At 46.1% G+C, this 71,754-nt stretch overlaps 2 protein-coding genes across 3 annotated transcripts in view; both read left to right on the top strand.

Annotated features, from left to right (window-relative positions):
- The window catches only part of GSG1L2 (GSG1 like 2), an 18,560-nt gene extending 1,098 nt beyond the window's left edge, over window positions 1-17,462 (top strand). The window contains exons 2-5 of the mRNA XM_032138524.1: window positions 9,208-9,255; window positions 10,848-10,997; window positions 12,223-12,334; window positions 17,204-17,462. Of these exons, the coding sequence (XP_031994415.1) occupies window positions 9,208-9,255; window positions 10,848-10,997; window positions 12,223-12,334; window positions 17,204-17,462 (569 nt within the window). The remainder of the gene's footprint in view (window positions 1-9,207; window positions 9,256-10,847; window positions 10,998-12,222; window positions 12,335-17,203) is intronic.
- An 11,134-nt stretch (window positions 17,463-28,596) lies between these two features.
- DHRS7C (dehydrogenase/reductase 7C) lies at window positions 28,597-48,981 on the top strand. 2 transcript variants are annotated; one of them, XM_032138523.1, is made up of 6 exons: window positions 28,597-29,056; window positions 38,817-38,929; window positions 40,395-40,605; window positions 43,135-43,227; window positions 47,485-47,640; window positions 48,723-48,981. In XM_032138523.1, exons 1-6 carry the CDS (start codon window positions 28,903-28,905, stop codon window positions 48,929-48,931), a joined length of 936 nt encoding a protein of 311 aa, XP_031994414.1. In that variant the 5' UTR covers window positions 28,597-28,902; the 3' UTR covers window positions 48,932-48,981. The 2 variants fall into 2 exon arrangements, with proteins under 2 accessions (XP_031994414.1, XP_031994413.1); XM_032138522.1 differs by having other exon boundaries at window positions 40,392-40,605.
- Window positions 48,982-71,754: the final 22,773 nt, after the last annotated feature.

Raw genomic sequence — 71,754 nt, 5'->3', positions numbered from 1 at the left:
GGAGAATCGCTTGAGACCAGGAGTTAGAGACCAGCCTCGCAACGTAGGCAACATAGTGAGACCTCTCTTTACAAAAGGTTTTTTTTTTTAAAAAGTAGCTGGGCACAGTGTGGTGTGCCTGTGGTCCCAGCTACTCCGGGAGGATCACTTGAGCCTGGGAGGTTGAGGCTGCAGTGAGTCATGATCGTGTGACTGCCCTCCAGCCTGAATGATAGAGTGAGACCTGTCTCAAATTAAAAAAAAAAAAAAAAAAAGAAACACTCAAAGAGATGCTATATGTCCCTCCCCACCACCCTCTCTCCCAGTGGTGGCCACTGTGCGGCCGTACCCAGCCTGACTGACCCTCCCATGTATCCAGGTCAGTGCCTGTGTCTTGTGCTGTAATGTGGTACAGACACTGCAATAGTGCCTGGAGCTAAGGCTATTTAGGGACCTCCCCAGTTCCTCTCTTCTCTGGGAGTGCTATCTTCCTATGAGTCTCTTCTCTACCTTCATGGACAGATGCAAAAGTCTCAGGACCCTGCATCCTGGAGGATTTTCAAAACAGTTCCAGAATTTTGGTTTGGAAACTGTATTCACCATACTTATAGGCAAATCGCTTGGGAAATTCCATCTTCTTTCCAAGTTCTCATACGAGGACTGCCTATAGGACTTCTGTTTCCACAGCTCTATATAGGCATCACACCAGTTATCAAATGTGTCGCCCAAGGAGCTTGTAAAAGAAATATCCAGGTGCCCAATTCTGGAGGTTCTAATTTAAGAGAGCCGGGGTGGAGTCTAGAGGTCTGTATTCTTTTTTTATGTTATTATATATTTTTTTATTTATCTATTTTGAGACTGAGTTTCCCTCTTGTTGCCCAGGCTGGATTGCAACGGCACAATCTCAGCTCACTGCGACCTCCACCTCCCAGGTTTTAAGTGATTATCCTGCCTCAGCTTCCCCAGTAGCTGGGATTACAGGCATGAGCCACTGTGCCTGGCCAAAACTTTTTTTTAAAGAAAAAGAATACAGGCCAGGCTTGGTGGCTCACACCTGTAATCCCAGCACTTTGGAAGGCTGAGGCGGGCAGATCACCTGAGGTCAGGAATTGGAGACCAGTCAACATGATGAAACCCCATCTCTACTAAAAATACAAAAAATAGCTGGGTGCGGTGGTGCATGCCTGTAATCTCAGCTACTAGGGAGGCTGAGGCAGGAGAATCGCCTGAGCCAGGGAGGCAGAGGTTGCAGTGAGCTGAGATCGCAACATTGCACTCCAGCCTGGGCAACAAGAGCAAAACTCTGTCTCAAAAAACAAACAAACAAAAAAAAGTTTTAACCAAGGTGATATTTACTGATAGACAAGAGATGAACTCATTTTGAAAAGCTACTAAGAAAAATCAACAGTCTCTTGCCCCTTTCTTCTCCATAACTTAGTCCCACCCTTCAGGAGAAATCAGTTAACAATTATTTCTCCTAGTATTTTCTTCCATGTTTTCAAAAACTACGGTTACACAGCCATGGCTTCATCTTAGACATTACCTATTAACTTCCTGTTATAATAAATAGGATTTAACTCTCTCACACCACAACACCCCACATACCCTCTGTCATCTTCCTAATAAAGTCACATCGCTGCTTTATTGAAATCAGTAAGCCAATAATATATTTTGACTCTATCATTATTGTTCATTATAGCATCAAAGCGGGTGCTATGGTTATGTTTATTGCTGTGTTCAGCTTTTTGCTTTTTCTGGAGTTGCCCGTTGCCTCTTTGTTTCTGATCCTTATGGCACTGGTGTTTTATTCCACTCAACTCTGTTTTATCTGGTGGTATTCATGTTTCTAATAAGACACGCTAGAGTCAGAGGAGCCCACCTCAGTGTACATCAAAGCCCTCTGGAAAGAAGGGAGTCAGCGCAGTGCAGAGTGAATTCACCGACAGTCATTTCCTTGTCAGGCACAGGGCCAGGAGGAGGGGAGGAGAGAAAGGTGAGTGAGCCCCAGTGCTGAGAGCAAGGATCCAGTGGGAGAGACCCACCTAAGGTGCAAACGAACAAGGAAAAAGATGATAATGGTTATAACAAGGACGCACCTATGATATGGGTGATAGAGTTTGGATAAAATGTCATCCCCATTGTTAGAGGTGGAGCCTGGTGGGAGGTGATTGGATTGTGGAGGTGGATTTACCAGGAATAGTTTAGCCCTGTTCTTTTGGTGCTGTCCTTGCAATAGTGAATGATTTCTCATGGGATCTGGTTGTTGGAAAGGGTGTGGTGGCTCACGCCTGTAATCCCAGCACTTTGGGAGGCTGAAGTGGGCAGATGGCCTGAGGTCAGGGGTTCAAGACCAGCCTGGCCAACCCGGTGAAACCCTGTCTCTACTAAAAATACAAAAAAAAAATTTAGCTATGTGTGGTGGTGTGCGCCTGTAATCCCAGCTACTTGGAAGGCTGAGGCAGGAGAATTGCTTGAACCCAGGAGGCGGAGGTTGCAGTGAGCCGAGATCGCACCATTACACTCCAGCTTGGGCAACAAGAGCAAAACTCCATCTCAAAAACAAAACAAAACAAAAACAAAAACAAGAAAAGTGTGTGCCACCTTCCCCCTTCTCTCTCTTGCTCGCACTCCCACTGTCTGATTGGCAGATTCCCCCTCTGTCCTCTGCCACGATTGGAAGTTGCCCCAGGCCTCACCAGAAGCTGAGCAGATGCCAGTGCTATGCTTCCTGCACAGCCTGCAGAACTGTGAGCCAATTAAAAGCCTTTTGTTTATAAACTACCCAGCCTCAGGTACTCCTTTACAGCAATGCAAGAACTGAGTAACACAGGAGAGGTTATTTATAGCTCTAGGCATAGGGAGGACCTCATAAAGGAGGTGGCCATTGTGCCAGGCCCATAAGGCTATGATTTTAATAGATGGAGACTGGGGATGAGAATGTTCCAGGCAGGCAGAACTGAGAGTGAGCCAATGTCTGAGGCAGCATAACTCAGGTATTTGCATCAGAACACAAGGCAGGGGAGAGGAGGAATCCTTAAGTTCTTATGGAAGAACTTAGCTCACATGGCTTTTCCATGTCACCTGAGACAGCTTCTCCTTCCCTGCAACATAAGGTCTCTGTCACCCAAGCAGGAGGAACTGAGCAGACATTTCCTAAACAGAAATGTCCCAGGGAGACAGTCCCAGGGAGGTGCAGGGCAGCCCATGGCGAGGGTGCTGAGCGTGCTAACATTCTAGCTCAATCCTCTCCTCCTCATTGGGCCAGGTGTGGTGGCTCACACCTGTAATCTCAGCACTTTGTAAGGCTAAGGAGGGCAGATCACTTGAGGTCGGGAGTTCAAGACCGGCCTGGCCAACATGGTGAAACCCCATCTCTACTAAAAATACAAAAATTAGCCGGGTGTGGTGGTGGGTGCCTGTAATTCCAGCTACTCAGGAGGCTGAGGCAGCAGAATCGCTTGAACCTGGGAAGCGGGGGTTGCAGTGAGCTGAGATCACACCACTGTACTCCAGCCTGGGCAACAGAGTGAGACTTCGAGAAAAAAAAAAAAAAGCCTCATTGGAGAGAACTGGAAGCTTGCTAGTCGTGATGTCAGGAGGAGCTAGGGCCAGAGTAGAACCTGAACTTGAGGACAAGAGTTGGAAAATTAGGCCAATGGGAGGGAGCTACTTCATCAGTAACCAGGGAGCTGGCAGGAAAAATCTGCATGGGCTGGGCTTGAGGAAAGTGTGGAACTGGATATTCCAGCAGGAGTGGGAGCAGCTGCAACCTGGCTACCTGCATATGGCATAGGCCACAGTCACACAAACACTACAGAGGTAGATGGTAAAAATGTCCACACGATTTCTGATTAAAAAATTGTCACTCAGTTTGTGTGTGTGTGGTGTGTGTAACTCAGCGTGTGTGTGGTGGTGGTGGTGGCATCTTCTCAGCCTAAAATGAACTGAAAGCGGGAGTAAGAGATGTGTGAGGCTCTTTCAGGCTCCTTCCTCTAGAGGAAGTCCCCTTGGCACTTCTGCAAACCCACAGAGTGTTTACTTCACACACACACACAGACGCACACACACACAGACACGCACACACAGACACACACACACAGACACACACACATACACAGACACACACGCACACACAGACATGCACACAGACACAGACGCACACACAGACACACATGCACACATACACAGACACACACACAGAAGCACACACATGCACACACACAGACACACACGCATACACACACACATGCACACACAGACACACGCACACACATACAGACACACACGCACACACAGACACACATGCACACAGACACACACGCACACACAGACATGCACACAGACACAGACGCACACACAAACACACATGCACACATACACAGACACACGCACACATGCACACACAGAAGCACACACATGCACACACAGACACACGCACATGCATGCACATACACGCACACACACACAGACACAGAGACACACATGCACACACGCAGACACATGCATACATACACACACGCACACACAGACATACGCAAGCACATACAGACACACACACGCACACACACAGACACACACAGAGACACACATGCACACACACAGACACACACACGCACACGCATGCACGTGCACATTTTTCTGGATCACACCACGGAAGGGTTTTTCCCCTACAGTCAGGAGCACACACTGAATCTAAAGAGGGTTAGTGTGTTAGTGTTCTCCATGATTCATGGACAACAGCAAGGAGAAATCAAGGATGTATTTCTTCTGTCTTCGTCCATTCTCTGTTGCTTAGAACAGAATACCAGAAACTAGGTAATTTACAAAGAAAAGAAATGTATGACTTACAGTTACGGAGGCTGGGAAATCCACGGTCGAGGGAGCACATCTGGTGAGAGCCTTCTTGCTGGGGAGGACTCTTCACAGAGCCCCAGGGAGGTGCAGGGCGGCGCATGGCGAGGGTGCTGAGCGTGCTGACATTCTAGCTCGGCCCTCTCCTCCTCTTCTTACAAAGCCACTAGCCCCACACCCCACGAGAACCCATTAATTCATGAATGGATTAATCCATTCACGAGAGCACAGCCTTCATGACTCGAGCATGTCTTAAAGCTCCCATCTCTCAATTCCACCACACTAGGGATTAAATTTCAACACGAGTTTGGGAGGGGACATTCAAACCATATAGCAACCTCTTTCTGACTTCTATGCAACTATATTCTTGTATCAGGACAGAAAGAGCTCTTAAAGTACCTCACTGGATGTCCTCAAAGATTACTCCACAGAGATGCCTTTGGAGATGTCTCTTTGTGAAAGTAAACAAAAAGTGTCTTGAAGTCCAACAAATTGGAAAAGATTCCATATTATGTTACATTTTCTTCTTGAAAATTCACAACACACATTAGCACATCAAAATCTCTGAGAAGTCCTCCGATACAGAAACTTGTTTAACGTTACATATACCAGTGTTTCCCCAAATTTATGGAGCACAGAAGAGACTTTTTATGTTTAATAAGGATTAATAGGCCTGGTGCGGTGGCTCATGGCTGTAATCCCAGCACTTTGGGAGGCCGAGGCGGGTGAATCACGAGGTCAGGAGATCGAGACCATCCTGGCTAACACGGTGAAACCCTGTCTCTACTAAAAATACAAAAAATTAGCCGGGCGTGGTGGTGGGCGCCTGTAATCCCAGCTACTCGGGAGGCTGAGGCAGGAGAATGGTGTGAACCTGGGAGGTGGAGCCTGCAGTGAGCCGAGATGGCACCACCGCACTCCAGCCTGGGTGACAGAGCGAGACTCCGTCTCAAAAAAACCAAACAAATAAATAAGGATTAATATTCTATAAGACTATTGTTCAGTGGAACGCACTTTGGGAAAGGCTGATCTAGAACAGTAGAGCCATTTTACAGAGAAGAAGACTGAGTTCCAGAGATGTAAGTCACCCATGACCCATGGAAGAGTATACAGGTAGGAGCTGATGGAGCTGGGCTTGGAACTCAAATTGCATAACGCTTAGCTCTGACTTTGCCTGTTACCCCACAATGCACACACCTTAACTGAAGGGCAACAACTTTTACAATTATCAGTGAACAATGCTGTGCCCATCAATTAAAAAAAAAAAACCTCTGCTCAATCACCAAGGCACACGTTTACCTATGTAACAAACCTGCACATCTGCATATATGCCCCAGAATTTAAAAGCTAAAGGAAAACAAACAAACCAACAAACAAAACACCTCTTCTCATATTTTACATATTTCTTGAAATAATAAGGTCATCCAGGTACACCTGGGTCTGTAAATATTGTCGTCACTTTATTAAGAAGGAAGAAAGAAAGACATCTTCCCCCGATCATCTCCCTCGGCCCGGTGTGCTTCATGGTTACCCCTAAAGCAAAAACGTTTAGAATGAACTAATAATTAACTAATTATTTTTACTTAATAATAAATAAATTATTTATTTATTACCAAACATGTTAGAGGACAAAACAAAAGCTATACATCGAGGAGTTACAAACTCAAATGTTTATAGGAGGTCCTAGGAAAAGTGCGTGGAGCTGGGCTATGGGAATGCCGATGACCTTGAACCTCTGTACCTCAGCTAAAGGAGCTCCTCTCGCTCACATCAGCTTCGTGGTCATGTGTGCTTGTAAGCCCAATACGGTGTTATCAGATGCTCTGATTCTTCAAGGGAGGTAAGATGTTTGGATTTCTTTGTAAAATTTCTCAATTTTGAAATATCTTTAAAACATGGCATGAGCAAAAAAAAAAAAAAAAAAAAAAAAAAAAATACATGTCTGCTGCAGAGTCTAGCTGGGGCTCCCAACTGGAGATTGCACCACACAGGCATCTGCCATTTAGTCGAATTTGTCGCAAGTACTTAGGAGATTTGGGGCATAAGAAAGAAAAGGGCTCAGACTGGAGGGAAACGGGATGGAGCCCAAAGAGTCCTTTGGAGAGAGGGTCAGGGTCAGGGTCAGGAGGGGTGATGAGAGTGACGTAGAGCTGGCAGTGAGAGCCCCAGTCTTGGGAGGATGTGCCTCGGCCCTAAACAAGTCCAGGAAGGGGCTTCTGGGCATCCGACTGCCCCAGCTCTGCTGCCCTGTGGGGCCTCCCTGTGTGTTTTCCTTCTGAATGGGCTCCATGTCCCTAAAAGTTGACCCTCCAGGGAAGTACTCCCTTACCTGGAGTGCTTTTTTTTTGAGGGGGGGCAGAGTTTCACTCTGTCACCAGGCTGGAGCGCAGTGGTGGCACGATCTCGGCTCACTGCAACCTCTGCCTCCTGGGTTCAAGCGATTCTTCTGCCTCAGCCTCCCGAGTAGCTGGGATTACAGGTGCACACCACCACACCCAGCTATTTTTTGTGGGTGTGTTTTTAGTAGAGATGGGGTCTCACCATGTTGGCCAAAGATGGTCTCGATCTCCTGACTCGTGATCCGCCCACCTCGGCCTCCCAGAGTGCTGGGATTACAGGCATGAGCCACCGCACCCGGTCACCTGAAGTGCTATTTTAAGACATCCTCTGCCCAAGCCACCTCCAAGAACTCTATCCTTTCTTCCCAGTGCCTAGAATGTCTTTAAAGGGAACCCACACCTTTGATCCCACAATCTGAAATGACAATTCCTGGCCCAGGTGGCACTTAAACACGAAATGTTCTTTTCCTTAGGTGAGTCTGTGAATCCACAAAATGTGTGGATTTTAGATTCTGTGCTGTTCTGCTAAACTCAAAAAGTTCAGGGCAGAGGGACTCAGGCACCCCATAAAGGATAGGGGCGGAGCGGGGGTCAGGGGAGAGCAAAGTGACAGAGGATGTCAGAGTCAGGCACGGAGGGATTGGACGCCACTTCCTCGGGCTGGCTTGCTGTCCTGCTTGGCTGCTGAAGCACTCAAGCTATGTAACACCCGCCTCCCTGGCTTCATGGGATTTATAAAGATTTTTTCTTTTAATCCTTCTGGCTTTATTCAAAAGGAACACCAAAGATGAATTTCCTCTTCTGTCCCTTTTCTCCATTGCTCTCCACTGCATTAAGTCAGTGATATAGCAGGACAGCACTGGGCCCGGGCTCTGCGCCCTGAGCTCTAACACGGAAACTGTCTTGAGCAAGTCACTTTCCCTCAGAGGCCCTTCAACGCACTCCTGTAAACTGTGTGGGGATGAACCAGATGATTCCCCAGGCTCCTCCCACTCGACAGTCTATGATTCTATTTTGGGCTGACGTGTTAGTAGAGAGAGTGCAGGACACTCAGCTGGGACAGGACCCCAGAGGGTGACTTGCCATGGTCTCAGTCCTCCATCTGTCACCCCCTAAACCAGAATTTGGTGACATCTTCACACCAAGTGGATATCCATGGACTTAGAATTTTAAAGGGAACTGCATATCTAAGGCTGTGGCTCAAGATTTTTTACCTGATGTGTGCAACCTGACAGATGACACTCACATACAAATAATATCTATCTCCCTGGAGCACGTAAATGAGTCTAGTGGCGGGTTCTGCCCAATACCTGGTACACACGCAACGATTCTTCCCTTTCTGTCATAGTCAAGAAAGCATGATGGAATGCAAGCAAATGCGTGACTCGCCTGCTAAGAGTCTTAGTAAGAGACATGGCTCTGAATCTGCTCTCACTCATTTAAAAATAAATTGTGAACTTTGATCATTTCCCTTCAACAAGAAGCCAATTATTTTAGATTCATATCATAATGAATGCTATTTCCAAAGCTGAGAACCCCTGGTCTAAGACTTGCAGTATTAGTCCAGATAGGCTAGGGTAGGCTGCAATAACAAACAACCCCCCAAATTCCAGTGCTTTAAACCAACACATTTATTTTTAGCTCATTCTGTATAGACTTTTCAGGTTGGCAAGGGGTCTGTCCTCATTTTAGCTATTCAGGGACCCAGGCTGATGGAGACTCCCTCTTGACATGGGCCTCTGGGATCACAGAGCAAGGGAACAAGAACTAAGGGAAAAGACACTGGCTCTTAAAGCTGCTCAGATCCATCTCATTTTTGCTCCCAGTTCATTGGTCAAAGAGTGTTACGTGGCCAAGCCAGAGTCCAATAGGGCGGATTATATCAGGCTCCCACACAGAGGGGCAGCTCATGTCTCTGAGCAGTAAAGCAGTCTGCACACTCCCCATTCCTCATCCAGTTAAGGGGCTAGAAATTCACCATTTGCCCCCTGGTTGTGAAGTGTAGCTCACTTCTGGATGCATTCTCTTTATCTTTCAGATGAAAAGTGTAGGAGTTTCCAGAGTGTAGTGCCAGCTGAAGAACAAGGTAAATACCTTACTCGCACTCTGCCCACTAGCACTCCTCATAGCTTGGACTATTTTTATAGTTTTATTGGGAATAGGGGAAATGATGAGGGAGTCATTGATGATTTTTCCATGAAGTCAAGTCCAAAAGCTAGAACCGCAGGCTCTCTTCCTGTGCCCTATAGCCAGTGGTGTGCTGGCAAATGTTTAACAGCCAACTTTGTAGGGTGGATGGGAAGCCCTGATTGGCAGCATTGGCCGTGTTCCATGGTGTAAATATTCCCACCATAGCCAATTTCAATTGCAAGATGAATGCAGCTCTCGGTTGCAAGATGAACACAGAGCTGTGAGATGAGCTTCAGCACACCACTGCCTAGAGCAGTTTTTTCTTCTCTCTAAAGCTCCCTAACACTCAGTATCTTTGTAATTACTTTCCTGGTGTCTGTTCTCCCAGCTGGAGTAGAGGTTTTGTGAAGGCATGGATCACGTCTATTCATTGCTGTGTCTCCATTACCTAACTTGCCTTAGAGGAGTCCTTTCGCAAAGATGAATTCCTTTTCTGTCCCTTTTCTCCATTGCTCTCCACTGCCAACAGAGCTCCTTGAAGCCACAGGTGGGATCCTCTCCAGAAAGTAAACAAGTGGCTTCCACAGAAACAAATGAGGTTTTGGTACCTGCAGACAGGACTCGCCAACTCACAGACCCTCCACCCCCATGTTTGTGTAACTTTTTCTTGCAAAAGGCAAAGATGATATCTCCTGGTAAAATCAAAACATCGTGGTGAGAGGTGAGGCTAGCTGGACTTCCTGGGTCGAGTGGGGACTTAGGGAACTTTGCTGTCTTACAAGAGGTTTGTAAAACGCACCAACACGAACTTTTCTGTCTTAAAGAGGTTTGTAAAATGCACCAATCAGTGCTCTGTAAAGTGCACCAGTCAGCGCTCTGTAAAATGCACCAATCAGCATTCTGTAAAATGCACCAATCAGCAGAATTCTAAAAGTAGCCAATCGCAGGGAGGATTGGAAAAAGGGCACTCTGATAGGACAGAAATGGAACATGGGAAGGGCCAATAAGGGGATAAAAGCTGGCCTCCCCAGCTTTCCCCCCCAACTTCGCCACCCTCTTGGGTTCCGTGCTATGGGAGCTTTGTCCTTTTGCTCTTCACAATAAACCTTGCTACCGCTCACTCTCTGGGTCTGTGCCATCTTTAAGAGCTGAAACACTGACCGCGAAGGTCCGTGGCTTCGTTCTTGAAGTCAGCCAGACCATGAACCCACTGGCAGGAACCAACTCCAGACACAATGGTAGTTTTTGAGCTTGGGCATGGAGACCTCCAGCACCACTCATATCCTCACAGCAGGGTTTTGCTTAGTTTCCCTGCCCCCACCCCACCCCCACTCAGCTACGGGCAATCCCTATAGCCATCTCTTTCAGCCCTGAAGAGTGCCTTTCCATTGCCAGCTTTCTAAGATTCAGCAGAGGCATCTGTGATTTCCACTCCAGCGTGTCTGTTTTTCATGTTTTGTTTAGAAGTGAACTAAATCAAAGGAATGAACAATTTAGTACTTCTGAATTAGAAATGTCCAGCGTTTCTAACATCCCTTTCTTTGGCAGGTGTTTTGTGGCTGTCCATCGGGGGCGAGGTCCTGGATATCATTCTGATACTGACAAGCGCCATCCTCCTGGGCTCCAGAGTGAGTTGTCGCACTGGGTTCGACTGGCTCAGGGTGGATGCCTTGGTAGCCATCTTCATGGTGCTGGCAGGTACTTTCCAACAGCATCCTTGGAACAGGCTGCCCCAGAGGGAAAGCAGAGTGTCAGGCTGGACATGCTCATTGCCAAAGAACAGGCTGGCTCTTTCCCATCAATGGCCATTTGAGCAGGGCAGGTGGTCCACTGGATAAGTCACCAATGAATTCCATTGGCTGGGGACAGTATTCTTAGGGTGACAGATGAAAAGGGGTTAGGCACAGATAGGAAGTGAAATTTATCCGTTTGTCTTTGTCACAACCAGGGAAGAGGGTGCCCTGGCTCTGACAGCTGACATCACTTCACTGAAAACAGTACTTAGGCATGAGTCTGTGGCGGGATCCTGCCCAGAGGCAGACGTCTCCTTAGTGGGTGTATGACCTCAGGCAAGTTACTTAACTTCTCTAAGACAGAACACTATAATGTATCTCAAAACACTTTGGCGATGACTAAATAAGAGTGCACCTAGTATAGAAGAAGTACTCAATAGATGGTAGTTTTAAAAAAAGTATCCACATTTGGTATAAATGTTCCATAAAAATGAAGAACTCCTTTTTTTAGTTCTACTTCGGTGTTCTCCAAGTAACTTTTAAAGCCACTTAATTGGGTCTCCTAAGTGGGCCTTTCCAGAGAGAAAGAACCCTGAACAAATGACTTCCTTTAGTCCTCAAACTGGATACGAAAAGTTACTCATGTTAAGTTAATCATGTAGCAGGCCAATTTGTACATCATTTTTGTGCTTGATAAGTGTAATACATCTTTCCTAAGTCCTTTTTTTGTAAAGTCCCTTTTAATTATTTTATTTTACTTATTTATTTATTTATTTTGGGGTGAGTTCCCCCCAGGGTGGTCTCAAAGCCCTGCGCTTAAGCAATCCTCCCTCCTCAGCCTCCCGAGTACCTGGGATTACAGGTGCATGCCACCATGTCTACCTCCCTCAAGTCTTATCCTCAGCGAATGGAATGATAAAATCCAATTTCTGATCTTCTTAGGAAGAAACCAGGCCATGGAGACTCCTGCCCAGGTTCTGTCAGGTCCTCCCCGATTGTGTCTTTCTGGATGTCTCTTCAGTTTCAATTGTGGGAAGGATGTCCAGCAGAATGTTTAAGGATGACTACATGCAGATACATCAAAAGGATTTTATGAATGTTAGAGAGCTCCTTACAGCCAACTCATGCAGCGTAGAGTTCTTCCATCATGTGTCTTCTTAACTGTGACTCACAGAGCTTTCCTTGCGCAGGGCTCCTAGGCATGGTGGCCCACATGATGTACACAACCATTTTTCAAATCACTGTGAACCTTGGACCAGAAGATTGGAAGCCTCAGACCTGGGATTATGGCTGGTCATATGGGTAAGTTGCTCGGTCATGGTGCTCAAGTCCTGGGGGATCAGGAGAGATGCACATAAAGATGCACGTAAGTTTTGTAGGATGACCAACCTTGGTCATAGTGCCAGCATCTGCCAGTATTGTGACTTTGGGTTAATTCTGTGACCCATCTGTAGCCCAATTCCCTCATCTATAAAGTGAAGATACCTGCCTCAAATGTTTGTATAGGGATTTAGAGAGATTATGTTTATAAAACTCTTTGCACATAGTGAAGTCCCCGAGAAATTGAACGTTGTTGATGTTCAGTTCTTAAACACAGTGTGGGAGGAAGTGTCTTGATCTATAACCCTAATAAATACTTCAACTGTGGGAGACCCAGCCCCTGTTTCTAATGCAAAGACAAGGTCATGACATCAGAATTCTGTCTCTAACTGACTCGACCACATTATCCAAGACCACAGGGGTTCTCTTTGATGTGGACCTCCGAAGCATATCGTATCTTAAAAATAGATGCACATAACTTACATTTTCATCTTATGTAACAACCTCTTATGTTACTTTCCTCTTTGTAAAACACATAACACGTTCAGGGCTCACTCCCTCATCCTACTATTCTAGGATTCAGTGAACGCATGTGTGTTACTGTGAGCCATATGCTTCGTGAGTTGTTAGAGTCTGAACTTTTCTTAGTCTTCGTCTTCCCAGTCTGAAGATGTTAATTTTTACAAATGTTTCTCTGGGCACCCTGTCCCTCCACCTGTTTGTCACTTAGCTACCCCCCTTTGAATTAGTGCTATTGGTGCTGAGGGGCTATCACTGGCACCTTACACAGTTGAGAGTGTAGTTGCAGCAGAGCTCAGATGAATTGTAGGTGGATTCTCAATTCTGGCCAATTTGTACTGCACTCCTTTTGCTATGGATAGAAGCAAATTCCAAACACTAAAGGAGCCTGAAGAATGGTCTGTTTGTTTCCAATATCATTTTGTTTTGTTTTTGTTTTCTATTACTTTCAATTACTTAATTTTTAGCAAAAGAAGTATATGTAAATGTTTGTTAAACATCAAATAGTACTAAACGTAACAATCTATCAATTCCATTCTCTCCCTGTGCCACCCTTCTGATACCCACCAAGTTCATTCTGTTTGTGCTTAGTAAACCAGTTACTGTGATGATAGGTCTTACAAAAGATTTATTCACAGGGCAGATAAAACATTTATTCACAGGGCAGCCCAATAAGGAGGTGGGAGAACAGCTCTCAAATCCGCCTGCCTGAAGATAAGACTTAGGGATATTTATGGGTTAGAGAAGTGGGGTGGTCTAAGGCAAGAAGAAAGGTGATTGGCAGTGGGGAAAAATAAAGTCACTGGTGATCTGTGCAAGCATAGTCAGGGTTCATGGCTCTTCACAGGATGCATGTTCAGAAAATTGTAGCATTAGCATGTTCTGAGGGTAGAGTTTTTGGCTTTCTGACATCAAAAGGCCACCTCTTAGGCACTTGCACAGGATCAGCTGAAGGATCAGTGGTCTCAACCAGTTTGAACTGGATAGAAGCTGCCCCAAGTTCCTGAAAAACAACTAAGCAACAATTACCATGGTGACATATACATCAGAAATGTTATCTGTAAGGAAGCCAGTGAAGGTTAAGTTATAGAGTTTAGTGTCATGGCTTTTAGCTATTTGGGGAGGAAAGAAAGCAAGCAACCAAAAGCAAGCAGCACAGGTTAGGTTTGGTGGACCTAATCAGATTAGCTTCTCAGTTTCACTTCCAACCCCCAAAGCCCTCAGTTCTCCTGCCCTATTACAGGCTGGTCACTGCCTAGAGCTGTCATCATGAGACTTCCCTGCACCACTTCCTTATCTTGGAATGCTGTTTCTTAGGTCCCATTGCATTATCTTATTTAGTTTACATCTACCTTTTCTGGGAGCACATCCTTCAGTAGCTTCCTAAGAAAGGATCCAATGAGAGATAAGTTATTTTACTCCTTGCATGCCTGGAAATTCAATACTCCATACTTGATTGATCGTTTGACACAGTACAGAATTCTCTGTTGGAAATCATTTTCCCAAAGAATTTTGATGGCTGTACTCCATTCTCTTCTAGCATTCATAGTTTCTGTCAAGAGTCCAACACCATTCTGATTCATGTGCCTTTGTAGGTGGCCTGTTATTTTCTTCTCTTTATGACCAATGTTGTGAAATGTCACGATGATGTCCTTTGGCAAGGATCCTCTTTTCTCCACATTCATCCTTCATCTGTGTGCTTGGGGTGGGGGTGGGGAGCCTTTAATCTGAATATTCATGTCCTGGAATTACAGTGATTTTTGTATTTGTATTATTTCTTTGATTATTTCCTTTCGTCAGTTTTTTGTTCTCCTTTTAGAAAACTCTTGTTAGTTAGATATTAGGTCTTTTGGGTTTATTAGTCAAGGATCTTATTACTTTCTTTATATTTTCTTTCTCTTTTTGTTATATTTTCTGAAAATTTTTCTCTGCTTGTCTTCCAGCCTTTCTATTGAATTCTTATTTTGGGCTTCTTTTAATTTTCCAAGCTCTTCCTTGTTTTCCAGCTGTTCCTTTTTCATAATATCCTGATCTTGCTTTATTGATACAGCATCTTCTTTTCTCGTATTCCTCTGAGGATATTAATCAAAGGGTTTGGTTTTTGTTGCTGTTTTCTTTTGTTCCTTGTGTTACCTCTTTCCTTTAGAATTCTTTCCCCTCCCCACTTTGTTGTTGGACCTTTCCCCCAAACGTTGGCATCTTTGATTGTCAAGGATAATTGGAAGCTCTGGAGCAGGGCTGGTATTTATCTACTGGTAGGCTCTTTTGTTGTTGTTTTGGCATGTGATTGGGTATGGCACCATCTATTTTATCTTGGAATTCCACTCCACAAAAACACACACAAATATCGGTTTGTAGAGGTTCTTTCCACAACCTGTCAGTGTCTTCAGAAGGGAATCATCCAGTATCCGCAGGAAGTGGAGTAAGCTCGCATGCCTGGCTGATAATTTCTGAGGTTAGGCATAGGAAAGGGCTGGACTGCTTCCCACTCCTGTGCAGATTTCCATACAATCCCATTTTCAGACCAGCCCCCTTCCCTGCCTTCCATTGGGCCTGCTGTCTCTGAATCCGGAGGCTTTCCTTCCATTCACCTTCTCCAGAGAATAAAACTTTGCTCTTCTGGGGGAAAGGGAAGTGGGGTAGAGTGTTTGTGGTAAGGAGGAGACCGGGGAAAGGGCTGCATTTTTTTGTGCTGTATTTGTGCCTCAAGGTTCTGCACCTCTCAAGGATTCAGCAGTGCTGATATAACAGGCATCCTTCTTGTCTTGTGGGTGGCCCTCATTGCAGACACTTGCTGTGTCGCATCCCTCACTCCATGAATTAGTCATCCCTCTCCCAGCCGTTTCCATACTCTCGTGTCTCCTCTCCAATTCTCCTTGTCCTTGTGTGTTCACACTAGTACACATCCCTTTACTCTCATTTCAGTGGGGGTGTGGAGAGATGCAATGAGTTTCTGCCCTCATTTAAACCAAAATAATCACCTACTTAATGAAAACACGAAGCAAGGCCAGGCCCAACGCAAACCTTGGCATATGTCCTTGGTTAACCGAGGCCACAGCATCAGGAGACAGCAAAATCTTGCAAGTCAGCCAGCAGTACCTGGACTCACAGGGTTTGCAGCCGCATCCAGGATGTCCCACTTTCTAAATGGTGGTCGTGGACAAGTTGCTTAACTTCTCTGTGTCTCAGTTTCCTCATCTGTAAAATGGAGATTATTATAGTGCCCCCATCAGGGGGTCGCTGTGAGGTGTTCAGTTAGATAATCCGATGCCCATCACAGCATCTGGCATACACACAAGACTGTTTATTATTGTTAATCTTATTATTATCCATTGGGAAGTGTCTCTGGTTAGCCCTACATTTTGCTTTTCTTCTCTAGGTTGTTCTTTGTCCACCACACAGCCCTTCTCTTTGTCTCATAATAATGCAAACATTTGAACACCCTTTGGTATAAAGTAGATGCTAATTACCATGTTCCCAACAGAGTGCTGGGTTCTATGAAGGATGAAAAGTATAGCCCATCATCTCAGTATGCAACAGGCTTACAGTCTGGATGGGGATATAAGAATAATGATGCTGGTTGGGCACAGTGGCTCATGTCTATGATCCCAGCACTGTGGGAGGCCAAGGCGGGCAGATCACCTGAGGTCAGGAGTTCAAGACCAGCCTGGCCAACATGGTGAAACCCCGTCTCTACTAAAAATCCAAAAATTAGCCAGATATGGTGGCACACACCTGTAGTCCCAGCTACTCGGGAGGCTGAGGCAGGAGAATTGCTTGAACCGGGAGGCAGAGGTCGCAATGAGCCAAGATCACGCCATTGCACTCCAGCCTGGGTGACAGAGAGAGACTCCATCAAAAAAAAAAAAAAAAAAAGTAAAGACACCAATGCCACTGTCCTGGGTTACAGCCAACAACAGCAATAATCTGTAAACTTCTATGCAACAGATGCTATACTAAGTATTAATACTTCCCACGCATTCACTCACTGAATTCCTCACAGCCACCCTGGTGGCAGCATTGATATTATTCCAGTTTTGCAAATGAGGAAACTGATTCAAAGAGGTAAAGCAACCAGCTCAAGGTCACATGGTTAATACAAGGTGGGGCCACGGTGCAAAGCCAGCACAGTGACTCCAGAATCCATTCTCTTAACCCTTGGGCTAAACAATACGTTGACTAGACTCTGGGATTTGTGATCCAAAATGCAGGTCCAAATTGAGTAGAACGAGGAGCTGTTGTTTTCTCCAGATTGACCCCCAATCTGGAGAAAACAGGAAGTCCTGGAATCACAGCCCTCAGCCCTTTCCTAACGGTGCCTTCTGTTGACAGCCTCGCCTGGGCTTCTTTCGCCCTCTGCCTGGCTGTGTCGGTCACGGCCATGAGCAGGTTCACGGCAGCCCGCCTGGAATTCACCGAGAAGCAGAGGGCACAGAACAGCAGTCGGCACTCTCAACGCAGCTTCCCGGAACCCGAGGATTCAGAGAGCGTTTGGAAGACAGGAGCTGCTCCTCACCCTGCTGAGCAAGCCTTCAGGAATGTTTCTGGGCATCTCCCACCAGGAGCCCCAGGCAAGGTGTCCATATGCTAGCCAGTGTCCATGGCTGCCACATTTGCAGAGGCAAACAAGCCAGGCACTGACACTCAAAATGTACACCCTGCCTCTGGGTTGGACTTCAGGAGACTGTTGTCCAGGGAAAGCTTCCATCCCCACCCCTCCACATCTCACCTTTTACTAAACACCTTTGGCTTCAGCCTTTGATTCCTGTTAAAATGCCAGTACCTTGAAGTGAGATAATGCTTACTGAAGATATCAACCATTGACACTCTAGTATAAAAGAGAGCTTCTTAATGCCAGTGAATTTGATACCAAAGAAAGAGGGAGGATGCCAGTACTAAGAGAAGAGAAGTTGAAGAAAGGGGAAAGCAAGTCTTTTTAACTACAAGGGATGCAAAATGTGCTGTCCGCATAGGTTTGTTGAGAGAAAAATCCAGAAAATGTTTTCTCCTAATTGACACACACAATAAAGTATGTGTGGCTATCACATACTTTCTTTTTCATCTGAATCAAGAAGACAGAAATTTCAAAATACGTTTCCTGTTATTTTTTAAAATATTTATTCTTGGAAATTTTGTGTTTCTACTCATAGTAAAATCAGTTTGGAAGGACAGTCGAATGATAGAAATGAAAACACAGTCAAATGGAATGACATCTTATCTTAGTTTAAGTGGAACACATGTTTGAGTTGTTCTGCTTAAATTAAATCGCCAGCCACTTTTGCTTCTAAAAATAAACATTACCAAACATGCAGGTCTTATTGGAGGCAGTGGTGGGTTGCAGGATTCCTAATACGGTCATCTGCAGTATTGTATCAATTCATCCCGTGTCTAGCTACCATGTTATTCAGGCCACAGGTTGTTCCACACATAATTTGATTTTTTGAAAAAAGAAAGGAGCTCACGCCTGTAATCCCAGCATTTTGGGAGGCCGAGGCGGGCGGATCACAAGGTCAGGAGATCAAGACCATCTTGGCTGACACGGTGAAACTCTGTTTCTACTAAAAATACAAAAAATTAGCTGGGCGTGGTGGCTGGTGCCTGTAGTCTCAGCTACTCAGGAGGCTGAGGCAGAAGAATGATGTGAACCTGGGAGGTGGAGCTTGCAGTGAGCCAAGATCACGCTACTGCACTCCAGCCTGGGCGAGAGTGGGAGACTCCGTCTCAAAAAAAAAAAAAAAAAAAAAAGGGGGGGGGGCGGTGGGCGTGGTGGCTCACACCTATAATCCCAGCACTTTGTGAGGCCGAGGTAGGCAGATCACTTGAGGTCAGGAGTTCGAGATCAGCCTGGCCAGCATGGTGAAACCCTGTCTCTACTGAAAAAATATATCAAAAATAGCCGAGCATGGTGGCACATGTCTGTAATCCCAGCTACTCAGGAGGCTGAGGCAGGAGAACCACTTGAACCTGGGAGGTGGAGGTTGCAGTGAGTGGAGATCGTGCCACTGCACTCCAGCCTGGGCAATAGAGTGATACCCTGCCTCAAAAAAAAAAAAGAAAAAGAAAAAGAAAAGAAAGGGACTGCAAACTCTAGCAACCTTCAATATGTCCTTGCTCAGATCTATTTTAAAAATTATATTCATGTGTTTTGTAAACATATCATTTCTGGGAATAAAAATCCAATGAAAATCTGTTTATGCTGAACTGTAACACTTATACTGTCATAAAATAAATGAAAAAAAAATCCAGCTACCTTCGTGTTTGGGGCTCAAGGTGAGCACCTGCCTGACAAACATTGGTTCTGTGGAATTTTGTGTTTCATTGCACTAAGCATATATGAAGAGATAGACAATGGATTCTTGCTGGAATAAGCCCAACGCAGAGAATGTCTGCTGGGGTTCCCTGCGCCATGTGCTCACCTAGAGCAGGAGAGTTTGTACCCACAAGCCTCTGCCCTTGGCAGTGTGCAGGTTTTTTCATGTCGTTTTTCATCCCTATGTATTCATGTAGGCAGGTCCCGTGTGACTGTCATAATATCAAGTCAAAGTCTCATCTTACAGGGAAGGAAATACACTGGGGAGAAATTTCACTGAATTCGCTCTTGTGAAAAACACCTGTGAACACTGTGGCTGAGGATGCCAAGGAAGAAATAAACTTTTAAAAACTATTTGGACAAGTTTTTATTTTTATCTATTTATTTTCTTTATCAACTTTTATTTTAGGTTCGGCGGGGGGGTACATGTGCAAGTTTGTTACATGGGTAAAGAAAGAAATTTTTGGCTGGGTGCAGTGGCTCACACCTGTAATCCTAGCACTTTGGGAGGCCCAGGCAGGTGGATCACCCGAGATCAGGAGTTCGAGACCAGCCTGGCCAACATGGTGAAACCCCATCTCTACTAAAAATACAAAAAATCAGCCGGGTGTGGTGGCAGATGCCTGTAATTCCAGCTACTTGGGAGGCTGAGGCAGGAGAATCGGTTGAACCAGGGAGGCAGAGGTTGCAGTGAGTCAAGATCGCGCCACTGCACTCTAGCCTAGGCAACAAAAGGAAAACTCCGAAAAAAAAGAGAGAGAGGAAGGAAGGAAGGAAAGAAAGAAAGAAGGAATTTTTGGAGCCATGTGAGGGCAACTGGCATCATCAGATGATACACTTGGCCCCTGGAGAACAAAGCCAGTGGTCAGTCAGACACCAGGGCAGTGACCAGTCACTGAGGCTCAGGTCAAAAACCATTCTTTGTTACATCCTCTGAGCTCACAAGGCACTTTGCTTCCTTATAAATCTTTTAAATGTCAATTTTATCGAAGTATAACACACGGAGTGAAAAGTATACAAATCACAAGTGTACAGCTTCATAAATGTTTAGGAAGTGAACACCCCCAGGTATCCGCGCTCCACCTCAAGAAACAGAACCAAGGCGCCTCATTTCATCTATCTTTACTGCAATACACACCCAGTTGGATCTTCATTTGGTATAATGAAATCATCTCTTTTCATCTTTCCCCCCCTCATACATGCTACATTTTTTTATGCAAGAACGGTTCTCTGTACCCTCAGCATCTAGAACAATGGTTGGCAAATGGAAAATGTTATATTTGTATATACTCATATGTATATGTAAACATATGAATATGCATGTGTATACACACACACAGACACTGTCAAATAGACTCGTTTTTAGCTTTCTATGGGAAGTAATATAGCTCATGACTGACAGCATGGACTCTGGAGTCAGACAATCTGCAGATACTTCCTGGTTCCTCACTTTGACCTTGAGCAAGCCACTCAATCTCTATACCTCAGTTTTGTTACCTGTAAAAACAGTCCTCCTATTTTTTTTTTTTGTTTTTCTGAGACAGAGTCTCGCTCTGTTGCCCAGGCTGGAGTGCAGTGGCGCACCCTCGGCTCACCGCAACCTCCACCTCCCAGGTTCAAGTGACTCTTCTGCCTCAGCCTCCTGAGTAGCTAGAATTACAGGTGCCTGCCACCACATCCGGCTGATTTTTGTATTTTTAGTAGAAATGGGGTTTCGCCATGTTGGCCAGGCTTGTCTTAACTCCTGACCTCAGGTGATCCGCCTGCCTCAGCCTCCCAAAGTGCTGGGATTACAGGTGTAAGCCACCCACCTGGCCCTCTTTCCTATTTTGAGAGCTATGAGGACTAAGTGTGTTAGTGTATGTGAAGATCTGAGAACGATGCCTGGCACTTAGTCAGTACAATGGAAAGATTCACTGCTAGCATCTGCCGAGTGCAAAGCCCTGTTAGGTCCTGTGGGTGACAAAGAGATGCTGCAGAGATGAGTCTTTGTCAATGAGTTGGGGAAGCACTGGTGAAAGGTTCAGTGACCACGTCTGAGAGAAAGGCAGGATCAAGTGAGTGCAAACCCGCCAATCATTTTTAGCCTGAAAGTCATCGGTCCTTAGATAATCAGTCGGTGAATTTTATCAGGTGTTTACAATGTTCTGGGAACTGTGCCGTTTCTCCTGGAAGGAAGGAATCAAAACCCCTTTCATTTCTGGGAAAGGGAATGCCCGTTGAGGTCAGTTGTCCAGGTCTACTGTCTGCTTATTACACCCACAGACAAGGCAGTCTCCAGGGTGTCCATTGTTCTAAACAACAAACCCATCATTAAATGGAGCCAGCGCTGGTCCTGAGTGATCTTCCCCAGCCAGGTTTGGGGAACTCAGGAGCAAGAGTCCATGGTCCCTCTTACGAGGCAGCAAAGAAAGATGGCCACTGACTCAAGGTGGTTGGGCAGGAATGAACAAGGTGTTCACAGAGGAAGAATTGAGAATGCGGTAGTCTGACTCCAGGAAGCCAACAATTTTTCCAGAATTCGTGAATTCAGCCCTAAACTTATTAGACTGGCTCAGAGTCTGCATGACACTGACAGCTTAACTGTCTTTCTGGTAAACCCCCTTGGAACCACCTGGGCTGATATGGACTTCTCTGCAGACCAGGAAAACATCCGTTGGCCTATTTAATGAGACAGGAATTAGGTTTGCTCATGTAAATATTTTTGACTCATTAAACACCTCTGAAGAATATGTGTATATAAAGCATGGTGCGGGAGGCACAGGAGATACAAGGCTCTGCCCTGCCCTCAAGGGGTCAGCTATAGAAACAAGTTAGTGTTGTGTGGCAGGTGGGGTGAGGTGGAGGGTTGTGGGAAGATCGGAAAATTGACAAATTATCTGAAGGTTAAAGGACATTTCAATTATGTAGATGCTAACCAACATCGCCAGTTACTCGTGTTAAGTCTGCATTGCATCTGAAAGACAGAATACAAAAGTGGGGCATGAGGAACTCAGGTTTTTTTTTAGTTGCCATATGACACAAGAGTGAGACAACATCTGCACAATGAAAATTTGGGAGAAAAGAAAAAGAGCAATTTGACTGATCAACATGGTGAAACCCTGTCTCTACTAAAAATACAAAGATCAGCTAGACGTGGTGGCCCATGCCTGCAATCCCAGCACTTTTGGAGGCTGAGGCAGGCAGAACACCTGAGGTCAGGAGTTCAAGACCAGCCTGGCCAACATGGTGAAACCCAGTCTCTACTAAAAATATAAACATTAGCCGAGGATGGTGGCGCGTGCCTATAGTCCCAGCTACTCAGGAGGCTGAGGCAGGAGAATCACTTGAACCCGGGAGGCGGAGGTTGCAGTGAGCTGAGATCGTGCCACTGCACTCCAGCCTGGGCAATAGAGCAAGACTCTGTCTCAAAAAAAAAAAAAAAAAAAGAAAAAAGAAAAAAGAAAAAAAAAGAGCAATTTAAAAACAAGAGAATTTGGGAGGATGGGTAAATAGGAAGAATGCCAGGATCCCTCTGTTCCTAATTTTCTCTATTTCATGTTTTCTTTTCAATTATGAAATATTTCAATATATAGAAAACTGATATAAGGAAACTATGACAGAAGTAAATACTGTCATCATTGCCACAGATCTCTCTTTTTAAAAAGAAGAGAGACAGGATGCAGTGGCTCACGCCTATAATCCCAGCATTTTGGGAGGATGCAGTGGGAGAATGCCTTGAACCCAGGAGTTCATGACCAGCCTGGGCAATACAGGGAGACCCTCCTCTCTACAAAAAATAGGGAGTGGAACAGTGAGAATGCATGATACAGGGAGGGGAACATCACACACCAGGGCCAGTCGCAGGGTGGAGGGCAAGGAGAGGGAGAGCATTAGGACAAATACCTAATGCATGCGGGGCTTAAAACCTAGATGATGGGTTGATAGGTGCAGCAAACCACCATGGCACATGTATATATACCTGTGTAACAAACCTGCACGTTCTGCACATGTATCCCAGAACTTAAAGTAAAATAAATAAATAGATAAATAAATAAATAAGAAAAAAGAAAAGGAGTGAAATGTATGAGATAGCACTAATGCCTCACATAAGTCCCCCTCACCATCCCTTCCTCCTCACTCTCTCCCAGGAAGTAACCACCATCCAGCAATTGTGTGCACCATTCCTTTGCATAGTTGTGCATATTTATTAAATGTAGATGGAGGCATAAACTACATATGAAGTTGTCTTCTATGATTTCAATTTGAATCACGTGAACGGCATTGTCTTGTACCGCGATTGTCTCTTCAAAGGAGGTAAGACCGTCTTTTCCATTTTTTTTAAATTGTGGTAAAATACACAAAACATAAAATTTACCACCTTAATCATTTTTGTGCAACCATCACCATCATCCATCCACAAAACTTCTCATCTTGCAAAACTGAAACTCCATACGAACTTCACATCCTTCCTTCCCTCAGCGCCTGGCACCCACATTCTACTTTCTGTCTCTATGATTGTGACTACTCTGGGTACCTCGCAGAAGTAGAATCATACAGTGCTTTTCTTTTTGTGGCTGGCTTATTTCACTCAGTATAATGTCCTCAAGGTTCATCCATGCTGTAGTGTATGTCGGAATCTCCTTCTTTTTAAGGCTAAATAATATCTCAGACACATCAGACACATTTTTTTTTTTTTTTTGAGACAGATTCTTGCTCTGTCATCCAGGCTGGAGTGCAGTGGTACGATCTCGGCTCACTGCAACTTTCGCCTCCCGGGTTCAAATGATTCTTCTGCCTCAGCCCCCCGAGGAACTGCAGGCGCGTGTCACCACATCTGGCTAATTTTTTTGTATTTTTAGTAGAGACAGGGTTTCACCATTTTAGCCAGGATGGTCTCGATCTCCTGACCTCGTGATCTGCCCACCTCAGCCTCCCAAAGTGCCAGGATTACAAGCGTGAGCCACCGCTCCCGGCCCTCAGACACATTTTTAAGAAGTCAGGCTAGTCCAACAACCCACCATCTCATGTCATCCTTGCTTCCTCCTCTACAAGCCCCCTGCCACCTATACACAAACACCCCCAAAGATGGAGAGCGCTCACTCTTCCAAAAGGAGGTAAGGAGTAGAAGCAGCTTCATGCAGCAAAGCAAGTGTTGGTCCTGATGGAAAGAAGACACCGCTAAAAGGACCTGCATTTCACCTGGGGAACATGCAGGGTGGAGACAAGGGATGATACTGACCCAATGATTTACTGTTTATAAAAGCATGTGTAGGGTCGGGCACGGTGGCTCATACCTGTCTGTAATCTGAGTGCTTTAGGAGGCTGAGGTAGGAGGATCCCTTGAGCCCAGGAGCTCCAGACCAGCCTGGGCAACAATGCAAAACATTGTATCTACAAAAAATAAAAATAAAAACATCAGAGGCCAGGCACTGTGGCTCACACCTATAATCCCAGCACTTTGGGAGGCCGAGGCAGATGGATCATTTGAGGTCAGGAGTTCAAAACCAGCCTGCCCAACATGGTAAAACTCCATGTCTACTAAAAAATAAAAAATACAAAGGTTAGCCAGTCATGGTGGCGCATGCAGGTAATCCCAGCTACTCAGGAGGCTGAGGCAGGAGAATCACTTGAACCTGGAAGGCGGAGGTTGCCGTGAGCCAAGATCACGCCATTGCACCCCAGCCTGGGCCACAGAGTGAGATGCCATCTCATAAAATAAAATAAAATAAAATAAAATAAAATAAAATAAAATAAAATAATCAGCAGGCAGGTGTGGTGGCATCCCTGTAGTCTCAGCTACTCTGGAGGCTGAGGTGGGAGGATCACTTAAGCCCATGAAGTCGAGGCTGCAGTGAGCTATGATTGTACCACTACACTCTAGCCTAGGCGCAGAGTGAGACCCTGTCTCTAAAAGAAGAAAAAGCATGTGCACACATTACCTTATTCAGCCCTCGTATCCTTTACCTATGAGTTCCAGGAATATTACTGCACCTCGAAGACCAGCAGGGGATGGTATAGTGATGTCATTTTTCTATATTCCATAAGAGTAGCCTCCAAAACTGTTGACCAATCCTTCCCCAAACCTGTCCAGTGTCCTCAGGAGTGGAGCTTGACTTTCAATAAGGAAAGGCAATGAGGAGAACCAATACAGACTAGGAATTAAAGGGCCAGGAAGAAAGGAGAAACAGAAGCTTTCAGCCCCAGCAATGGGCCAGGCCTACGCAAGGTGCTGTACACATCACCTGTTACATTCTAATTCTACACAGTGGTGTGAGGAGGGTAATAATATGAGTGTTCCCACTTCCATTCAGTGCCCATCAGATTCAGAAGGTTTAGGTGTGTGCCTGAGGCCACACACAAGTCAGAAGCAGCACTGAGATTCAGACTCAGGGCCATCCAACTCCAGACTTTCAAAGCAAAAAGTCTAGGGAATTTGGGTGGGTCATAAAGTCTAGGGAGTTTGAGTGGGTCAGGAACCATCTTGCAGGGTTGGCTCATGACACAGCCACATTTGTCAGAGTGGGAGACAAATCTTTTCCCCCTCTCCTCCCTAGGTAAGGCTGTCACAGGGCAGGGGCCTGGGGCATTTTGTGGGGAGAAGGAAAGCTGGAAGGAATCCATTGAGGGAGGATTTTTCTCTGATTCAGAGATGAGCAGGTGCCGAGCCTTCAAGATCTGCAATTTGAAGCTAAGTATGGTTCTGCTTGGGACCAAGGAGATTGAAGAGGCCCCAGAGGAGAAGGTGGGCTGGGACTAACTCTGATCTAGAGTTCAGTTTTCACATCCCAGGGTTTCCAGGATGGCCTCCAACTCCAAATATGCATTCATGCTGGTCAGTCTTAGCTTTCAATTCTTGAATTAGAAAATACTGTAATTTGGCTGGGCGCAGTGGCTCATACCTGTAATCCCAGCACTTTGGGAGGCTGAGGCAGGTGGATCACGAGGTCAAGAGTTTGAGACCAGCCTGGCCAAGATGGTGAAACCCCGTCTCTACTAAAAATACAAAAATTAGCCAGGCGTGGTGGCGGGTGCCTGTAATCCCAGCTACTCGGGAGGCTGAGGCAGGAGAATCACTTGAACCCAGGAGGCGGAGGTTGCAGTGAGCCAAGATCGCACCACTGCACGCTAGCCTGGGAAACGAGAGTGAAAATCCATCTCAAAAAAAAAAAAAGAAAAGTAAAAAGAAAGAGAGAAAGGAAGGGTAGAAAGGAAAGAAAAGAAGAAAGAAAATACCGTAACTTCAGAGTTAGGCAAAACTTCAGGATTCTTTCCTACATAGAATAGTAAAGCAGACAGGTATTTGGAGAAAGAATCTCTTTGTGGACAACAAAGTATGCTTTTGGTTGGAATATTCCTTATCTGCCCTGTGGCAATTAAATTGAAAAAACAAAGAAAAATCTAAAGCCTCATGCCCCTGAGTAGATCTGAGTTTTCATTAGTTCAACTAAAGCTCCCAGGGAACTTTGTCCAAATTCAAACATAATTCCGTGACAAAGAACCCACCGTCCTGTCCTGCCTCATCAGGGACATGAGGCAAAATCGAAGTTGTCTAGTGTTATTCAACCAAGTTCTGAGGAACTTGTAGGCTAATGGCTTGGAGCATCTTTTAGGCTTGTCGAGATCATCATCCAAATATCCAGGTCGGCAGATGCTTTCAAAGCATCAAGTCTAGGGGGTTTGGATGAGTCAGGAACCATCTTGCAGGGTTGGCTCATGACAGAGCCACTGACAGTAAGTCTGAGGGAGAGCAGAAACCACACAATAGTCTTCACACAGAGGTGCCTGTCAATGTCCCCAGTGACTCCACATCACTAAAGCTGACGGGCACTTCTCAGACCCTATCTTACTTGACCAATCAGCAGCATTGAACGCAGATAATAATTTATTAAAAGAAAAACTTGGCCGGGCATGGTGGCTCATGCCTCTAATCCCAGCACTTCGGGAGGCCGAGGTGGGCAGATCACAAGGTCAGGAGATCCAGATCATCCTGGCCAATATGGTGAAAGCCCATCTCTACTAAAATACAAAAATTAGCCGGGCGTAGGGGCGGGCGCCTGTAGTCCCTCCCATGTACTCGGGAGGCTGAGGCAGGGGAATCGCTTGAACCCAGGAGATGGAGGTTGCAATGAGCCGAGATCGTGCCACTACACCTCAGCCTGGTGACAGAGCAAGACTCTGTCTCAACAAACAAAAAAAAAGGAAAAACTTTACACAAGAGTTCGTTTGAGCAAAGAAAATACACATACAGGTAAAACTGTATATATGCTTTTAAAAGTTCGGAAGTAGCTACCCTCAGGGCTGGAGAGAGACATGATGGGGCATGTTGGCAAAGTTCTGTTTCTTGATCTGCGCGCTGGTCACATGTTCAGTTTATGAAGATTCATCAAGCTCTACATTTATGTGCATGTTTCTAATATGTATATTAAATGTCAATAAAATTCTGAGACTTCTTTAATCTTCCTGGTTATTTCTAATTTCCAAGAAAGAAATACAGTCTTCTTTACCGCCTCCACACACACACGTGCGCACACACACACACATGCACGCACACACACATGCACACACACACGCACACACACGCACACACACGCACACACGCGCACACACATACACACATGTGCACACACACATGCACACTCACATGTACACACATACACATATGCACACACACGTACACACACACACACACACATGCACACACACTGCTCTTAGTCCTACTCCTGATTGGCTCAATGTTGTTTACCACACAAATTAGGACCTGATTGTGATTGGCCTTCTGGTTTGGGATGGCTTCAGTACTTGAACTGGGTTTCTGTCTCTCCAGTTCTAATCCTGCTGAGTTTCCTTATGTAATGAAAACATTTCACATTTGGGATAAATTCTTAGTATCCTTAACCACTAAAGATAACAGTAGTTACCTTCCTATGGCCCGGGATCTATGCTAGGCTAACACTATGCAGTATGGTTTGTCCTCCCATTGGTCCTGCCCATTTTACAGACAGGGAAGCTAAGGCTCAGAGAGGTGAGAAACACTCCCAAAAGTGTGCTCTTTCTGATATTTCCTGTCACACCTCCAAGCGGTTCTTTCTGCAAAAGGCTTCATTCTGTTTAGCAGTTTTCTATGCTTTTCATCTCCAACTAGAAAGCAAAGGCCAGATGGTCTTCTGCCACATCCATCCAAACTACCTGGAAGCTACCTGATTACGAGGGTTACCGGAAGTGAGGGCAAGGATGTTTGTGCTGAAAATCCCAGGTTTGGATCCCTCGTGCTCAGTCCCAAACCACAGAGGAAACCTCTAATAGTCAGGCAAGCCAGGAGAGCTTTGGCAAGAGCCCTGAAATCAGACCCGGCCAGCATGTGTTCCTGAATATCAGAATAGACACTATATTTACCCTGACAGCCTTTTAGTGCAACTGAAAGCTATAAATAACCATTAGGGCCCAAGCAAGTGGCCTTAACACATGGATTTTCTTCCAAAAATGCAGACCCATTTTAATTGTTTGTAATTAACCACTGGGGAGGGCAGGCCCCCTGGATGCGGTCTGCTTTCGGAGACATCGTGAGTAGTTTCCTATTTGTTGAACACTTGGGGATTAGCACGCCCACTGGGTGTTCAGCTTGGAGGCTTGCACAGAGCTGAGCTCCCTGCAGCCTTGGGCCTCCCCCTGCCCTGGGAGTCCTGATCAGCGTCTCTTTGCAAAGCCAATCCCCTTTTACTCCGTTGTCCCCCAGAACAAGATGGGAGTCATGGCCATGCTGATGCTCCCCCTGCTGCTGCTGGGAATCAGCGGCCTCCTCTTCATTTACCAAGAGGTGTCCAGGCTATGGTCAAAGTCAGCTGTGCAGAACAAAGTGGTGGTGATCACCGATGCCATCTCTGGACTGGGCAAGGGTAAGCTGGCTTTGCTCCCACCTGTGCCCATTTCTGCCCCCAGGGACTGGCAGAGTGGCAGGGTGGCAGAGTGGCAGGGTGGCAGGGTGGCAGGGCGCTGTGTGGGCAAACCTGCTCGGTGGGAGGGGATCGATCCTGTGTTCTCTCCCAGCTTCTATCATTAACCAGCAAGTTTCCCATTTTTGGAGGCTGCAGATTCCTGATAAATGAGGGTGGTGGAATATCTAGGGTTGCAAACTCACAGCCTAAGGGCTGAAATTGGTCTGCAGATGTGATTTGTTTTGGCTTCATGGGGCTTCCAGAAATTTTGAAAATGTAAAGCATTTAGCTGGGGCAGTGTACTGGTTGTGAGCCCAGACTCAGGACGTGGGTTCAGTTCCCGGCTCCAGCAATGACTAGCTGGTTACTTCACTTCTCTGCCTTAAACTTCTCATCTGTAAGGCGAGGATACCAGCAGTCTCTACCTCATGATGCCATTGTGAGGAATAAATGAGTTCATAGACGGATAGCACTTAGAACAGTACCTGGAGCGACAGTGAATATCACTCAAGGGTTAGTAATGATGATCATGAACACATATAGAAAAATCATGTCCATGCTAGTGGGCCACACACCCCACCCATCCCCTGATTCTTTCTTTTTTTTTTTGGAGACAGAGTCTCGCTCTGTCACCCAGGCTGGAGTGCAGTGGCGCAATCTCGGCTCACTGCAAGCTCCGCCTCCCGGGTTCACGCCATTCTCCTGCCTCAGCCTCTCCGAGTAGCTGGGACTACAGGCGCCCGCCACCACGCCCGGCTAATTTTTTTGTATTTTTAGTAGAGACGGGATTTCACCGTGGTCTCTATCTCCTGACCTCGTGATCCGCCCGCCTCGGCCTCCCAAAGTGCTGGGATTACAAGCGTGAGCCACCACGCCCGGCCTCTGATTCTTTCAATCATCACACTTTCTGGCATTGAAGGCATTTGCATTTGCAACCCCTGAATTATATCACCTCAGAGGGGCCCTTCTGCTGGTGACATCTATGACATGAGGGGCCGTAACTGTCCTTAAGTTTGCAAGATTCTGACCCTATCCTTCCAGACAATGGTAGTACAACTTTATATGTTGCATAGTTAGCGCAACTTTTGCTGTTGTTTGTATTATTTTTAATGGAGCATAGATCCCACATAGCCAAACATTCATTAGTAACTCAGTAAGTGTCCACTGAGTCCACTACGTCCTGAGCATTGCCCCGAGAGTCCCTCTGGGGGGCTGGGCACTTACTCGCATGGTGCTGCCATCGTGAGAACGTTTGTAACCTCCCTGAGAATCTTCTCAGAGCCTGCTGCTCATCCTCTTCGGCATCCCAATGGGAGCCAATCTGCACGCTTTGAGGATGGCTTAGTTTTCAGTGGGTGATCGACCCGGGTCCATCTTGTAAGATAAAAAACAAAGCATAAAGCAGATAGACTAGGCTCTCTAAGCGGCCCCTAGATGAGTCTCACAAACAATTCCCAGAGAGGATATCCTGTATCAAAAGGGAGCGAGGTACACACACTCAAACTCCTTCTTCTCCAAGGGCAAGCCAGGGCACACACATTTGTCAATCAGACCAGACAAAAGACAACAGGCAGTGTGCCGCCCTGGAGAGCTGGAACAGAGAGGCCCACCTAAAGCTAGGCAGAACGGAAGGCTTGGGGAAAAATCTGCTCTCCAAATAGTGCACCTTTGTCTGGCATTGCACCAGGCTGCTAATATGCGATCCCTGATACGGCCTCTACCCTGGAGCCTGTCCTGACACCTCAATTGCTCCTTCCTCTTGAATGGTCCTTGTGGCACCAGCTTCTTAACTGGCCCCTTGTAAGTGCCTACTGCATTAGTGTATTTCTCATGCTGTATCTGTGTGTTTCTCAGTGGGTCCACTAGATACAGGCTTTCCGGTGCTGGAGCCTGTGTTTTGTTCACCCAGGCAGCCTCAGCACCTAGCTCAATGCTTGGTTGGCATACTCAGAAAATGTGTATTTAATGAATAACCTCTAAAAGTGACATGTGATCAGGGAAGGCCCTCATTTGGATAAGTGTGTTCTCGCAAATTTGTTTTATTGCTTTCCAGTTTGATTCCAACAAGGTTGGAGAATACTCTCTGTATGATTTCAATTCTTTTAAATGTGCTGAGATTTGTCTTATGATCTATCTCGGTATGGGTTCTGCAAGTGCTTGACAAGAATGTACGTTCTGCCGTTGTCCTATAAATGTGGATTCGATCCTGTTGGTTGGGGAGGTTGCTCAGTTCTTCCGTAGCCTTGCTAGTTTTGTGTCTTATTAGGTAGAAATACGGTTTTATTGATCGTTGAGAGATGTGTATTTGTTTTAATCATCTCATTCATTTTTAAAACACCTCATTCAGTTGTAGTCACACATGATGCAAATCAGGCACCCAGGAAATACATCTCATGAGGGAAACAGTCTTTGCAGGACCTCATGGCCTAGATTGTCGTGTCTACTGTCACTGTTCTTTTTTTACTATATCTCATTGACCCACCCTGGAAAGAAATGCAAAGAAGAAAAAAATAAAGTCCCAATACTTAGCAGTAACTTGAGATGCTGGATGTGTGTGACCTTAAATAAACGCCTAGCTCCCCACGCTGCTGACGGCAGTGATTCTAGGCTCCAATTGCTGTATGTCTCAAGTCCAGGGCACTGAGTGGATGATGCAGGCTGTGCACAGCCGCTGCACACCCTGGTGCCATGGAACCTGCATGAACACCATGGGTGCCATCGGGAGCAACAGGGAGTGCCATGCCAAGTTGTTTACTAGGGAAATCAAACAGACAGACAAAGGTGGGGACATCTAGCCCCCACTCCAAACCTCTAGGATTCGACCAAGCTGGGAATCCTGTCACCTTGTACCCACTGTGTCTGCAGCAAGAGTGACAATCAAGGCCAGGTGCGGTGGCTCACGCCTGTAATCCCAGCACTTTGGGAGGCTAAGGTGGGTTGATCACTTGAGGTCAGGAGTTTGAGACCAGCCTGGCCAACATGGTGAAACCCCGTCTCTACTGAAAATACAAAAATTAGCTGGGCATGGTGGCTCTCACCTGTAATCCCAGCTACTTGGGAGGCTGAGGCAGGAGGATTGCTTGAACCCAGAAGGTGGAGGTTGCGGTGAGCCGAGATCATGCCACTGCACTCCAGCCTGGGTGGCAGAGTGAGAATCCATCTCAAAAAATTAATTAATTCATTAATTAATTTATTTATTTATTAAAAAAAGAATGGCTATCAGAATAGCCAACCCCTGCACTTGAGCTGCCTCAGAGGGTACAGCTGAACGTCAGCCCTGCCTGTGTGTTATCACCTCAAAGGTACAGTTTCTCTCCTTTAAACATTTCTGAAATCAGACTTTCTGTCCATAGCATCTTACAATCCCCATAGGCCACCCTTTAAAATGTCGCTGTGGCTCACGCCTGTAATCCCAGCACTTTTGGGAGGCTGAGGTGGGTGAATTGCTTGAACTCAGGAGTTCGAGACCAGCCTGGGCAACATGGTAAGACCACCCCATGTCTACAGAAAATGTAAAACTTAGCCGGGTGTGGTGGCATGCACCTGCATTCCCAGCTACTCAGGAGGCTGAGGTGGGAGGATCGTTTGAGCCCGGGAGGTGGAGGTTGCAGGGAGCTGAAATCACACCACTGCACTCCAGTCTGGGCGACAGAGTGAGATCCTGTCCCAAAAAAATTAAAATTGAAATTAAAAGTCATTTATTATCTCTGAAATCAGGCAACAGCTCATCATCGATGGCATCTTAGCTTGATGAAATAGAGAAAGAAGGGCTTAATTTATGTTTATTGAATGAAAAAGAAAAGCCTGGTACCAAAGTGCTCGATGCAAGATACCTGCTGAGCTGATAAAGGAAGAGAAATAAGGACACCTGGGTATACCGAAGGCCTGGTTTCAGCAGAAACCTTCTCCGGGAGCAGCGCCTCTAGGCTTGCCTGCAGTAGTACTGAGGCACTGAGCACGCCACTGGGCTCCAGGCTCCCAGGCACACCTGGGCAAGGCAAGGTGTTAGTGGAGAAGGGAAATGGAATGATGGGCAAGAATGCTCCTAGCTGTCTGTTCTAACAAGGCCAAGGCCAGAGGTTTGATCTGGCTCCTGTTCACAGGCCTCTCACCTACTCCAGTGCCCTGCTGCAAATAGATGCTCTGGCCAGGTGCAGTGGCTCATGCCTGTAATCCCAGCACTTTGGGAGACTGAAGCCGGGGGATGACCTGAGGTCAGGAGTTCGAGACCACCCTGGCCAACATGGTGAAACCCCGTCTCTACTAAAAATACACAAATTAGCCGGGCGATCAGATGGCTGGCGCCTGTAATCCCAGCTACTTGGGAGGCTGAGGCAGGAGAATCACTTGAACCTGGGAGGCAGACGTTGCAGTGAGCCGAGATTACGCCACTGCACTCCAGCCTGGGCAACAAGAATGAAACTCCGTCTCAAAAAAAAATAGATGCTCATCATCACGAGAGGGAGGGAGCAAGGAGTGAAAATGCACCCTCAACGTGTCTCTTTCTCAGCAGTGGGCATTGGCCAAGAGGAGCCTAGTGTGGAGAATGCGTTATTCCCCACCTGGATGTCAGACTCCTGGGGTTCACATCCTGGCTTCCCTGCTGGCCAGGTGTAGGACTCCGGGTGATTCATTTCAACCATTGAACCTCACTTCTCTCATTTGTAATATCCAACCATCACTCTGCTCCAGAATGACAGCTGAAATGCAGAAAGGCTAGGCTTTCTGCTGCCCACAGAAGTTTCTTTTAGTGAATTCTGTTATAAAAGCCATATATATTTAAAAGAAATTTTTTTAAGTAAAAAGAACACAAAACACACCTAGAACCCCATGTGCTTCGGGACGTCCTGTGTGAACACATCCTTCATTTCCTTTCAGGGGGATGCTTATGTGAGTAGCCAGTCATGAGCGAGCATGAATCAAGGGTGTCGTGAGACAGTCCATCTCAAATTTATTCAGAGGGGAGAGTCCTTCCTCTGCAGCTTGAGAAAAAAAAAATCAGGTGGTTCCTGATTTTTCTGATTAATTATTATTATATTTTTTTGAGACGGAGTTTTGCTCTTGTTGCCCAGGCTGGAGCGCAGTGGTGCGATCTCAGCTCACTGCAACCTCCGCCTCCTGGGTTCAAGCGATTCTCCTGCCTCAGCCTCCGGAGTAGCTGAGATTACAGGCACCTGCCACCATGCCTGGCTAATTTTTTTTGTATTTTTAGTAGAAATGGGGTTTCACCATGTTAGCCAGGGTGGTCTCAAACTCCTGACCTCAGGTAATCCACCTGCCTCAGCCTCCCAAAGTGCTGGGATCACAGGCGTTAGCCACCGAACCCGGCCTCTGATTACTATTAGATTCAAAATCCTTCGGTCACGGCGGGTCCCGAAACACAGCATTGATTCGGGAATTGGGATGCCCAGTTTAATATCTGATAACATGTCCATTTTCGTTGAATTTGAACTTTCTTTCCCCCTCTCTGCTCCTCCCCACAGCTAGTGCAAGTTGGAGGGGAGCTTCCTGCTGTTTCTGAGGCTTCCGGGGCCTCAGGGACTGGAAGGAGGCAAGATAGGAGAGGGAGAAAAACTCTCAGCCGACTGACAGTGCTCTAAGATGGCTTCAAGGTCCATGGGTCTGGCACATGTCTAAAACTGGGTCTGAATCTTTCTCTCGTGGGCACTTCCATGCGCCTTTCAGAGGCCTCCCTAGGATTATTCATTTCTGTGAAATGGAAGATGTGGGTTTTTTCTCCACTCACTCGATCCCTCCTCAGCCCCTGATCCCCGGGCAGTCTGCTCCCCACCGACCCTGTCCTTTGGCGTTCCACTGCCCTTCTGAGAGGTCCTCTTGGGCAGACTTCAGATGAGCGCTCAACCAATCACGACCTACCCTGGCCATTGGTGGCTGTGACTTCTTTGGCTCTGCAGGCCACCCCCGATGGCGAGGTCCCAGCTTGCCTTTTCTCTGCCCTCAGGGCATTGGCTGAGCCCAGGATCTTGCCCATAAGACATGAAGCTGGGCTCCTGGCTGCAGGGAACTGCGCTGTTCTGTTGATTCCTCCTGTGCCCTTTACTCTGGGATGGAGGCAACGGAAAACAGCCCCAGCCTGGGCCCATGAGCGAAAACTCACCTAACATTCTCTCCAGGGGATCCTCCTTCGAAGTCCCCACTATGCTTCCTCTTCTTTGATTCATTCGTGTCCTATTTGTGGGTAAAGGGAACTGAACTTCATATGACATATTTTTAAAATTTCCTCTGAAAGTCAGCATCTTGGACTGGCATCTAACTTTGGAATTTATATCTATTTGATCTCAGTGCCTCAGTTAAAACTTCTAATGTAGTCTATTGTTACATATAGATGTGTAGATTTACTATTCTATTACATACATAAACACACAACCCAGCGTTATGGCATCGTATTCAACACACTGTTTTGAATCTTTTTTAAAATTATTTTTAAACTTACTCTATTGCGAACTGCGTTCCATGTCAATAGACCAATTTCTGCAACATCGATTGTAAGGGATTCAAAATTGTTATTCACAGTAATGTGGCCAAGACTATTTCCAATTTTGTTTTTGATTATCTGATAGATTAAAATTAGTCCCATGTTTTAGTTTGCATTTATGTATTACTAGTATTGACTCATCTTCTGTATCTTGATACTTTTTTTGTGAATTGCTTACTCATCTCCTTAACCAATTTCTTTATTAGCAATTTTATCCGTTTTCTAATTGATCTGTAAGAGTTCTTCATATACCAAATTAACCCTTTTCTGACATATAGATTATAAACACATTTTCTAAATTTGTCTTGTCCTTTATTTATGGGTGTTTTTTGTTTTTGTTTTTGCTGTAAGAAGGTTTTTTGTTTTGTTTTTTTGAGATGGAATCTCGCTCTGTCGCCCAGGCTGGAGTGCAGTGGCGCAATCTCGGCTCACTGCAAGCTCCGCCTCCCGGGTTCACGCCATTCTCCTGCCTCAGCCTCTCCGAGTAGCTGGGACTACAGGCGCCCGCCACCACGCCCGGCTAATTTTTTTTGTATTTTTAGTAGAGACGGGGTTTCACCGTGGTCTCAATCTCCTGACCTCGTGATCCGCCCGCCTCGGCCTCCCAAAGTGCTGGGATTACAAGCATGAGTCACCGCGCCCGGCCAAAGGTTTTTTTTTAAAGGGTAAAATCTATAAATCATTTCTATTAGGATTTTTTTTTCCTTCAATGGATGCTCAGGAGCCCTCCCCAATGCGAGGGTGTATATTCATCTCTACCTTCTTCTAGTTCTGTTTTGGTTATGTTTTTATATTTCACTGTTTAGTATATTTTGGTGTAAGGCATCCAGCTTTTTTTTCTCTCCCAAATAGGTATTCAAATACCACTTTTTTTTTTTTTTTAAACAGAATCTCACTCTGTTGCCCAGGCTGGAGTGCAGTGGCATGATCGCAATTCACCGCAGCCTCCATCTCCTGAGTTCAAGAGATTCTTCTGCCTCAGCCACCCAAGTAGGCGGGATTAAATTTTTGAATTTTTAGTAGAGACGGGGTTTCACCATGTTGGCCAGGCTGGTCTCCAACTCCTGACCTCAAGTGATCTGCTCACCTTGGCCTCCCAAAGTGCTGGGATTACAGGCGTGAGCCACCGCGCCCGGCCCCCACTTTTTACATAATACATTCTTTTCCCATTGACTCAATGTGTTAACTTTATCATACACTAAATTCTCCTCAATACCTGACTCTATTTATTATCAATATTTCTATCTAGACTTGAACTGCTAACTCTTTAATTTCTGTAGTTTTACAATATATTTTAACAACTGTTTTTCAACATGTTCTTTGCTTTCCTTCATATTGAGTATTCCAGTTAAAGTGTGCAAAATATGCCATATAAAGTGGAGGATCTTTCTGTCACTTCCCATGACCTGTTGGGATCCTGATTTACTGGATCAATTTAACTTGGAGACAAATTGACATCTTTATTGAATTTTGTCATCCAGACTCATCATGGACAGCCACTTTCTCAATAAAACACCTGCATTGAGAGGAATCTTCCCTTCTCTGCAGCCCTAACAATTCAAGGTGACATTGTTAACCCAGTTACTTCTGGATTCAGGTTTCCCTCTGTCAGCAGACTGAGCTCTCTCAGCGCCCTCCTCCCAGCTCTCTCAGGGATGCCCAGTACACCTGTTTCCAGGGCTCATGGAGACCTCTTATCCCCACAACTCTCTGCTTAGGTCCTCTCTTGGCCTTTTCTGCCTTCACTCCTGCTCCCACCTGATTTAGGCTTCATAGTCCAGCATCTCAATTCCTCCATCTCTCCAATACCACAGTTTCCCTGTACATGATGCCCACTTACCAAGCCCCGGCCAACTGTCCTGTCCAGCAGGTCCCTTCTCTCCACTTGCAGCAAGCTTCTTGGCCCTGCTGGAGAAAATCACACAACCCTGAGTTCACTTGCAGCCACAGCACTCGGGATATTCAGCCTCCACTGGGCACCAGGCTGCCAGGCTGTCCTCCCATGTTCCCAGCAAGTCTGAGTCCACTACTTCATGGTGTAAATGAGACAATAATAGGTTCTTCCCTGCAGTAGGTGCTGTTGGTGCCTCTTCCAGATCCCCGTACTTGGTCAGTTCATCCATTTCCCAGGCACTGTAAGAGTTGGCTGCAAATGGCATGCAGATTGCAAATGGCATGCACATGCCTCCTTTCCCAAAGACTTGTCCTCTGCCAGTGGACGCTGCTCTGCCTAGGAGTTACACAGCCTATGCACGCAGCCCCAGAGAGGGCAGCACACAACAGTGACCGATTGACACTCGTGTACAAAGGCTGATCCTCTTGCCTCCAGCTCTGCAATGGAGTTTAGACTCCAGAGTCTTCCTTGGATCCGACCAAAGCTAGACTTTCCTGAGACCACATCCTCTCCTGGCCCCTATTCCACGACCTCACTCCCTGATAGGCTGTCTCTGAAGAGCAAGCCCTCAGTAAATCCTGGCCACCTGACTCCTTGTCTCAGAGTCTGCTTCCTAGGAACCCAACCTAAAGATACTATCTCATAAGGTTATTGTGAGAATTAAATGAACAAGAGAGGTATGTAAGAGATATGTACTTATCTTTCAACAGTTCCTACAGCAAGCAAACTCTCCAAATCTGTGAGCTTCTATTGCTTTTAAGTATCATCAGTATTGCTACACAAGAATTCTGTATGTCTACCAGCTAACACTTAGTTGAGAAAGTGCTATATTGGGTGAGTCAGGAATCAGTCCAGAGGAAAATTAATTAGACAGAAAGTAGGTTTACTTTTTAAATAAAAAGAACCCTCGCTGAGGTATCCATCCCCAGAGAAAATGTGGAGGAAACTGGTGACATTTGATTTGAAAAAACAGGTGGTTTGTCTCCATTATCTTTAGATTGAGCTATCTCTAGGGCTGTGGTCCTGAGGGACCAGGTGGGCAGGTTCATCCTTCAGTTCAGTGGAAGGAAGAATTTTCAGTAATCAGAACTTTCTAACAAAGGAGTTCTCTCACTCCACCATGAGCTCACTTTCATGGAAGCAACTAAGCGGAGGCTGGAAATGACAAAAATTCCAGCCCAGGGAGGGAGTTGAATGAAGTGACCCCTAAAGGACCTCGTGGTGCTAAGACTTCTCAGTTTTTTGAATTCATGAGTTCCCAAGAAAGGGGGTTCACTGTCAGTGGCTCCATCCACACAGTGTGCCCTGCCCTGTTTCCTTCTTCCCCACAGAGTGTGCTCGGGTGTTCCACACAGGTGGGGCAAGGCTGGTGCTGTGTGGAAAGAACTGGGAGAGGCTAGAGAACCTATATGATGCCTTGATCAGCGTGGCTGACCCCAGCAAGGTAAGGTCTTCTAGCAGTTGGCGTAGGTAACTCCTGGGAACTCCTAGCCTCCACTGATCACTCAGGACCTGCTCTTGGACCAAGTGGAGGAAACTTGGTGATTGCTTTGGGGAATGTGAGACAATGAACCCAATGACCTTGACATAGGCATGTTTGCCATTCATAAAGGGTTGACTTGTTTTGACCACCCACCATGACAAAATCGTGTTCTGTAGCCACAGCCCCTTGCCCTGACCCTGTATAACTCAAACTCAACAAGGATCCAGAAGACAGAGGATGATACAGGTATGGGCTATGATTACAAACACAGCCATTTTTTTTTTTTTAATACCTCAACTGATATCTCCATCAAAGAAACCAGATAAATGAGATTCCTTCCCAAGAAGTCTCCCAGGAAGTGAACACTTACTTCAATGAGGCTGCAGTTTCCAAAGGTTTTTCTGGAGCACTGGTCAGAGGACTGTCTTTGGAGCTCCCTTCAGGATATTTTTTTCTAATCTTTACCTTTGAGGTTGCATTTGATGTTTAGAAACAGCTCAAAGTAATTCAGAGGTAAGTGTGATATTTGAGGAGATGAATCAAACAGGACAACACAGAATGCCCCAAAGTGTGTTTCTAGGGATGTGATTAGGCACTGGGTAAAAGCGAGGGTTTGCGGTCAGTTGTGTGAGAAACACTGAGTTAAGCTAAGCTTGTCCAGTTTCTTCACTGCAGGACTTTTCAGAGCCTTTAATATGCCAATGTGCACTGTGTATCTCCAAGAAGAACTTGGAGAACAGCCTATGTTTCCCAAACAAATTTGACCACGGAACCCTCTCTTCAAGGGCATATCTCAGGACTAGTCTTTGTCAAACACTGGGATTGCATTTACCACTTGGCATCATCAATTTTCCCATCTGTCCACCCTCCTACACATCCCTAGATCAATAGAGTCTTGAGGCAGCAAGTATCTGGCTAAACACAGTGCCTGGCACATAGTAGATGCTTCAAAAATATTGTGTTGAGTGTATGATTTTAATTTTTTAAAATGTGGCTATAAAGTACTGGGATGGATTTTTTTTTTTTTCAACTTGCAAGCCGGGTTGAAAAGCAATTTCCACAAAGGAGCTCAGAAATGTTAAAAGTAATGATGTCACCACTGGAGTCAGTGCAAACCTGCAAAGGGGCCGCTGTGAAGGGCGATATTCGTTTATCAGTTCTGGAACCCTGGCCAAGAGCTTAGACTTATCGCTGCATATTCAGGTCAAGATTTGTTGTTGTTTTTGCCCTGGTCCCCAAGTATGAATTCTCTGGCAATATCCTCCATCCCAGAATCATTTCTTCTTCTTCGTCTTTTTTTTTTTTTTTTTTTTCAGTCATTTCATGATCTTTGAATTTCAAAATGGGTGGCTTTTAGATCGAGGGCTCCCAAGGTCTGCAAGAGGGAGATCTCACACATACCCTGACTCTCTCATTGGTTCAGCAGACATTCACCCCAAAGCTGGTCCTGTTGGACCTCTCAGACATCAGCTGTGTCCCAGATGTGGCAAAAGAAGTCCTGGATTGCTATGGCTGTGTGGACATCCTCATCAACAATGCCAGTGTGAAGGTGAAGGGGCCTGCCCATAAGATTTCTCTGGAGCTTGACAAAAAGATCATGGATGCCAATTACTTTGGCCCCATCACATTGACGAAAGGTCTCGTGAGTTTGACTTTCCCATGGGTATCTGGGCCACCAGATTCTACAGAGGGCTCTGTTAAATAGCCAGACAGTCATCCTATTCTATATGGAATTCCCCAGTCCCCTTAGAAAATTCCCTACCTATTGGGTGAAAGCTTTCACCATTCCCATTGGAAGTGTTTATGAAGGCAAAGGAACTCAGGAAGTATCTGATTGGTATATTTCAACCACCATCTCTGTGAAACCCCACTCCCCACCCAAGCCTTGCCCTTTTACTTCTCTCTCCTTACGTCCATGGCTTCCCTCCAATTCGACATCTCTGAACAATTGTGTCATCCTCCAACAATTGTCTCAACAATTGTGTACATTCTGCTGTATCAACCTTACTGTTGATCTGCTTCTAACCATGACAGTTGGTCAAAGGTAAAGATTCTGTCCTCAGAAATGAAGAAGAAAAAGGGCTTGTCACCAAACTACAAGACACCCAGTATTCTGTCAACCCCTTCACAGAAACAGGGAAGGCAGGATGCTGTCTCCCTTTAATGAGTAAGATGGTGATTCCTACGTGAACCTGTTTGAGGGGCCTAGGAGACACCCAGGTGCAGATTTCCCACCATCAAGTTCAAACGCAGGTCTGAAGCCTGGGAAGTGGGGCTGGAAATGACCATAGAGTAGAATGGAGAGTTGACAGATCATGAAGTCAGGAGTTCGAGACCAGCCTGGCCAACATGGTGAAACCCCGTCTCTACTAAAAATATGAAACTTAGCCAGGCATGGTGGTGGGTGCCTGTAATCCCAGCTACTCAGGAGGCTGAGGCAGGAGGATCGTTTGAACCTGGGAGGCTGAGGTTGCAGTGAGCCGAGATCGCGCCATTGCACTCCAGCTTTAGACAGGGTGAGACTGTCTAAAAAAAAGAAAAGTTGAAGCCCCTGCTCTCCAAAAAAATAAAAGTTTATCAAAGCAGAAGCTCAGGGGGAATGTAATGTGGAGAACGCCTCCATTTAGGGAGTGGGGTGTCCTGGCAAGGTCTAAGGTCTAGCCTGATCTTGCAACTACCTTCTCTACAACTAGCTCCCATGCTGGGTACCTCTAACAATACGATTCCGAGTACTAAGACAGATGAAGAGACAGAAGCATTTGGGGCAGAAAGATGACTTTCCAGAGCTTCTAGAATGGTGTCCCAGAGATAACAGCTTCCTCCAGTCCAGTCCCTGTGGACACAGCAAACAGGCCAGCACAGGTGTGTCATCTACCAAACTTTAAGAGAGACTGTTCACTGGCATCAAAGCAACAAACCAAGGAAGTGGAGTGGAAAAGGGCCAGAGCTGGTTTCTTCTCCTGGTTAGTTCTCTAACTCACTGAGGACCCTGGGTCTAGTCTGTAGCGCTGGACTTCAGTTTGTCCATCTTGGTTTTTTTTCTTTCTTTTTTTTTTTTTGGAGATGGAGTCTCGCTTCTGTTGCCCAGGCTGGAATGCAGTGGCGCAATCTCGGCTCACTGCAACCTCCACCTCCCGTGTTCAAGTGATTCTCCTGCCTCAGCCTCCTGAGTAGCTGGGACTATAGGCACCTGCCACCAAGCCTGGGTAATTTTTTGTATTTTTTTAGTAGAGTTGGGGGTTTCACCATGTTAGCCAGGATGGTCTCGATCTCCTGACCTCATGATCCACCTGCCTCGGCCTCCCAAAGTGCTAGGATTACAGGCATGAGCCACTGCACCTGGCCCTGTTTGTCCATTTTAACATGGAGGTGCTGGATTTAACAGATCATTCTGAAAGCTGACCCTCTGAGTACTGTCTTTTCATTTTTTGCCATATCCCCATTCTGCCTGTACTATTATTAATTTAATACCTTTCTCTGAATTTTCTCATTTTTAAATTAAATTCACTTTAGGAGGAAATCTGTATAAAACCAACATAAATTTAAAAACCCTTTCATTCTCAATAAATAAAGGGCAACCTGAAAATTAAACAAATTAAGTTCTCCCAAGGTAGCCTGAGAATGTCAGAATCTTCCCTCTCTTTGTTAAAAGATTAGCATATGTAAGAGAGGCGTTAAAGACATACTAGAACCATTGTGAGACTTCCTTCTTCCCTCTGGAGGCCATCGTAGGAGAACTGAAACAGAAATGACTTTCTTACTACTGAGATAAGCGTCTGTTCTATTCTACTGGTACCGTACTCACTACTGGAGTGCAATATGCCCATGTAACAAATCTGCACGTGTTCCCCCTGCATCTAAACAAAAGTTGAGAGGAAAATAAAATAAATATAAATATTCATTTTTTAGAAAAAAGAAATCAGTGTCACTAAATGCACATTGGTGGGAAAGCACCAATTTAAAATCACCCAGCAATTCACCAGCCCACGCTTTAGGAACACTAGATAAATGATTGCAGGACTCATTCCATCTCTGCCCTGCTGCAATCTAATTACCACGGAGGTAGCGGAGCCCTATGATGAGGGGACCAGGGGAAGGGGTCTGCCTGCTGCTGCCTAACTCAGTCTCAAAGTTTTAACCATGACGCATCGTCCTGTGTTTTCCAGCCCTGCTTCCCAACATGATCTCCCGGAGAACAGGCCAAATCGTGTTAGTGAATAATATCCAAGGGAAGTTTGGAATCCCGTTCCGTACGACTTGTAAGTTGCTAAGATAAAAATATGATATCTTCTGTTGTATGTCTTACGGTATAAGGCAGGAGCTGTTATGTCTAAGACTAGGCAGATGGTCACAGGGGAAAGGGTCCAAGGATGACACCATCTGCTGGATTTTCTTTCATCCCTATGGTTCCTATTTTTTGAGCGCCTACAGCATGCAAGTGGCTATGGGAGATGCTGAGATATTAAAGATAAGCTCCCTCTGTCCGCGAAGCTCACAGTCTCCCATGTGGGCAGGACATGTGCTAGGTGAACCTGACAATGCCAGGTGAAGTTGACGCTCCTGACAAAGATGCACAGTCGTAGCTCCAATGCCCCTTCCTCCATAAAGATGCCCTTCAAGGTCAGGGAAGGTTACCATTGGGAAAGAGAAGGATGGGTGCACATCACAAAATGGGAGGGCAGTGGAGACCTTCCGGGTAAGAAACCAGGAAAACCAGAAAGGGGCAGAATTCAGGGTGGGGGCAGCTCCAAAGATGAGCGTCCTTTCAAAAGTTCAAGGGCGAGAAGGACTCCTAGGTGTATATTCCTGGATCTAGCTGGAAAAATTCTGGTGCCATTTCCACATCCGATGAGCTAGTTCTAAGAGGTGGGGAACACGCCATATACGTTTATTCGTGGCCCACACTACCATGTGCAAATTAGGGGCTCAGTAAATGTTGATGGGTACAAGCGTGGAAGAGAAGAAAGGAGGGAAAAAAAATAGTAGGTTCCCATATGAATTTGCTCAGGCTGCCTTAACAAAATACCAAGGCTGGCGCTTACACAACACAAATTTGTTTTTTTTATTCTGGAGGCTGGAAGTCCATGTGATCATGGCAGGTTGGCAGGGCTGGTTTCCTCTGGGACCCCTCTCCCTGGCTTGCAGACAGCTGCCTTCTCACTGTGTCCCCACACAGTCTTTCCTCTGTGCACGTGCATGTCTGTTGCCTCCTTGTATGTCCAAATTTCCTCTTCTTTTCTTTTTCTTTTTTTGAGACAGAATCTCACTCTGTTGTCCAGGCTAGAGTGCAATGGCAAGATCTTGGCTCACTGCAACCTCCACCTCCCAGGATCTAGAGATTCTTCTGCCTCGGCCTCCTGAGTAGCTGGGACTACAGGCACACGCCACCACAGCCAGATAATTTTTGTATTTTTTAGTAGGGACGGGGTTTCACCATATTGGCCAGGCTGATCTCGAACTCCTAACCTCTGGGGATTCACCTGCCTTGACCTCCCAAAGTGCTGGGATTACAGGCGTAAGCCACCATGCCCGGCCCCAAATTTCCTCTTCTTATAATAGCACCAGTCAGATTGGAGTAGGGCCCAGCCTAATGCCCTCATTTTATATTAATCACCTCTTTAAATATCTCTAAATACAGTCACATTCTGAGTACTGGGTGTTGGGTTTCAGCATATAAATTTTGGGAGGCTGATAACAGAATTCAACCCATAACACCCCCTCTAGTACTGTTTTACCTTCCTTTTTCCGTTCGCCTTAGTTAGTTTAAGCCTACGGTGCTGTGAGCCTGTGATATAGGGAAACTTGATTACTCCTCCATGTAGTAACCTCAATGGGAATGGCTCAGGCAAGCAGGTGCCACCATGCCGCAGGGTCACTGAGGTGCCCAGGATCATGCTAAGTCATTCCATCAACAACATCTTCCGTGTGGTCACAGCTGGGTTCCTGCTGGCAAGAAGAGGAAAGAGACTGGAGGAGCCATGCCCAATGTCCAAAGCCCCAGGCTGGCATCACCACTGCTCACATCCTATTGGGAGAACTCAGTCGCACCTAAGTGCAAGGGATGCTGGGGAGCGCAGTCCACCTGGGGGTCCAGGAAGAAGGGCAGAGTGAATGGGCCACATCCAGCAGTCTTTGCCACATCTTGCCTTTTCCTCTCTTCCCCAGTCCACTTAGGAATCTCCCCACTGCTCCTTCTATTTTTAAACTTTCTGTCTGTTATTTTCAGCAGCTGGGTGACTTTTCACCTTCCTTGCTTCATGCCTGCCTTCATTCAACAAAGTGTTTGAATGCCTAAAGTCAAGCGATGGGGACACAGAGATGACATAGGGAGGCATGGGCATGACAATGGGCGCTTTGGCCACTGACCCGTATAGGACAAATGCACGAGCTTCCTGGGAACATTTGCAAAACACACTACTGGGGACTCAGAATTCTCTCAAGGCTGTCTCCACCCCCATCAGCCATGGTCTGGCTTCTCTGCAGCTGAGGAATTGAGGGGCGCAGAGTTTCCCACGTAAATGTCAGAACTGAAGCCGTGCCACCCTGGACTGGCCCCAAATTCTCTTCTTCCTCTGAATCTGGCTTTGGACAGACACGAGCTGGCGTGGGAGTGACCTGGGGTCTGCTGCTCTGCTGACTCACAGGTTTCTTTCTTTTGACCACCCAAAAGGCATTCAAGGTCCCTGAGCACCCCAGCACAGTTCCCTTACCATCCACCCAGGCAAGGAGATGGGGGCTCTGAGGCTCAGAACCTGGCACACAGACTTGAAAGGGAATGCAGCCTGCCGTGTGTCCCTCCTGCTACAGGCACCCACCCCTCTCCTGCATTAACCATGCCACATGGGGCCGGGCACAGTGGCTCATACCTGCAATCCCAGCACTTTTGGAGGCCGAGGCGGGTGGATCACTTGAGATCAGGAGTTCGAGACCAGCCTGGCCAACATGGTGAAACTCATCTCTACTAAAAATACAAAAATTAGCCAGGTGTGGTGGTGTGTAACCGTAATCTCAGTTACTCGGGAGGCTAAGGCAGGAGAATTGCTTGAGCCCGGGAGGCAGAGGTTGCAGTGAGCCGAGATCGAGCCACTGTACTCCAGCCCGGGCAACAGAGCAAGACTCCCTCTCAAAACAAAACAAAACAAAACAAAACAAAAAACACCACATGGAAAGTCACCTGTCCACGTGTCTGCCCCACTGATGAACTGAGGACTCCGTGAGGCCAGAGCTACCTCTGTCCACCTCTGGGTCCCCAGCTTCTCACCCACCAGAGCAGAGACTTCACTGTTGAATGACTGAAGGAATCAAGGAGATGGTGGATGAATGAAAAACAAGCTGGTAGACCTTTTTTTGGTAACACTTGTATTGGTGGTGTAATTCACATACCGCACAATGTATCCATTTAAAGTGCATGGTTCTGCTGGGCACGGTGGCTCACGCCTGTAATCCCAGCGCTTTGGGAGGCCAAGACGGGCAGATCACCTGAGGTCAGGAGTTCGAGACCAGTCTGGCCAACATGGCGAAGCCCCGTTTCTACTAAAAATACAAAAATTGGCTGGGCATGGTGGCACGCCTGTAAACCCAGCTACTCAGGAGGCTGAGGCAGGAGAACTGCTTGAACCTGGGAAGCAGAGCTTGCAGTGAGCAGAGATCGCGCCACTGCACTCCAGCCTGGGCGACAGAGTAAGACCCTGTCTCAAAAAAAAAAAAAAAAAAAAAAAAAAAGCCTCATTGGAAAGAACTGGAAGCTTGCTAGTCATGATGTCAGGGGAACCAGGAAAGGGTTCTGGTTGAAGGCATCTGGGCACAGTGGCAGGAACCACAGTACATCCACCTTCGCCCCTTCTGCCTCTGACTGACACCCCTAAAATGTGAAGTTGGGGTGCATCACACCCCAGATGTGGCTCTAACTTCCCAAAGCTCTAAGCAATGTCCACTCTATTCTTTTTGGAACTCCTGGAATGATCCTTTTTTCCCCAACCCATGGCTTCTACGATTTGAACTGGATTTGGTGAGTGGATTACCTGGACGGGCTCTCCGAGGAAAAGGGGAACAGGAAGGGAGAGGGAATATCGGTGATTCAGGCTCACTGCAGCCACCAGCTGGCCCCAGACCCTGGACGGGTTTCTTAGGCATCAGCCTTCCCAGGAAGGAAGGGGAATTCATGTTTGTGCCAGCATTCTGTATGTTTTCTCATTTGATCTTCACAGTAATTTGCCAAGGAAATATTGCCCCCATTTTAAAGATAAGAAAACTGAGCCTCAGAGAGGCAAAGGGATTTGCTCACAATCACATCACACCACCAGCAAGTGGCTCAGCTGGATTCAATTCCAGCTCTATGCCCATCACTCCTGAGGGCTCTCTGGCCTCATTTGTAAAGTGGGGGGCAGATTCTTGAGGATCTTCCCAGCTCTGCGCTTGCAGGAAATGTGTCTGTCGGTCCTCCCGCCTCCAATGCACCCACCGGGAAGCAGGGCCGGGAGCGTCCTGCGCCCACCTCCGGCTGGTTTCTCTTGCAGACGCTGCCTCCAAGCACGCAGCCCTGGGCTTCTTTGACTGCCTCCGAGCCGAAGTGGAGGAATACGACGTTGTCATCAGCACCGTGAGCCCGACTTTCATCCGGTCGTACCATGTGTATCCAGAGCAAGGAAACTGGGAAGCTTCCATTTGGAAATGTGAGACTTCAGAGGGAAGCTGGGGGCTCCTGGGGTCCTCTGGAAGAGTCCGGTGGCACTGTTGGCCGGGGTGGTGAATGACCTTCAGATGGGTACTCCTGAAGCGTGAGTCTGGGAGTGGAGGGTGGAGGAGGCTCAGCAACCCCCAACAGCAGGGCGGGGCCCCCAAACCTTTAGGCCTGAGGCACCCGGTAGACAGAATCCTCACTGCAGCCTACAGCCCATGCGCCCGCTAAGCTCAGCCACTCAGCTTCCTCTGCCGCCTCGGCAAGCAACTGCCTATCTCTGGGCCTGTTTCCCAGATGTCATGGCCTGGATTCGGGGTTGAAGAACTTTCCCGCTCCCCCTTTCCCTTGCACAGAGTGGAGGCCGAGAGTCTAAAGCCGGGCCACCTGCACTGGAAGCCGGCCTCTGCCACGTATTAGAGGGTTGGATGTGAGCAAGTCCCTTAATCACTCCGTGCCTCCCTAAGAGATAGGTATTGCTATTATTATTATTATTTTCATTTTAGAAAATGAGGGATAATAGCAATACCCACCTCTTAGGGTTGTTGGAAGGACTGAAGGTTCTGGAATAGCAACCGGCCCCTCTATCAATCAGTGCACCTTATTACGGCCACTAATCTAGGATGCTCTAAGCGTAGAGGCGCTACGCCTTGCCCAAGGCTGTAGGTCCACCTTGAGGAACCCAGATGATCCAAGATGGGGGGCAGACCAGGGGTTCCACGATGCTCCTGACAAATACAGCTTCACGACAGTTACAAACAACAGCCTCTTCATCCACCTGGCACCTTCTTAGATCCTAACCTCTTTTGCATCCCTTCCCCCACACGTAACCGCCCTGCGAAATTATCAGGGCAGGAAACCAGGTCCATCTTCTAGACAAAGACGCAGAAGGAAGCGCAGAGAGTGGAGTGTCTCCCGCTGGTCGCCGCAGTCCGCGGGTGGAGGAGGGGGTCTGGAACCTGTGACTCCGGGAACAGCCCACGCTTCCCGCTCCTCAGCCTTTGTGCACGTGCAGGGCTCTGACCAGCTGGGTCCCCACCGAATCCATAACCCCCGCCCCCACCTGGGGCCTTTCAGTCTTTTTCAGGAAGCTGACCTACGGCGTGCACCCCGTGGAGGTGGCGGAGGAGGTGATGCGCACGGTGCGGAGGAGGAAGCAAGAGGTGTTCATGGCCAACCCCATTCCCAAGGCCGCCGTGTACGTCCGCACCTTCTTCCCGGAGTTCTTTTTCGCCGTGGTGGCCTGTGGGGTGAAGGAGAAGCTCAATGTCCCGGAGGAGGGGTAACTGCAGGAGGCCAAATGGGCCACCCCTTGGAAATAAAGGTTTTTCTGGCAGGTGCTGGCGCTTCTGTGGTCCACACTGGGGGCCCCTGCAGCCACACCCCGCACCTGTCTGAGGTCTCCCCGTGACAGTGAGGATGGCCTGGAGCCAGCCCAGAAGCCACGGAGCCTGGGGTTCTCCACATTCCCAGGACACACTTCCAGAAGCTTCCCTGCTCTGTAGGGTGACGACTCAGCAGGAAACAGGAGCTGCAATGCCTCTAACCCCCACATACACACACTCACACTGTACGCATATGTGTTCAGCAGCCCACTCTGAAAACCACCTCCACTGTATACAAGGTGACCTGTCCACGTCACCTCCACCCACGAGAGCAGGACTTGACGACCCTTTAGAACAGTGCTGCAAGGATGGAAATATTCTATAATCTGCATTGTCCAACATGGCAGCACTGGCCACATGTGGCTGCTGGGCGCTTGAAACATGGCCCCCTGTGTCTGAGACACTGAATTTTTAATGCTATTTAATTATAATTAATTTAAACTTAACTAGCCATGTGTGGCTAGCAGCTCTAGAGTTGGGGGTGTGTGAGAATCAGCCCCTCTTCCAGACTGATTTCACTGGCCTCAGACCCCTCCCAACCCCACCCCCAGCTCTCCCCTGCACCTCCACGCCTACCCACACAGCCAAGCTGGAATTTCAGTTTCCACATTGCTTCTAACAAATGCTGAGAACCTCTGCCCAGGTATCCACCTCATTTCAGCCTTTCCTTGAATTTTCAAAGCAAAAAGCGTTTAAAATGCCATCCTCTCCTTGGAGGTGGGCACTTCGTGTAGTCTCCTTTTTCTTATGCAAAACAGTAAATGGGGCTGGGTGCAGTGGCTCATGCCTGTAATCCCAGCACTCTGGGAGGCCAAGAGGAGCGGATCACCTGACGTCAGGGTTCAAGACCAGCCTGGCCAACATAGGGAAACCCCGTCTCTACTAAAAATACAAAAATTCGCTGAGTGTGGTGGCATGCACCTATAATCCCAGTTACTCAGGAGGCTGAGGCAGGAGAATCTCTTGAACCCAGGAGGTGGAGGTTGCAGTGAGCCAGGATCACACCACTGCCACTGCACTGCAGCCTGGGCGACGGAGCGAGACTCTGTCTCAAAAAAAGAAAAAACAAACAACAAACAAAAAACAGTAAATGAATCTTGGGCACTCGGAAAGTGTAGGGTACCTTTTTGCACTAATATTGTAACGACTCAAGCTTTTCTAATATTTATAGATGAAAGAGGGCAAAAGTTTCTTCCCTGAACCTAAATCATTTACAAAATGACATATATAGGGTACACATATGCACATGTATAAATCTTTTTTTTTAGACGGAGTCTCACTCTGTCGCCCAGGCTGGAGTGCAGTGGCACGGTCTTGGCTCACTGCAACCTCCGCCTCCCGGATTCATACCATTCTCCTGCCTCAGCCTCCCAAGTAGCTAGGACTACAGGTGCCTGCCATCACGCCTGGCTAATTTTTGTATTTTTAGTAGAGACGGGGTTTCACCATGTTGGCCAGGATGATCTCGATCTCTTGACCTCATGATCCACCCGCCTCGGCCTCCCAAAGTGCTGGGATTACAGGCATGATTCACTGTGCCCCGCCTGCACATCTATAAATCTTAATTTAAAAAGAAAAATGCCCAGGGTCACTGATCACCTGGAGCTCAGCCTGCTCCAGGACCAGGCTGGTGGTCCCGTCCTGCTACCGTGGAGGCAGGATGTCGGGTCAGAACTCAGGGGTTCACCGAAGCAGCAGGCAAGGCAGGCCTGGAGCCTGCAAGGGAACTGTCTTGTGAGAGGTTGTTGTTAGTGGGGGGAGGGCATACTGGGGTGCTCAGGCCGAAGCCAACAGAGGGTGGGTAGGAGCCGCAATTGCGAGGGGAGAGGGCTGAAACTTGATTGGTGACCAGAGAGTAGGGATGGCAGCTTTGGGACAGGAGCAGCTGGAGCCAGGGTCACAGCAGCCAATCCTGGGACCCACCAAGGGTGGGCTGCCAGCAGAGTATGGCCACGACCCAGATCCAGGCTGTAGGGTCCTTACCTGTTCCCTTTAGAGCTCTGCCTGGTCACAGGTGAGTTCCAGGCCAAGAACCCCCCAAGGGAATGGGGGGGCAGGAAGGGATAGTGTCTGGAATCGTCCACACTGGCGCTGAAAGCCACATTCTGGGAGAGTGGGGGCTCTGAGGCAGGGTGAGAGCAGACACCTGGGATTCCCCAAAAGAAGCCACGTGGAGCAACGGACCACGAAGGACTCTCCGCTTTAAGTGGCTCTGCTCCACTCTTCCCCTGCCAACTGGCGGAGCACACCCCGGAGCAGAGGGAGGTCAGAGACTTGAGGGCGGACCTGGCCAGTCTACCTGGTGGGCAGCCTCAGCGCCGTGCAGTGAAATTTCCTGTCCATGGGCCTCGGCCTCCCTCTGACTAAATGCTCCCTAGTGATTTCAGATGTCCCTGCGCCCACTCAGGCCCTGATGCGCTCTCAGGATGGGGTGTCTCATTGGCCTATGAATGAAAACCCACAATCTTTATCTTGGAACATAGTGGGGGTAAATAAATAAATAAATAAATGTCATGCAATATGAAAAATAGCCACAAGGGGGCACTGTGTCTCCAAACCAATTTTACAGCTCATCTCTCTAGGAAACCCTTCCGCACAGCAGTAGTAACTCACCAAATTATATTCACAATTTCCAATGGGCCTCCCCTTGCGAGATTCCATTAGATCTTCGTATCAGCCTTAATTCATTGGAAGGGCTGACAGACCCATTTCACAGATGAGAAAACTGAAGGTGATTATGTTCTATGAGACACAGCTGCTCTGGGTAGAACAAGGCAGTTAGCTCCTGGGACCCAGGAGGAGTGGAATCTAGGCCCCAGTAACTGCCCCAGACCTTAAAGGGACGGCCCCAAGACACTGCAAGAGGTGAAGCAGTCCTCACACTCCACATAGAGATAAATACAGGTGGTTTTCTCCTCCCACCCCCAACCACCCATATCTACAAAATGTTAAAAATTTAAAAATGTGGGTAACCTAAAGAAGCAGACAGACAAAGCAATTAGATGCCCTGACAACCACTGTTAACATCTGGGCTCTTCTCTGGGGAGACCACAACTTTTTTTTTTTGAGACAGAGTTTCGCTCTTGTTGCCCAGGCTGGAATGCAATGGCGCGATCTTGGCTCACTGCAACCTCCCCTCCTGGGTTCAAGGGATTCTCCTGCCTCAGCATCCTGAGTAGCTGGAATTACAGGCATGTACCACCATGCCCGGCTAATTTTTTTTTTTTTTTGTATTTTTTAGTAGAGACGGGGCTTCTCCATGTTTGTCAGGCTAGTCTCGAACTCCCGACCTCAGGTGATCTGCCTGCCTTGGCCTCCCAAAGTGCTAGGATTACAGGCATGAGCCACTGCACCCAGCTTTTTTTTTTTTTTTTTTTTTTTTTTTTTTTTTGAGACAGAGTTTTGCTCTTGTTGCCCAGGCTGGAGTGCAGTGGCACGATCTCGGCTCACTGCAACCTCCGCCTCCTGGGTTTAAGTGATTGTCCTGCCTCAGCCTCCCAAGTAGCTGGGATTACAGGTGCCCACCACCACACCTGGCTAATTTTTTTATTTAGTTGAGACAGGGTTTCTCCATGTTGGTCAGGCTGGTCTCAAACTCCTGGCCTCAGGTGATCCACCTGCCTCGGCCTCCCACAGTACTGGGATTACAGGCATGAACGACTGCGCCTGGCCTGAAACCAGAGTCTTTACAGAGAGCACACTTCTTGGAGCCTCAGGGACCACCCTAGGTGTGGCTGCAAGAAGACCACACAGATGAAGACACACAGCTGGGCATAGCCACAGCCAACTCCTGGGACAATCTCTGCCCCTCCAGGTGCTGTGAGTGCTCCATCTCAGTGCTGGCACTTATGGCCGCTGCAGTAGGTGCCCTTGTCTGTTGGCTACTGACTGGGCTCAGCTACTGGGGACTGGCTGGCAGGGAGAGACTGAAGTTATAGTGTTTAGTACCCCAGCTGTCTCCTGCCGGGCTGCAGTGTCTTGATTGCAACCTGCCACTGAACCACTGGTTACCCTCAGGAGCCAATCCTGCCCTTTGCCCCTTGGAGCCTAGGTGCATTCATGGCTCCTGGCTGCTGCTGGCCCTGGGTGTTTCTTCGTCCTTTGTTGGAATTCTTTAATCCTGACCACACCTCTGTGATGCCCCTTCATTAAATGATCCCTAATCACCTCGTGTTATAGGTTGCATTCTGTCTCTCCTATAAAAAATAAGATTTTCTAACCCCCAGTACCTTAGAATGTGACCTTATCTGGAAATAGGGGCTTTGCAGATGTAACTAGTTAACATGGGGTGATACTGGAGTAAGGTGCATCCCTGTAAGAAGGTGGCTGTGTGGAGACAGAGACACCCAGGGAATGTGTCCTGTGATGATGGAGGCAGAGATACGAGTGATGCAGCTGTGAGCTCAGGAACACCAAAGCCTGCCGGGAAAACACCAGGCACTGGGAAGGAAGGGGTCAGGAAGCGATCTTCCTACAGCTTCCAGAGGGAGCAGGGCCCTGCTGACATCTGGATTTCAGACTTCCAGCCTCCAGGGCTGTGAGGCAATAGGTTTCTGTTATTTCAAGCAACTCAATTTGTGGCAATTTGTTACAGAAGCCCTAGAAAACTAATAGACGCCATCAAATTCCAGCCTGGGCCTTGACCGACACAGCCAATCCCCAGAAGAAATTGGCAAGACTCCCTTGGGGAAATTCAGGAACCACGGGAAATGACCCGTTCCTTCAAGGAGACATAAGCATCATTCAGCGTGCTCTCAGCCCAGAGAAATGACTGGCTCTGTAAGTTATCAGGGAACTGAGCAGCTCTAATGGAAGGACCTTACTGTTCTCAAATTGCTAGAAGGAATTTCAGGCACCAAAATGGAACCCCCCTGCCAGGATTAAACTATTATCTCCAGAATATTCCAAGCACCTCTGTGCAGGGACGTGTGTCTGATTACATGTGAGCAGAAGATTTGGCTCTCAGGGCAGGGCTCACGGGACAAAAACGTTTTCTGCAGTAAAAGGGTCAGACGCTCCAAGAGCCTGGTACTCTGAGGGAGAATAGTCTAATCAGTGCGGTGGACCAGACCCGTGCAGGAAGATGGACCCTGAACCCAGTGGCCCAGCACCAACTGTCCAGCTAAGAAACATCCCACCAACGCATGCTTGTAATCCCAGCTACTCGGGAGGCTGAGGCAGGAGAATCGCTTGAACCCAGGAGGCAGAGTTTGCAGTGAGCTGAGATCATCCCACTGCACTCCAGCCTGGATGACAGAGTGAGACTCTGTCGAAAGGAAGAAAGAAAGAGAGAAGAGAAAGAGAGAGAGGAAGGAAAGAAGGAAGGAAGGAAGGAAGGAAGGAAGGAAGGAAGGAAGGAAGGAAGGAAGGAAGGAAGGAAGGAAGGGAGAGAGAGAAAGGAAGAAAGAAAGAGAAATAAAGGAAGGAAGGAAGGAAGGTGAAAGAAAGAAAGAAAGAAAGAAAGAAAGAAAGAAAGAAAGAAAGAAAGAAAGAAAGAAAGAAAGAAGAGAAAGAAAGACAGGCCCCATCAACTGCCAGCTCTGCCTCCCCACACCTTCCTGGAAGTGGCTGGTCTTCCCTGACTTGGGATCCCTTCCAAGAGGGAATCAATAGGTTGGTAGAAACACACCAAGACCCAATCGAAGTGGACTGTGGGCCACCTGCTTGTGCCTGGCCTCACACTTGCTACCTCCCCAGCTCCTGCAGCTGACCATATAGTCCTCAGGAAGTCAAATGCTATATCGGCTATGACTTTGGAGGTTATAGGCAACAGGAACCCAACTCAAGCATTTATTCACCCAAGTAACCGGAAATTCTTATTTCAGGCAGAGTCAGGCCTCCAAATGGTGCCACGAGGATTCGGTCACTTTTGCCATCTCTCGGCAATATATTCCACCACGTGGGCTTCACACTCAGCAGATATTTCCATCATCATGATGAGAGGGACTCCACAGCTCCAGGTGCATGTTCCAGCTACTTAGAAGCTACCTAGAAAGAGATTTCTCTTTCCCAATAATTTATACTAAACTTTGGGTATGTGGCCCTTTTGAAACAACCACCGCGTGTCTGATTGCCCAGGCCTGGGCCAGGTGCTCCACTCCTAGGGAAGGAGGGGTGGGGCAGTCGTGTCTGAACAAGAACAGAGTGGAGAAGTGGTGGTTTCCCAAGAGAAAATGAAGATGCTCTTCCGAGAAGAAAAGGAGAGCGTATATTTTGCAGGCAAAGCAATGTTTCTTCCAAAATGCATATCCCTGGAGAAGGCAAGAGCTAACACACACTGATACAACCCATCTGCTCGCTTACTAGAGTCTCTCACTCATTGCCTTATGCAATGCTCCCAGCAAGCCTCCAAGATAAATATGGGTTCCATTTCTACCTATCAGGAACACAAAGGCTAAGAAAGCTGAGTAGATCATTCAGCCAAAGTGCGTAGCAGGTCAGTCACAGAGCTGAGACTTGTGGGTAGTAATGGCTGGACCACTTGCAGACAGAGAAGATCAATAACCTGCCAGTGTTTTCCATGTTAGAACTGGGTGGGGTTTCCAAGGGTAGGGTCAGATCAGGCATCCCCTTCCTGGTGTGCCCTGGTTGACAGTGGTAACTGGGGAAGCCTTAGGTTGCTCGAAGTTAACATTAGTTGCAAAAATAAGTCAAGGAGCTTCCATCAGGAAGGCCGAGCTGGGGCAGGCGAGTTTTGTCTGGACTAGAGAGTGTTCTGTTGGCATCAAGGGGAATGCCCAGGTATATAAACAATAGAGGAATCTGTAAGACTTCGCAGATGCCTGTGGTGCCTGGTGATACAATCCCCTCTCCATCCACAATTTCAGCTGCAGTGATGGTGGAAGGAAGGCTCCCATGCACGCTGACAGCATTCTACCTCATCTCTCCACTTTTCTGTCTTGGGGCTTTCTCTAAAGCAAGAGAATGCCTGCAGTCCTTGCAGGTGCCGTCCAACGTTGCAGAACTGTTCACATCCCCAGGGACGACCTTCAACTAACAAGGGACAGAAGTTGGTAGACAATGCCCAACCCTCCCACCCTTTAAAAGGACGAGTCTGAGGCACATCCAATATGGCACCTCAAGGGTCTGCAGCAGCTTTGAGCCCAGCTGAGTGACCAGCCCACTAAAGCACACTTGATTGGCTTTTTTCCTTTCCTGTCTCATTCTTCCAGCTCCCTTGCTTCTCTTTCCTGGACCCACCTTCCCCATAACTACTTCCTCCCAGTCCTTGTCTCAGGTTCTGCTTTCAGGGAACCCCCGACTAAAACTGAAAACTTTTTGGAGGTGGCCTCATTTGAGATGGACCAGTAGCATGTTAGGGATCCATAGTTTGCAAGAAACAGAAATGTATTCAAACTCATTAATGTAAAAAGGTAGTTTGTTAAAAGAATGAAGCAAAGTATCCCAAAAAATAAAGCATCGGGGTTCCTGGAAATTGGAATATTTTGGGGGAGCACTTCTCCATCCTCCCCGCTTCTCTCTCACCTTCTGCAGGGTCCGTTGTCTGATTCTCTACGTATCTGCTTCATTTTTCTCTTCCCTTTGCAGGTTGTCATTCTTGGTTTACTCAGGATTTCTGCCCCCACACAGCTATGGCTTGCACATGGCTTTGACTTGCTGAGATGTCAAGTCTAACCCTAAGTCTATGGAATCTCAGAGCTTGATTCCCAGAGCAAGCTTGCTCAGTCTCTCAAATGGCCCTCCTCAACCCCCACCCATTCCAAATTTCTGGGGTGGGGGGAACTGGCCCAATTTGAATTAAAGTTCCCCTCCCCCCACCAGTTCAATCACCTCTCAGGCTGCCCCCTTTTGAGTCATGTGGGTGAAGCTGGACCTCCAAGGGGTGAAAGGAGAGAAAACAATGAATAGCCAAGGAAGTGGACAGAGCCAGGCTTCGGAGACTCACGTGTGTGAGAGCAATCAGAAGGGCAAGAGCTGAGCTGGGAGAGGTGTCAGGAGGCTGTTGCAAAATAATTCAGGCGACTGACAGAGCATCAAGTGGAGCGAAGGGGAGAAACAGATGGAAGTGACACAGGGAGAGTGTAACTGACAAGATTTGGCAACTGATAGAAGTGAGGAGTCGGAAAGAAAGGTCAGAGATGACTCGGAGGTTTTACTGGGAAGATGAGAGGGTCAGCCATGGAGGAGAAGATGCAGAAGTTTGTGATACACTGAGTTTGAGGCAGGCTATCAAAACAGTCTGTGTTCACCTGAAACAAATCCATCTGCATCACTAGGTGAAAGATGTTTGGGTCATTCTTTTGTTCTGCATAACGAGGTACGGTTGTTTATCTGGGATTAAATTCTGATCAAATTGAATTGAATTTCACATCCAAATTTACCTAGGCATCTAAGGCTTTGTAGAAGCCAAGTGAAATGTAACAATAGACTGCAGTGATGACAAAAGACAATTTAATCAAATAGAAAATTATCTCCAGCTTAGCTGTAGCCATTCATAAAGGAAAGGAGGACAGATTAAGAACTCTTGGACTCAAATGGCCCCAAATTAAAACTTGCATAGATAGAACAGAGCAAATTTAAAGTATGTGAGTTTCAAAAATAAGCACATTTAATCAATATACTATTTTGGGATAAACAGGTATGTGATGAAACTCTAAAGAAAAGCAAGGGAGGGATTAACAGAAACCAGGAAAACGGTTACCTCTATGATGGACGGGAGTAGGGAGGTGACCGAGGAGAGCCACTGGCTGTGGGTCTTGTTAAGTGGGTAAAATTGGTGTTCGCCTTTGGGAGGCCAAGGGGGGCGGATCACAAGGTCAAGAGATTGAGACCATCCTGGCCAACATGGTGAAACCCCGTATCTATTAAAAATACAAAAATTAGCTGGGTGTGGTGGCGTGCCCCTGTAGTCCCAGCTTCCCAGGAGGCTGAGGCAGGAGAATTGTTTGAACCCGAGAGGCGGAGGTTGCAGTGAGCTGAGATCGCCCCTCTGCAATCCGGCCTGGTGACAGGGCAAGACTCTGTCTCAAAAAACAACAAGGCCGGGCGCTGTGGCTCACGCCTGTAATCCCAGCACTCTGGGAAGCCGAGGCGGGCAGATCACGAGGTCTGGAGATCACGACCATACTGGCTAACACAGTGAAATCCCGTCTCTACTAAAAAAAAAAAAAAAAATTAGCTGGGCGTGGTGGTGGGCACCTGTAGTCCCAGCTACTTGGGAGGCTGAGGCAGGAGAATGGCGTGAACCTGGGAGGCAGAGCTTGCAGTGAGCCCAGATCGTGCCACTGCCCTCCAGCACTCCAGCCTAGGAGACAGAGCCAGATTCCATCTCCAAAACAACAACAACAACAACAACAACAACAACAACAACAGCAAAAACTGGTGTTCCTTAAGTTTAGTAGTGGGTTCACAAGTGATCTTTTATTATTCTTTAAGCCATTTGCATGCATGATTTACACTTTCATATTTATGACATATTTATAATTTCCTAGGGGCTCCATCAGGTCTGCCTCATCCTATGCATCTTCAGTAAGAACATGCTCATTTTAGATATTGACATATTTCAAGGGGTCACCTACGAAATAACCTGAGGTGTGCTTAAATATCCTCCACCTTTGATCTGTCTACAATGTAGATCCTTTAGTCATGCCAGGCCAGCTACGTGTTCTTGTTCCACTGAGAATGTTTCAAATGCTTTGAAAGAAAGCTGTTCAAAAACTTGTTTTGGCTAAAAATTTACGCTAATCTCTAGCAACTAAAAGGGCCATGCCTCCCTACAGGCTCTAGAACCTTCTTTCAGATCAGCCACAAAATTTCACCCTTCCTCCCTTCAGAGTCAGCTCTTCACCCACCAGTTCTGTCTGCTAAGTCCTTCCTGCTTCTCTGAACTCCCCAGAGACTCAACACGTTCCCTGAAATTTAAACTGAAGGCCAGTAAGGCAAAATCTAGCCACTCATGTGTCACATCCTAAGTGCACGTGGACTGTTTTAAGGGCTTGGTCTGTATTTTCAGTATTTTCTGGAGGAAAATGCTGAAAGGGCAAGTTAAGGCTTGGAGGAGTGAACAGTGGAACTTGGCAAAGTGCTGTGAAATGGGAAGTGAAGGGCAGGGGTTGTCTGTGCCGACGTCCCCACTGGCCTCTCCTCGGTCAGAACGCCTGCTGCCATGCTTCCACAACACCCCAGAACAACACGCTCAACTCTCCTTGACTCCTTCCATGAAAATAAAAAAACTGTCCACTTAGGAAAATTATGCCTTTTCATTTCTCTGCTGTATATAATAGGACTCTCTCTCTCTCCATATATATGTGTGTGTGTATGTGTGTATATATTTACTTAATAAAGAAATATACTATATATAAATAAAGTATATATAAAAAATATATATTTATATATAAATATACTATATATAAATAAAAATATACTATATATTATAGATATTTTTATATATATATTTATTTGATTAATGTTATTTTTATATTAAGTAAATAAATATATGTAAATACATAATATAAATATATAAAAATATATTATATAATATAAATAAATGCTTATTTAAAATATATTATATACTATTATATAATATATGAATATATTTATATATAATATATTTAATTAATATTAAATATATAAATATGTGTATAAATATATATATATATATATATATATTTGATGACTTCGAAACTTTTACATCACATCTTGCCAAAGTCTTCCAGGGTCCCTATGCTCTGCTTCCACATCTCAGCGCCTCTGCAGAGGTGTGCTCACCCACCAGAAAGCCAGGGTCCCAGCTGTCTTCCTCCAAACCCCACGGTAGGTGCTCCCCAAAGGAGACCTGACTCCTCTCACGTCCAGCTCTGCAACTCATGGTATGTACTCTGCAGCCTCCTGAGAGCATTCAGGTTCCTTCCTCATTGACAAACTTTCCAGCATCCATACAGGCAACTGAGGACACTGGGGGGCCTTCCTTCCAGCTCGGGAAACATGAGGAGGAGTAAAAAACAGACATCACGTCGGGGGGAAAAATGCCATCGTTGGTGTTTTTTTTAATTGAGCTATTTCTTACACACAGTAAAGCGCACAAACTGTACATATACAGCTCAGTGGAATTGTACCTGTGTATGCACCCGTGTAACCACCATGCAAATCAAGTGATGGAACTTTCTGTCACCTCAGAATGTTTCCTCATACCTGGTCAACCTCTACCCTCAGAAGTAACCACCAGTTTGACATCAATCACCCATAGGTCATTTTTAGCTGTTCTTGGATTTTGTGTAAGTGGAATCATAGAGTATATGCTTTTTTTGTGCTTTGCTTTCGTCACTTACACAATTTCTACATGAGTCATTCAGGTTGTACCAGTGGTTTGTATTTTTTTGCTTTTTGTTTTTCTGAGAGGTATTTCATGATATGAATATTTCACAACTCGTTTATCCCTTCTAGGGATATTTTCTATGGACTTGTAGTTGTATTTATTCATTGTGTCTTCTGCTGTGTCCATTCTGCTGTTAAAAACTATCTCCTCAGTTCCTTAATGGTTTTTGTTTTTTTTTTTTTTTGAGATGGGGTCTCGCTCTGTCACCCAGGCTGGAGTGCAACGGAGCAATCTCAGCTCACTGCAGCCTCTGCCTCCTGGGTTCAAGCCACCACACCCAGCTAATTTTTTTGTATTTTTAGTAGAGACAGGGTTTCACCGTGTTAGCCAGGATGGTCTCGATCTCCTGACCTTGTGATCCGCCTGCCTCAGCCTCCCAAAGTCCTGGGATTACAGGCGTGAGCCACCTCGCCCGGCCCATCTTCGTAGAAATTTCTAATAGTCAGTGCTGGTCTAGACTGAAGGAAAAATAATCAAAACTAATATGATCATTGTTACACCACCCTAAGGGTAGACTAGGTTGGTTTTCTACCTTAATCTTCTTAACATTTTTTAGTCAATCCTTCCAATCTGGTCTTTCAAAAATATTTATATTTCAATAATAATAGAAATCATATTCTACCAACTATTTTGTAACCTGCTTTTGTTTACCTGAAATTATATCATAAACATTTTTCCTATTATTAGCTCATCACTGTCCTAGATGAATTCCTAGATGTATAAATTCTGGGCCATGAATATATTAAAGCCTTTTGCCACATAATACAAATTTATTGTATAGAAAAATTCATTTATTTTCACTCCCGCTAGTAAATGTATTAAAATGCTGGTCATGCCCTGCACTTTCCCAGTGTTAGATAATTTCATTACTTTTAAGCTTAGCCAGTTTGAAATGGTATCACTCATTCCAAACTGTTTTGTGGGCTGGGCGCGGTGGCTCATGCCTATAATCCCAACACTTTGGGAGGCCAAGGTGGGCAGATTGCTTGAGATCAGAAGTTCGAGACCAGCCTGGGCAACATGGTGAAACCCCGTCCCCATTAAAAATACAGAAATTAGCCGGGCGTGGTGGCGCATGCTTGTAATCCCAGCTACTTGAGAGGCTGAGGTGGGAGAATCGCTTGAACCCAGGAGGCAGAGGTTGCAGTGAGCCAAGATCGAACCACTGCACTCCAGCCTGGGCAACAGAGAGAAACTCTGTCTAAAAAAAAAAAAAACGTTTTTGTGTTTCGTGCTGTTTATATTTCTTCTATGAATTTTCTGTTCATGTTCTTTTCTATTTTACTATTTACCTTTTATCTGTAAAACTACAGTTCATATGTTAAGTGCTTATTAGCTATATATATCATATTTTCCTTAGCTTGCTTCTGATGTACAGAAAATTTAAAATTTGTATGTAATCCAAACTTGGCTCTTCTTATTATAGTTCTTCCTTTGCTTTTTTTTTTTTTTTTTTGAGATGGATCTCGCTTTGTTGCCCAGGCTGGAGTGCAGTGGCGAGATCTTGGCTCACTGCAAGCTCTGCCTCCCGGGTTCATACCATTCTCTTGCCTCAGCCTCCCGAGTAGCTGGGACTATAGGGGTCCACCACCACGCCTGGCTAATTTTTTGTATTTTTAGTAGAGACGGGGTTTCACCGTGTTAGCCAGGATGGTCTCCATCTCCTAACCTCGTGATCCGCCCACCTCGGCCTCCCAAAGTGCTGGGATTACAGGCATGAGCCACTGCGCCAGGCTGCTTTTTCTGTTAAAAAGACTTCCCCAGTTATTTAAGTCACTATATTTTTTCCAGTTCTTTTATGACTTCAATTTTTAGCAACAGCTATTTTGACATAAGTTATTTGCTATCCAATCTATCTCAGCATGTTTCTGAAGATGAATTAATTTGAGAAAATCTCATTAAAACGTTATTTGTCCAAATAGTCTTCTTACTACCTAATTAGCGCTCCTTTGATGGGCAATTCATGTGCAAATAAAAGCACGTCTGTAATTTCGGGCTGTAGGCTAGCAAGGCAGCTACTGAAGATTAGAAGAGATTAAATAAAGAAATTATAAGAGGCAGACCACAATAGCTGGGTGCAGTGGCTCATGCCTGTAATCCCAGCACTTTGGGAGGCCGAGGTGGGTGGATCACCTGAGGTCAGGAGTTTGAGACCAGCCTGGCCAACATGGCGAAACCCCATCTCTACTAAAAATACAACTTAGACGGGTGTGGTGGCACTCGCCTGTTATTCCAGCTACTCGGGAGGCTGAAACAGGAGAATCACTAGAACCCAGGAGGCGGAGATTGCAGTGAGCTGAGATCACGCCACTGCAATCCAGCCTGGGCAACAGAGCAAGACTCCATCTCAAAAAAAAAAAAAAAAGGCAGATCACGAAAGCAATAAGAATTACTGCAAATGTTTCATTAGCCCTTTCTTCTGGTATATGCTGGATGCTAAAATTTTACATACCCCTTCTCTCTGCTGAAGCTTCTCCCTTCCTTCGGTAGGGCATCACAAAAAGTAAGACCCCAATACGCCTCAGGCACCCTCCAAAGGTGAGTGAGAAGTGAAGGCAGCTAGCTGGCCAATGAGGTTCTGATGGGAGGCGCTGTTAATAATCAGCCCTTTGACCGGGCATGGTGGCTTATGCCTGCAATCCCAGCACTTTGGGAGGCCGAGGTGGGCAAATCACGAGATCAGGAGTTTGAGATCAGCCTGACCAACATGGTGAAACCCCATCTCTACTAAAAATACCAAAAAATTAGCTGGGTGTGGTGATGGGTGCCTGTAATCCCAGCTACCTGGGAGGCTGAGGCAGGAGAATCTCTTGAACCCCGGAGGCAGAGGTTGCAGTGAGCTGAGATCGCACCACTGCACTCCAGCCCAGGCGACAGTGCAAGACTCCATCTCAAAAATAAAACAAAATAAAATAAAATAAAATAAAATAAATAATCGGCCCTTTGATTCTGGAACAAGAAAAGATGCAAAGCTATGACTCAGTTAAAGAAAATAACATACACCACATGGCATCCTTATCTCTGAGCACCTTCAGAGAAAGCAAAGACCACATAGTCTCCCAAATGGTCATGGTCCTATAGAGGTGGAGACTCGGCTGGGCGCAGTGGCTCATGCCTGTAATTCCAGCACTTTGGGAGGCCAAGGCAGGCAGGTCACCTGAGGTCAGGACTTTGAGACTTGCCTGGCCAACATGACGAAACTCTGTCTCTACTAAAAATACAAAAAATTAGCCAGACATGGTGGGTGCCTGTAATTCCAGCTACTAGGGAGGCTGAGGCAGGAGAATTGCTTGAACCCACAAGGCGGAGGTTGCAGTGAGCCGAGATCACGCCACTGCACCCCAGCCTGGGTGATAGAGTGAGACACTCCGTCAAAAAAAAAAAGGGGTGAGGACTCAAGCTCAGCCCTGACATAGATCTTTTCATCCGAGTTCCAGCCAACTTCCTATGGCTAGAATTGTATGTCACATCATTTGCTTTGTATTACAAATATAATCGAGAGATTATTTCAGTATGAAATATCCATCATCTCTTATGTTGATAAAGAACCTTATAATTTTGGAAAGATTTTATACACACTGTGAGAAGACCGCTGAACTAGATGTCCAAAAGTCTGAAGCTGGGGCTATCCAGCTATTGCTGGAGGAGACTCTAGGAGATCACTTAATTCCTATTTCCTAGTCCCTTTTATGCCACAACAGGCTCCCTGAACGTAAGTCACTCCGTGCTCTGGGCTGCAGTCTACCCGTCTATCTATGTTATAGTGCTATGCCCCCTTTTATTCTCCCTTCACTTCTCCCATGCCCATCATTATTACCACTAGGTTTGAAGAGGATCACATCTGCTGAGAGCGCAAAGGTGGAAACCCAAACCCAGTATGACAATTGCGGTACTGGAAGTATGGATCCCCCAACGCAGGGGCACTGCTGACTCTATGTCAAGGTCTAGGGAGGCAAACACAGAGGATGAAGCAGTGAAGGATGAGCAAATACACTTCAAAGAGTACCAGATATCAAAATAACAGAGTACTTGGTTCCATGTAGAATAAGGAAGTGGCAGCCTGGTGCGGTGGCTCATGCCTGTAATCCCAGCACTTTGGAAGGCTGAGGCGGGAGGATCAAGAGGTCAGGAGTTCGAGACTGGCCTGACCAACATGGTGAAACCCCATCTCTACTAAAAAAATACAAAAATTCCCTGGGCGTGGTGGCAGGCTCCTGTAGTCCTAGCTACTCAGGAGGCTAAGGCAGGAGAATCACTTGAACCCGGGACGCAGAGGTTGCAGTGAGCCAAGATCGCACCACTGCACTCCAGCCTGGGCAACAGAGTGAGATACCATCTCAAAAAAAAAAAAAAAAAAAAAGGAATAAGGAAGTGGCTGAAAGATGATTATATTCTCCACATTTAGACAGATCTGGTCCAGTTTAGAGGGTGTCTCTAATCAGCTTAAGGAGATTTTGGGCTGAGACAATGGGGTTTTCTAGATATACAATCATGTCATCTGCAAACAGGGACAATTTGACTCAAAGGAGAGCCTATTTTCACAGGAAATGAAGACATGAATAGTGAAAGAAAATAACTTATTATGGTTGTAGAGAGGTGATGTGTTTGACTTTTGCTGGGGTTTTTAAAACACGTATTTGGAGATCATTACAAACAGGAGAGGTATGGATGGCAGATAAATAATTCTCAAATCATATGAAACTTGCTTAAGTAACTAATTTACAACGCTGAGAAAGGCTTAGTCATCCACTTTAAAAATTAATTAAGTTAATCAGTGAGCACATATCCTGGACTTGGCAGGCCAAGGTTTGTTCAAAGGTAACTAATGGCACAGAGAGCACCTCAAGTCCAAATGAGTACAAGCTGCAAGAGAGCATTTACGAGGTGTTATGGATTAAATGGTGTTCCCCTACAATGTTTATATGTTGAAGGCATAAGCCCTAGTTCCTCAGAATGTGATCTATTTGGAGATAGGGCGTTTAAAGAGATGAGTAATTTAAAATGCAGTCACTAGGGTGGGCTCTAATCCAACCTGACTGGTGTCCTTATAAGAAGAGGAGGAAACAGCAAGGATGAGCGTGCACAGAGGAAAGGCCATGTAAGGACATAGCAAGAAGGCTGCCATCTGCAAGCCAAGGAGAGAGGCCTCCAGAGAAGCTGAACCTGCTGACAGCTTGATCTTGGACTTCCAGCCTCCAGAACTGTGAGAAAAATTCATTTCTGTTGCTTAAGCCACTCCAGTCTGTGGCATTTTGCTATGGCAGCCCTAGCACACTAATGCAGAGGGTAGAACTGACCTGGGCTTGGAGCATCCTGGGAAGAGACCATCCAGCTAAAACCACTCAGATTAAGGTGTTGATTAAGAAGTCCAGTAGCCATTCAACCCTTGCTTTATTTGGTGTTCTTTATGAAAGGTTTAATTTTTTAAAGTGGATGACTAAGCCTTTCTCAGCATCGTAAATTAGTTACTTAAGCAAGTTTCATATGATTTGAGAATTATTTATCTGCCATCCATACATCTCCTGTTTATAATGATCTCCAAATATTTAATTCTTTTAATTCATTTATCTTTGTTAAGGGGTGTGTGTATGTGTGTGTGTGTGTACGTGTTTAAGAATCACAATTCTGACTCAAAGGACTGTGGAGCTTGTACATAAGCATCCACCATGGTTTTGTTGTCATAAGATGTCAGATAATGCAAGAACCTTGTGAGGAAATAAAAAGCTTCTTTAGAACTGGTCTGACGCTTAAGAACGTAAAATTTATAACCCAACAATACATTCTCACATCTTGATGCTAACGGTAACTCTGCAATTGTGTTGCTGTCACCCTAAAGAATTTTCGACAGCATTTGTGTTAAAACAAAACAAAACATTCTTCCATCTCTATCCTTTCCCACTCCTTAATGGATGGATGGATGGATAGATAGGCAGATAGACAGATACATAGGTGGATGGATGGATAGATAGATAGATAGATAGATAGATAGATAGATAGATGATAGGTAGAACCCAGGTCCTGTCTTGTCCTCCTATCCATGTCTTTGGGTAAAAGCACCTATTTGTTGCCCAATGAGTCCTGGATGCCAAAATGGGTGTTGTTCAGAATGTTTCCACTTACCTTTCCCTTGGGCCCAGGAAGAATCTTCAGTCTAAAGAATGAAAAGAAAAGACCCATAAGAACAGGTCTTCCAAGGAAATGAGGTGGCTCTGGGAACACCTTTTCTCTCAGAATCCTAAGGCAAGACCTATTCAGACCTCAGCAAGCCTGTCTACCTCCAGCTCTCCGTCTGCAAAAATGCCCCCTGCCCCTGAGCTACGAGAGAAAGGACTCCTTCAAGATGTTGTTGGGAGGGGAGGGCAGGGATATGGAACAGGGACTGATTGCACATGCAGATGTGCTGGGAGAGACAGCAGATCCAGTTGCTTCAGGAAGAAAATCAAGACTTTGTCCAGGGGCCCCTTGGCCAAGACAGAAACTCCCCTCAATCAGGGGACTCACTTACCTCCAAGGAATGATGAGGCCATTCCTGTTCCCTGAGTCAAACCTGTATTGCCTCTCCACTGGACAATCCAAAAACAAGAAACAAACAAACGAATTCATCCCTGTGCCCTCTCTGAGAGAAGAAATATGAGCCCAGAGGAGGGTAAAAATAAATACCCACGTGAGGAAAATATTCCCCGAATTCCAGCATTCAGAAGCATGCCCCAAGCACTGCGACACCATTCGAGCATTCAGAAGCATGCCCCAAACACCGCGACGCCTAAGGTAAACTTATTTAAAAGAGAATGTTAGTGACTTTTTAAAATAAAATGTGCAATACGTTTTTCTTCAAACTTCAAGTATCTTTCTAGCTAAATGAAGTAACTCTGTGTTTAAAGTCAGGAGGGGCAGCTGTTAAGACGTTACTGAGTGTTACCGAAGGAGAAGTTCTGTATTTTATTATACTCGTGTGTATATTTATTATTTTTTTAAAATTTTTTTATTATACTTTAAGTTCTAGGGTACATGTCCACAACGTGCAGGTTTGTTACATATGCATACATGTGCCATGTTGGTGTGCTGCACTCGTCAACTCGACATTTTAAATAATACTTGATTATATATTTATTACTTTTTTTTTTTTTGAGACGGAGTGTGGCTCTGTCACCCAGGCTGCAGTGTAGCTGCACGATCTTGGCTCACTGCAACCTCTGCCTCCAGGGTTCAAGCAATTCTCCTGCCTCAGCCTCCTGAGTAGGTGGGGCTACAGGCGCCCACCACCACGCCCAGCTAATTTTTTGGTATTTTTAGTAGAGATGGGGTTTCACTGTGTTAGCCAGGATGGTCTCGATCTCCTGACCTCATGATCCGCCTGCCTCAGCCTCCCAAAGTACTAGGATTACAGGCGTGAGCCACCGCGCCGGGCCATATAGTTATTAGTTTTATGGGAAGTCCTGTATTTATTGTACTGTTTCCATATTAATTACTGGACCGTTTGATGGTCTAATGAGATCATCATGACATTCACTTTTACCCGAACCCTTATCCTGCTTAATTATTCACCTCCTGACATAATCAAATGTGAGGAGGTTTGGCAAGGCATGCGACAATATATAAGCAAGATTCATAATTCCATTAATGACTCTTACTACCATAGCAGTGATGCCAGCTACACACATTAGTTCAGGAGCACTGATGGGGGTGATGCACCTGCAGGAATTTGCATAGAGATGAGGCCCTTCCATGCAGAAGGAAGTATATGGGGGCAGCCACCAACGAGGGCAGTCTTGCTCATGGGCACCTATGAGGCCTCTCCCACCAGAAATATTTTAGAAGCACACTGTAGAAATTTTCAGCATTGTGAGAGCCGCTGGAATTTGGGTGGTTTTCATTGATGTTGCATTTGTGCCTACAGATCAGTAAGGCCTTGAGAAGGTTGAGTTATGCTATCAATTCATTTTTACTTCTGTTACTGTGGAGCTATATCATCCATGCCTTTAATGTGTATACATAAAATTTATGAGAAATCAATTATAGTGGATTGGCAAAATATGTGATAAAATGATAAAACCATGGGTGTGTGCTGATAAAGCCTGTAGGAATACTTTGTGGGATATTTGAAATGTTTTCCAACTTTGAAAAAGAACCAAAAGACGTTTTTCATGTGGCTGAACTCATAGGTAATACTAGCTAAAAAGATATCCTTACAGGTGAAATGGAATTAAATAAGGGCTGTTGAGAAACCCTGACTAAAGATGCCTTAGAGGAACGAATATAAGCATCTTAGTTTTGGATGGAACACATTTAATGTTCCATAGTAACACAACATAGGGTATCCTGCCCTTCATGTGTGATCTAAAGTCACTTCCAGGGCAATTTTGACTGATTTGCAAACATAATCCCCATATAACGTGCAATGCCGGCTGGGCGCGTTGGCTTAGGCCTGTAATTCCAGCACTTTGGGGAGGCTGAGGCGGGCAGGTCATGAGTTCAGGAGATCAAGACCATCCTGGCCAACATGGTGAAACTAGGTCTCTACTAAAAATACAAAACTTAGCCGGGCGTGGTGGTGCGTGCCTGTAATCCCAACTACTCAGGAGTCTGAGGCAGGAGAATCACTTGAACCCAGGGGGCAGAGGTTGCAGTGAGCCGAGATCATGCCACCACACTCCAGCCTGGGCAACAGAGCGAGACTCCATCTCAAAAAAAAAAAGAACAGCTCTGTGAGCTCTGGCTGTACTTGACTCCCTGATTACACCTGGCACTTGACCACGGTGCTCATTATGAATCTAAAAGCTTGTTGCCCTGCCTCACATTGATACAGGACTTCTCATTTGAAAAGGTAGATCGGTCTGTTTTCGCATTCACTTCTCCACATCATGGGGAGGCAGAGAAATCAAATATTAATCCAGCCTAAAGAGGTTAAAAGTCACTTAACTAGTAAATAGCCCACTCAAGAGCTCTGATTTCTTATCTAGGCTCTCTTCTCCCCAGTTAATACACTATCTATATACAAAATTCCAATAAGCATACTTTTCATGGCACTGTGATAATTTAGCCCATGTTGATGAGGAGCTTACAGTCCAAGGTTAAAACAAGTTAGATAAACATCTCAATATATTTTAACTGTACAAGGCTGCATGCTGGATATACCAGATATACATAGAGACCTAAATGTATAACAGTATGTAGGCTTTCACCAGTTAAAAGGAAATGACCAGAGGGGACTTGTTTAGGTCATGGAAGAAGATCAGAAGGGATGGGAGAGATAGATGGGGCACTGGAGGATTCAGAGAACAGTAGAACTGGAAGGGAATGTAGCAAGAGGGCAGTTCTGTTTTATAGATGAACAACTCAAGGGCTAAAGAGGAAAAAAATGACATGCTGAGCTAAATCTGTTGAGTAGATGAAAGGGAAGTGGTTGGGCTGGAAAAAGCAGGATGCAAGCCATTGAATTAATGGTTCTGTCTAAACCTGCGTGGGAAACAAGGAGGACCAGAGAAAAAAATGAGTCTAGAAGTGAATGAGATAAGGGGGGATGGGTGGGAAAATGGCAGACTCACTGAGGGTGATGGTCACTCTTTCTGTGTTGATGGCTGCCAGCAGCTGTGTTCGACAGGGGTCAGGAGCATCTAGCGGACATCTGTTTCTGGCGTCACCTCTGGAACCAGAGTCTTCTCCTCCTCTACTCTCTGACAGTCCACAGTTTCTGCTTCCTGTCCACTCCTTTGACTGAGTTGTTTTTATCCTGACCCCCATTAATCAACCTGTTGCCTTGGATCCTTCTCTTGCATATCCTATCTTTATCGTTTGTCTTTCCTTCCTGCCTGAAAATCCTGGAGGAGTCGAAACTTATAAAAAAATATTTGAATTAGAGGCTCTTCATCAGTTGCCAAATAAGGTCCCAATGCCTTAGCTAAGCACTTGGCCATTGACTGGCGCAAATACACCAGCTTTGTTCCATTCCACTGCCCAGTACATATTTTACACCCTTATGAAAAGAAACGATTTCCCCTAAACAATCCCACCCTTTCATAGCTTCGTGTCTTCACTCCACCCAGAGTGTCCTCTGCTATAATCCCCATCTGTTGGAATCCAGGATTTTAGAGATAAGTGCAAATAGTAGATATCCATTTTGCTCTTGCCTGCCCAGCATTCATTTCCCTCTGACTTTTCTGCAGGAAACACATCTTTCTTCCTCTTAGTCATATTGTCTGCATGTCACTGATCCTACTCCTAAATCCAGTAGTGAACCCATCACTCAGACCCAGCATTTCAGCATATTACTCTTGGCCATAGTGTTGAAAACAAAAAGGGGGGGTGGGGGTCATAGGAATTGTCTCAGGCTCATCAATGTCAATCTCAGGACTTTGACTAAAATTTTAAGAAAAATAACCACAACTTTTTCCTTTGGGGTGGCTGATTTGGCAGGAGTAAGTCTAAGCAAAAGGAGAAATTTAAAGATGTAACTAGGGCATTGGACTTGCTTTTGCCCTGAGACTATGTGCTGATCCTAGGTCTTCAGTTTTCATGACTTTTGGAGCATGAGAAGCAGAAAACAAACCCCAGAAACCCCCAAATAGGCAGGCATATTGTGGTAGACTAGATTATGCAGTCATATTGTGAGAGACTAAATTATTATTCACAAATATTAACTTTCTCCCTGTAGTAGGATTGTAAATCCATGCCCTTTGCCATGGAACTTTGGGATGTCATCCAGTAAATGAATGGGGGTAAACAACTCTGTCTTTCTGATTTGAGCTTTGGACAACTGATTTGCTTGGATCAATGTCCCGTGCAGCCTGCTGTGGCTGACCTGTAGATCCATGAACAAGAAATAAATGACAACTTCACAGTCAAAAATAAGCCCACAATCAAAAATATAACAAGTCACGGTAAGTGAGAAACAATAGACAATAGAAACACAAATTAGAAAACAACTGTGCTTAGTATGTTTTAAAAAGTAAAAGATAAGTCTAACAATGGCTTTAGTGCATAATAAACTATAAATGACTATTATAATTAAAAAACAAAAACTTCTAGTAATAAAATAAAACAACAAAGAAAACCCACAATAGTTGACAAAATTCAACAACCCTTCCTGCTAAAAACTCTCAATAAATTAGGTATTGATGGGACGTATCTCAAAATAACAAGAGCTATCTATGACAAACCCACAGCCAATATCATACTGAATGGGCAAAAACTGGAAGCATTCCCTTTGAAAACTGGCACAAGACATGGATGCCCTCTCTCACCACTCCTATTCAACATAGTTTTGGAAGTTCTGGCCAGGGCAATCAGGCAGGAGAAGGAAATAAAGGGTATTCAATTAGGAAAAGAGGAAGTCAAATTGTCCCTGTTTGCAGATGACATGATTGTATATCTAGAAAACCCCATCATCTCA

This window comes from Hylobates moloch, unplaced genomic scaffold, assembly GCF_009828535.3.
Source record: "Hylobates moloch isolate HMO894 unplaced genomic scaffold, HMol_V3 SCAFFOLD_19, whole genome shotgun sequence".
NCBI classification, from domain to species: domain Eukaryota; kingdom Metazoa; phylum Chordata; class Mammalia; order Primates; family Hylobatidae; genus Hylobates; species Hylobates moloch.
The sequence above is the reverse complement of the archived record's forward strand: the minus strand, read 5'-3'. Positions and strand labels throughout refer to the sequence as shown.

Excerpts from the sequence above, each read along its gene's own strand:
- DHRS7C (XM_032138522.1), top strand. The coding sequence starts at position 28,903 with ATGGGAGTCATGGCCATGCTGATGCTCCCCCTGCTGCTGCTGGGAATC. Across the intron at positions 29,057-38,816 it reads CATCTCTGGACTGGGCAAGG|AGTGTGCTCGGGTGTTCCAC; the intron begins GTAAGCTGGCTT and ends TCTTCCCCACAG. Across the intron at positions 47,641-48,722 it reads GGAAGCTTCCATTTGGAAAT|TCTTTTTCAGGAAGCTGACC; the intron begins GTGAGACTTCAG and ends GGGGCCTTTCAG.